The following is a 72,089-nucleotide window of genomic DNA, read 5'->3' as shown; positions in this document are numbered from 1 at the left end:
GACCTTTAAGGCCCAATTTCGCATATCAAAACATCTTGAAATTAGTTGTAACTTTGGGATTCTCTCTAATATCATCATATATAATGGCCTTGAAAATTTGGTGAAAAGTTGGCCAGACCATGTGCACTTTGCAGACAGTCCTCGACATTTTTCCCAAAATTTTGGGAGCATAATCCTATGATATTATAATGCTTAACCCCAAAATATTGGTGGGAAATTCAAATCCTAGGTCAGCCTAAAGATGAAATTAAGATCTAGGGTTTCATACATAAGAGCTTTCTTTCTTCATTTGAAGGGATCTAATCTATCAAATCTAAGATCTACGGAAAATGATATTTTGACAAAAGGAGCTAGCAAGCATAAGAAGCCTTCTATGTAGTGAAAGAGAAGGTTGTGTGGAGGCTTCAAAAATATTTATCAAGTATTCATCAAGCATTCATCATCAATTAGGAGCCTTGAAGATATTGAAGAATAATAGGAGATCACCGACTGACAATTGGCTTGTACCCCTCCCTTAGGGGTTGGGTATGATTTCATGTTGTTTTCATGTCTTTGTATGAGCTTCATTACATCAATTTGCATATTTACATCCATACTTTAGATCACTTAACATCATTGATTTAGAGCATTTAATTTGTCAATTACAAGCATTTAGGGTTTACTCTTTAGAGTTGCTCTAGATTATTTGCATTCATCATTTTAGGATCTTGCACACACACAAGATTCCCGCACACACTATTTTACTATACAAATCAGCTATTTGTTGAGGTGTAAATCATCAAAACGGGGGTTTGACTACAACAAAACCCCACATAGCCACTCAAACCCTCTCTTTTTAGTTTCAGGTGCAGTTACAGGTACCCAGAAGGCTTCCCGGATGAGAAAAAGACACAAAGATAGTCCTAAAGCCTCAAACTGCTCCAAATCCATCAGGAATAGGGGCATGGTGCCCTGGTCCTACCCATGACAGGGGCGTGGCACCTTGGTCCCCCTCAATTTCAATGATTTTTAATAGGGTGAAAGCTTAGGATCTAGGGTTTGCAGTCTTTTAGTTGCAGTTCTCTGTCAAATCATCAGGGACAAGGGCATGGTGCCCTGGTCCTGGTTAGTTTGGCTCATCTTTTAAGACCAGGTACACATTGAAATTCCTCCCCCTTCTTTACTTTTAGTGTCTCAATTTTAGATCTACAAGTTTCTTCAATTTCAGTTTATGTACCCTTCATTGTTTATCTCCTAGCATAGTTGATCAATATTTCACATCTTATCTTCATATACAACAAGAACAATAGAAACCCTAAGAGATAATCCTTGGTTCTCTCTTTCTCACAAGAAGCAGCTAAATTGAGCTATCTCCCTAGGCTCTTTTGTATTCCCAATGTGTTGGTTAAAGTGGGATTAGGTCCTATTCACTCGGTCTCTCTTTTTCGCTCTAAGGATGAAGATTTGAAGAGTGATCTTGAAAATTCTCCTAAAATGTGCCTTTCCCATCTAGCTATCTTAGAGGAAGAGGATGATATCATAAGAACCTTTCTTAGTGTTACTTTACCTTCTTTACATGATGCCTCTCTAAGTGAAAAAGTATTGATGGATATTGACTTATCTTCTCCTAAATTTGGTCTTACCAATGGGGGAATATAGCTACCCTTGAATTTGCATCACCTTCCTTAGTAAGCATTTAGGTGATTTTGTGATTTTATCTAACATGTGGTTTTGTAGGGTGTGGTTGCTAACTGTGTACTACAGACACCGTTGGGGGCTTCATCCGACAACTTGTGGATATATCCTTTTACATGAATGTTTACTTTTCTGTACTTTAGCTTGCATATGCATGTAGTGTCATAAGACCGATAAAGTGGGGGATAAATGTAGTGTCATAAATTGTACACCCTTGCTAGGGTGGTACAATTCTATGCTTAGTTTAGCACCCGCCTTAGTGTGTTTGCATCTTGTATTATAAATTCCCTTTAAGCATTTAATTAATTAATTAAATTAAATCTAAAGTCATATTTCATCACTCCCTACATAAAATCATTCCTTTTTATTTCATTCCTCCAATAAATCATTAAATCATAAACCCTAATTATGTCCTATTTCAACTTTTAAGGCCCGATTTCGCATATCAAAACATCTTGAAATCAGTTACAGCTTTGGGATTCACTCTAATATCATCATATCTAACGACCTTGAAAATTTGATGAAAAGTTGGTTAGACCATGTGCACTTTGCACACGGTCCTTGACATTTTTCCCGAAATATCGGGAGCATAATCCTATGATATTATAATGCTTAACCCCAAAAGATTGGTGGGAAATTCAAATCCTAGGTCAGCCTAAAGATGAAATTAAGATCTAGGGTTTCATACATAAGATCTCTCTCTCTTCATTTGAAGGGATCTAATCTATCGAATCTAAGATCTACGAAAAAGGAGAATTTGGCAAAAGGAGCTAGCGAGAATAAGGAGCCTTATATGTAGTGAAAGAGAAGCTTATGTAGAGTCTTCAACAACATTCAACAATATTCATAAATTATTATTTAATAATTCATCATCAATTAGGAACCTTGAAGACATTGAAGAATAATAGGAGATCACCGACTGTCGATTAGCTTGTAACCCTTCCTTAGGGGTTGGGTATGATTTCATGTTGTTTTCATGTCTTTGCATGGACTTCATTACATCAATTTGCATATTTACATTTATGCTTTAGATCATTTTGCATCATTGATTTAGATCATTTACTTTGTCAATTACAAGGATGTAGGGTTTACTCTTTAGGATGAATGCAAAGAATCTAAAAGACATATGCATAGATTAGTTCATAAAGGATTTGGGAAGAATGTTTTTCTATCAAGGACCTTGAATGCATACAGATCAAAACCTTGAAAAATCAATAATAGACCAGTGCCTCTATCCAAGGATATATATGAAACTTTGTGGACAGGATATCTTATCAACTCAAGAGACAATTTCTCATCAACTATGAAGGTTCAGTATGTGTTACACAAACAATACGGACTCAATCTTTCACTTAATGCAACAACATGTGATTCACATCATAGAAAATCTATCACAGATTTATCAAGAGGACAAAGATAATCATCAACACAAAAGTGTACACAATATTTGGAAAAGAAACAACTAACCTTGTATATTAACCTTCAGGAAATGATTGCATACATAAGCTGCACTTGCAGATACTCCATTACAAACTGCTTGCACAAAATGGTACTTCTTCTTCCTACAGACTTCCCTAGTACAAATGACTTTCAGTCCTTACAACAACATGATGTTCTATGAAAATCTCCTATTCCTCTATAAACTTGACTCCCTTTAAATATATAAATCAACAAGCACATATGGAAGGACACGCCATTTCACACACATGAGGGAGTTACAAATAATTGCCTTCCCAAAGGACACACCCTTTGGTTTACAAAGATAATTACAAGAAAACCCTAAAATATTCATACTAATGATGCTTTAATAATGTGTCTATTATTCTCCACCTTGATACAATTCCTCGGCAAATAGTCATCATCTTCTCAATATCTCTTGCACATTAGACAAACCAATCAAATCCCTTTGATTTGACCATTAACTATATCTTACCTTTGATTAGGTAATAATCCTCTATGTAAAATATTTGTTTTAGGATAATTCACTTAAATCAAAGTATTTTATACTTGTAATAATTTGCCCTAATAATAGTTCTCATTAAATAACATAAGGTAAAATATTTTATATAGCAAATAAAAGCATATACTTCCCTGTGTAAAAATGATATCTGTGGAAAAACTTCTAATACCTTTTCACCTTTTAGAGCAATCTAAAATAGGTTGGAAATATTTTATCACATGGACATACCCTTGCAAATACAAATGAAACCATTAAGTACATGATATGAATAATATACCCTAATAAAAATATTCAATTTATACACATAAAGCAAAAAATATGCATATGAAAGGATTGCATTATAACATTAATATTCATTTCTAATAAATGCAATTTCATCACTTTGTTTGTGGTAAAAGTACATTTTCTCAAAATAACAATAATTACACTTTGATGCTTAAAAACCTTATAATTATTTACCCTAATGTAAAAAGTGTTCAATTCAAAAATTAGGGTAAAAATATTTATAGAAGAAAAAATCATTTTTTCGATAATTATCTATAATTCATTACTTTTACTATATGTCAAAAGGCATTTATAAATAAACTATAATTACTTCCTTTGACCAAGATATTGCCTTATCAAAAACAATACAATATAGAAAAATGAAATGATGATTTTCCCCTTTTGGTAAAAATGTATCCTTTTGTAATCAATAATATTCACATTATGTTTTTTGAAAAATAATTTTTTTTTTACCCTAATATAAATGATTCAATGAATTTTAAAGGGTAAAAATATTATAATAAAAAGATGATGCCTATTATAGTAAAACGATTTTCAAGCAATATTTAAATACATTTATGACTTCTCAAAAGGTAAAGAAGAATAGATGTTATCAAAACAATTTCACCTTTAAAATGCTTTAATAACTCAAAGTATTTTATCTCAAACTAGAATATCAACATATAAATCTTGGTTGAGAAATACTCCCTTATATATGCCTAGGACATATTAATTTTCACATGTATAGCATCCTTAATTGCAAAATGAAATTAAAACTCATTACCTTCACATCCCTGGAGCTCATCGATGTAACTTTCAATTATTGGGGTAAGTGTTTTTAAGTTTTACTGATGACCCGATGAGATGAAACTACCTCATCGGCTCATCAGTGTAACTTTATCTCCGCTCTGCCGATCACCTAATGTTTTTCAAACTTGCACTTTGCAATGTTTCATCAGTATAGCCACTCCAATGGGATACTGGGGAAATGAGTTTTTAGTTACCCCGATATCCAATAGGGTTAGGGTTAGGGCAGCATGCTGAGATCGACAACACTAGTTTCTCTTCTTGAATAAAATCATACGCACCAACTTTCCAGTGTAATTTGCTCAATCTCATGGCTACCTAAATGAAATATATCTTGTAAGTGCTTTTGGTAAAGGAGCTTTGATGCATTTCCAAATATAATATTTGAAATGTAAACCAATTTTTTGAAACGCCCTACGCTTCTTTGTTACAGGATCACAAAGCATTCTTAATCTCCCTTTTCTGCATACTATAAAAATCTTTGCTACGGTTTGACCCCCTGAGAGATGAATGTCACTGTCGCAATGAATCTGGAAAACAATGGTATCAACAACCACTGTTCTTGCAGAGAAAAATGCATCTACACACCTTCTTTCCTTCATAATTCAAGTTCTTTACATTTAGTTTTATCTTCCAAAATTTTAGACAATAATGCCTTGGCGATCATCCATAGCAAACACAATTAATGGTAAGCCAAAATAAAATGAGGCATTGTAACATCCTGAATTCCAGCCAAGATAGAATGCGCAAGAGGAAAAGTAAAGATGTCTCCATAAATTGCAAGCGTTAACACACCAACACCAGTAAATGATTTTCTATATATATATATATATAATCTGGGCCATTTTTGAGCTTACTGACACTCCAAAAATATTAAAAATCTTGTAAAAATGGCCTTCAAGGTAGGGTGAATGGTTTGGGCCTCTGTTGAGAGACAAAAATCACCATTTAAAACTCATATTCAAGCCCAAAAAATGTCCCGAATTGCAAAAACGTGAATGAACTTTTGTTGTTGTTGGTGATACTTCTCATCGTAGCCTCTCCACTTCTCTGATATTTGCCGAGCTTACTCGATTATGGATGAAGATCATTGCAGATACTTAATAGTTCACTGCTGCTTGTCATCACCCCAATCATTTTCTTGCTGAGGTGCTATAAAATATCACAACATTATGTATATATAATACTTCATCTTGAGCACTCAATAGGTTATTAAGGAAACTTGTATATGTTGTTTATTAATGAATATCCTATTCATTGTCAACCGGTTCCTTATTTACTTGATCTGCTTTATATTCTTATATGAATTGAATAGTCTTGTCATTTCCTTTCTTCACATTACTGCAGTCATAGCATTAGTGTATTCTAATTTAAAGAATAAATACTTACTGAGATCTATTATCAATCAAAAGAGAAAAAAAATAGTCACACATATGCCTTCGTTTCATAAATGAGAGATGTCTTTAACGATTCGTCCATCATTTGAGGGAGTAGTTTCGCTACTCTTTGGTTGTTGCTCTACTAAAATTGCTTAGAGAGTTTTTGTTGTCTGTATATTTCAGAACAAATTGCACTTAACCAGTCATTCATTACAATTTGTTATCTTTTAATTTCCATCGATTCTTTTGTCTCTCACAACCATTACAAACCATACAAACAATCACTGTCCAATGTTCTTCTACATTGTATATTTGCTTTGTCTTAATAAAGATATTCAGAGATTTCTAGAATGCACCACCCTATAAAAGAACCTTTGTTCATGATGAATCAACTTGGATGGATACATTAATGGTGACTTTTTCTTTAACCATAAATTCATATGTCTATATTGTCATTGTTATAGCTTCCCTTGTGATTGTGTTGTTGCAACTGGTTGTACAACAATGGTTGCCCTATCGGGGGATCGAGAGGGCTCTCAAATGCCTATGCTGATACCCGATGGCTTTTACTCGTCGGGCGCCAATGTATCCCAATGATTTATTTAAAAAATGATTTAATATTTCACCTTTTGAGATATATTTTTTTTACTTCCTTCAACCAACTATAAAGTATTTGATCATTTCATTTGATGAAACGTAAAATCTTTTATTTCTTTTTTGCAATAATCTTGCACAACATACAAACTCAAAAATTTGTGTTAGTTAAAATATCCTTTTGGGACCTTATAACACAAATAATTTAAAAACTATAGTATTAATTGGAGGACAATTATAATATTTAGAATTAAATATTTCCAATTAATATTATACTTAGGAAAAATAATTATAAAATATAAATAAAACGTCCTTCATGTAAAATACAATCATAAGGCTTCAAGACCTAATTCGTTCGCATGACACTCCTGCAAAATGAGTTTGATAGTATTCTACTAAAGCCATTTTGATTAAATTTTAAAATTTTTTCACATAGTGTATTTCATTGGGATTTATTTTTAGAGGACATAGCAAATGACATCAAATGATTCTTAAACTTGACATAATTATGCTCAGATGAAAATAATTCTGTTTTAGAAGGGCGTACCTGAAAACTCACCTTTTGAATGCACATACATACCTAGAAATTGACCTTGTGTTCATAGATCTTCAGGTGTTGATCATAGGTAGCACTCAAATTGCATAGAGAAATCCATTTTCAGCATGAAACTGGAACTCTAAAATTTTAAAATTTTAGGGTTTCAACACCACCCTCTCTCTCTCCCTTTTCCACCCTCTCTCTCTCCCTTTTTGATTCTCTCTCCCTCTCTCCCCCTCTCCATCCATCTCTCTCTCTCCCTCTCCCTCCCCACTCTTTCCCCTTGACCCCCTTTATCTCCCTTACTTTATATTGTTGTATTGCAATTAAACTTTAACCTCTGTCTCTGTCTGTCTGTCTGTCTGTCTGTCTGTCTGTCTGTCTGTCTGTCTGTCTCTCCCCCTCCCCCTCTCTCTCCCCCTCTCCCCCTCTCCCTCCCTCTCTCCCTCTCTCTCTCTCTCTCTCTCTCTCTCTCTCTCTCTCTCTCTCTCTCCCTCTCCCTCTCCCTCTCTCTCTCCCCCTCTCCCTCTCCCCCCTCTCTCTCTCCCCCTCTCCCTCTCCCCCCTCTCCCTTACTCTCCCTCTCTCCCTATATCTCTCCCCCTCTCCCTTGATCCCCCCCTCTCTCTCTCTCTCTCTCTCTCTCCCTCTCCCTTTTCTACCCTCTCTCTCCCCATTTCCCTCCCTCCCTTCCTCTTCCTCCCTTCCTCTCTCTCTCTCTCTCTCTCTCTCTCTCTCTCTCTCTCTCTCTCTCTCTCTCCTTCTCTCTCTCTCCCCACCTCTCTCTCTCTCTCTCTCTCTCTCTCTCTCTCTCCCCCTCTTTCCCACTATACCTCACTCTCCCTCTCTCCTTTCTCCCCTATCCCTCCCTCCCTTCTCCACCCTCTCTCTCTTCATTTTCCATTCTCTCTCTCTCTCCCTCCCTCTCCCTCTCTCTCCCTCTCTCCTTCTCACCCTCCCTCTATCTCTCCCTCTCTCCCTCTCCCTCCCTCTCCCTGCCCCTCTCCCTCTCCCTCCCTCCCTTTTCCTTCACATTTTCTTTACTACAAAAGCACATACAGGGTATTGGGACTATTAGTTTGTTGGTATGTAAAACATTTATGAGGTCTAACAACACTTACATGATATTTATACGTTTAAAGTGCATATGGGGTACTAGAAATATTAACGTTGGTCTGCAAACATTTTTGGGCCTAACAACGCTTACGTGGTTCTAAAAAGACCACGTATGCGGTAGTGATACATATACTTTTAGTTTCCCAACCACCTCAATGACCTCAAAAGAAGTTTTTGAGGTCATTAAAGGCCCCACTGCAACTGTGGCTAGGCTTCTATGACTTTTTTATACATAGAAGTAAGTGAATTTTTTTATTTTTACATGAATTCAAATGATTGAATTGTTGTTCTTATTAGTTTTTTCAATATTATTATGATTGTTTAATAGTTTTGATTCAAAAAAATAATGATAAGATGCATATTTATGGTTATTTGATTATTTATGAACTTTTATTTACATATATATGTAATATGATTCTATTTAGGACAACCGATATCAACCATGGGAAAGAACAAGAGAGGAACGATGGGACAATGAAAGGCTGGAAAGAAAAGACAAAGACAACGTATGAAGAAATTACGTGACATAAGAACAATGGGACAAGAAGGTATGTCATCCTCAACATCTCAATTTGATTTACCAAATGAACATAATGCACCTAATGCAATTGAAGAAGAGAAATTTGATTTACCATATGAACCTAATGCAATTGAAGAAGAGACCACATTGAATAATCAATTAAATGATGAACATACACCTGCTCTATTTGATGAATTTAATGTACACAATGCACTCAATGCACCGATGTTAACACCTCCTAGAATCATTCATAGGAAACCAAAGTATCTAATTGACATTGATGAGAATATATTGAAGCCAATGTCCAATAAAATGAATGAATGAACTTGTAGGAGAATGGTTAAAAGAATATGGCAAAACTATTTTAAAAAACTTAAATCATACCGCAAGATGTCAATTAATTGTTTAAATGATTAAAAATTTGAATTTAAGAGACAATGAAAATTCTAGGCCTAAGATCATCCGAAAGTAACGGCGAAAGAACTATTGTGAGAAATATATTTGATGCATATCAAGCTATTGGTTCAAAATCATGTACTAAAGATTCTAATGTTACTCAACGTGTCGTTACATCAACCATAATGAGAAAGAAAATAAAAAAAGATCGTTTGATAAGGAAAACAAGTAAGTCATTAAACATTAGTAGAACAACATTAAGTAAAGCATTACAAAGGGCAAAAAAAAAGAGGAACCTAACAATAATTCTCTTTGGGCATTCTCGAGTAGACTACCACACAAAGACAAGGTTGTTGTTGATGCACTAAGAACATTAATTGAATTTTTTTGGCATGACAACACAAGAGTTTCACCCAACCAAAGAGATGTTGTTAGAAGGCGAATCGGGTCTACAAATTGTGATCCATGTGCCAAACACTATTTCCTTGAAAATTTTCCTGAAATAAGAATTTCTCAAATATTATTTGAAATGACAAAACCTTTTTATATTAAGATCAATCATGTATGCACCACATGTTGTTGTAGGATGCATATTGAATTTACCATGAACTATGATATTTTTCATCATATTTGTTCTACTTTGCACGCTAACGATGTTTTGTAGGAATGCAATATACAAGCACCTCCTAAGTCGGCAAGAGAATTTATTTCAAGTGTGCTATGTAATAGATATGATGGTTGCATTTATTATAAGATGCCTTGTTTGGAAGGTTCTTGTGCTATATATGGTGGTTTGCAACGTTTACCAAGATGTGTATATTTGGAGAGCACACATGAAATTGGTGAAAAATGATATGTATAGCTGAATTTATGAAAATAGTACATAATGCATACACATAGAGCTTGATAGTTAGATGAGAAATTCAAGTTATTTAAGGTCACATTTCCTCTTGGCACCATTGTCTCTATTGTTGATTTTGCTGAAAATTATACACTACAACCTCAAAATGAAGTACAATCTATGTATTATCATTCTATACAAGTTTCTATTTTTGTACACATAACATTCATGCATGCATATGATAGAACAAACGAGGATAGAAAGGTTTTAAGAGAGTATCACTTCTACATAAGTGATGATCGTACTCATTCATCAAAGTTTGTGCAAGGATGATTTAAAGTTTTTTATGATAATTTAAAGGAAAGAAACATACAATACAACCAGCACTTAATATGGTTAGATAATTGCACCACATAATTCAAGAATGCAAGGATGTTTTATTGGTTGACAAGGATGCATATGACAAGCGGTGTAAATCATTTTTGGAATTTCACTAAGGCTAGACATGGTAAGGGAGAGCACGATGGTGCAACAACGTGTGTAAAAAGAGCCCTAGCTAGAGAAGAATTGAAGTATGAAGGTGGTGTTGAGTTGATAGATGCATAAATAATTGTGCGATGGTGTAACTCTATGATGGATCCAAGTAATCTAGGTATGTCAATGGTTCGTATATATTTTTGGTTGATCACCGAATCTAACATTGAAAACTATCTAGATTGTTGTACAGTTGTAGGATCGAGTGACATGCACTCATTTGTGGGAATAATGTGAATCAAAAGGGTGGGTTGACAAATGTTCTTGTAGACCATTGGTTCCCATTGGTACATATCAAATTCCCAATGCACTACAATTGAGTCAGATGGAGACATCAATGGATTTTGACCATGTATCCGACCTAGTGGATTCAGGTGATTTTTTGAGTTAATTGTTTTGTAAGTATTCTTTTTGGTTCATTTTGTTGTACATCACACTTTATTTTTGGTATTAATTATCACTTTATGAAATGCAGGTCATGTGTATGCAGTTGTTGTAGAAGAGAACAATGAAAAAGGAACAAATTACTTTTTGTGTCATTGTGTTGAGCCTAAAAGAAAATTGACAACCACAGTCATTGACGGAGAGGGTATTGAGTACCCAATAGGGTCTGTTGTCGTGACAAAAACTATTGGGTCATGGGAGTCATAGATTGAGTCTAGATACAATTTGAGCAAAAATTGTCATTATTGTTTGTAGACACCTAAAATTGTCCTGTCTAATTAAATACATATCTTTATTTATTTAATTATTTTAGCCTAATTCTTCTATTAATTAAATAAATATTTATTTAATTAATACATTTATCCTCTTCTAGCCTTATTTCTCATTTAAATAAATACTTTTATTTTGTCCTTTTCCTAAATTAAATAAATACTTTTATTTATTTAATTGATCCCACTTCCTCTATTAATTAATTAAATATTTATTTATTTAATTAATTCATTAGCCTTTTCTACCCATGACACATGTCATTCATCTCTTAATTCCTACACTACCTACCCTCTCATTATTTTCTTATTTTCTCTACCTACCCTCTAATCATAGCCGACCATTTATCTTTTACACCTCTCAATCTTATCCCTCCATTTCTTATAGTGTCTTCTATATAAGGAGATGCTTCCTTCATTATCAACCCTAATCATTCTAATAAAGTCTTCTAGCATTCGAACTTTCATATGCGATCAAGCCTACTTGCAACCACACTTCCATTCTTTGTTGAGCTCTTGTGCACACATAAAATCTGAGAGCAAATATATCAAGCAAGATCAATGGAGATAGGAAGAATGGAGATCCAAACCCTATTGAACACGTGATGGTATAATATTTGTGATTTTATTTGATTTGCATTGTCTTAGGTAATCTTCATATGTTATGGTGGATCTTTGTTGTTGTTAGGCTAGGGTTTTGTGGTTGAATTCATTTAGTCTTTCAATATTGTTATTCCATTTTTACCATAAACATTTTGGTACGCTTGGTGGGACCCTTGTCCCTTTTGCATTTAACATCTTTTTTTATAGATTTTGTGGTTTTGAAGTTGCAGATCTGACATTTTTGACAAAATTTTGGCATTTTCGTGTCTACGCATCTTGGAACCGCATTTTTGCTTTTCTACCGCATCTGTGACCTCCCTAATTGCATCTGTGTTTGGTATTATTTTATCTTATTTTGCAGATTGCAGGGTTGTGTCTTTGTTTTCAAACCATGTATGTGCACCTTTCAGACACGTCTGTGTTATCTAGGCACATCTACGAAGGATTTAGGCGCGTTTGTGATTTTCTGGCATGTCTGCGTTAGGTTTATTCGCTTCTATGTTTCAGATCTTACATTTTTTTAGTTTTTGATCCAATTTTGAGGCTTTATTTCATCATTTGGATTTCAGATCTGGTTTATTTTGGGCTAACACCTTGTGATCTAGCTAACAAAATTGGTGCAGCTTGTCTTGGAAGCGAATCGTCTTGTTGAAGGCCCCTATTTCACAAAGTCTTTTGGATCTAAAATTTACCTAACTTGTTTGCTTCCAGGAAGGGGTAATCATTTGAAACAACCCAAACTACTAACAAATCTTTGTGGTAGGATCTTGACAAGGGTTTTCTTTTTATCTTTATTATGTGTCTTGTTTTCATAGATTACCAAACACTTCAATTGATGCACTAAAATTGAACCAGTATCTTTTGTGTCTTGAGCAATAGGCTCTTTTTTTTAATCTCTAGAGGGCTTGTCTCCCTATGTGGTCATTAGGAGTACTAGTGAGGAGAGAACGACCCAAGTGGTAGCAAGGAAAACTCACATCTTCCGAACCACTATAAATAACTATATCCATGGTGAAAGCCATGGGTAACATGTGCTGATTAGTTCATACCGACACTATGTCTCCCCATAAACCTATTTGATCAAATTTATTTGATCAGTTGTAGGGCGTAACCCCTACCGGCTGGGAGCCTTCTATATTTACAGAGCTAAAAGTGTTGCATGTATGGTCACACGAGCGGATGCCCTTACTAGCACCTTTTTGTTTTAGAAAGCCAAAATCCTTCTAGTTGTTGGGGCAGGAGGTCGGACCTCTGGAGCGGCCCACACACATACGGTTCTTAGTAGAGATACAAAGTTCTCCACGAGGAGTTTTCGTGGGGACTGATGCTTGGCTGTCCCAGAGAAGTGAGTGCTGAGGGTGGAGCCAGTGGGGTCAAGCATCTAAGTATCTGCTTTGAATAGCATAGCCTTGGGGGAAACCCCATTTGGGATCAATAACTATTGTCCTGGCCAACCATAAGAACTGTGCTTGTCTTCTTTTAAACATTCAAACATTCAAGATCAAACATCAAAACATTGTATCTTTTGTGTCTTCAAGTGTATGCAAAACATTTTTACATCAAACAACACACTTTTCTTTGAGTCATTTTGAGTCTAAACACTTACAAACATTGAGTCTTCGTCAACATTGTGTCCTCTTGTCATGGAAAAAAAGTCAAAAATTCAGATTTGGTCACAACAAACAACTTTACAAATGGGAAAAATTGCACTCAATTTCCAGAAACGCGTCTGTGTCTAACATAAACAAGTTTTTGTCATTTAACCGCATCTGTGAAGTACAGAAACATGTCTGTGTTATCCTAAAGAAAATTGTATTCACAAAATCATAGAAACGCGTCTATGCAGTGTTCAACCACGTCTGTGTCATTTAACCGTGTATGTGAAGTATACAGGCACGTTTGTGTTCAGAATTGGAAAAATTTACAGTCCAGCAAACAAGAGCAAGCAGTTTCAGACTTATTGAGCTTCCCAGGTTATCTCTCCAGGTTTTCATCTAGAATTCATCCTATTTCTGGGTCTCACAAAGTCCATCATTGCTTTACACCTTGCATTACATTCACATTTATCTAAACTTGAGTCAAAAGGTCACTTTCTTGTCCTCATCTTACTTTGTCAACACACTACATACAACAACATTTTGTTAAGTGGTCCCTCATCAAGGTCTATCACCTTTGGGTCTCATTTGGTCTTACTTAGAGTCAAGGTCAACTTACCTCATTAAGAGAAACTATCATCTCTTTGGAAGCCACACCTACTCTACTACATACATACTTGGTCTTACACTTTGGACATTGCAAGTAAACTTCAGATTCATTTACATTCCATCCAACTCTTGGTCTTCCATACTCTTTTCCATTTTCATCTAGTCTCACACATCTTGGTCAAGACCTAGTTCATGGTTGAAACCCATTTCCAAAAATCTAGGAGAGAAGCTAAAGAAACTCAAGAGTCCACAAACATGAGTGCCTATGAGTATGACAATGATGTCTTTTTCAATTCTGATCATACCACATTACCTAACATGGATGCCTATAGAAACATTCCAAATGTTGAGAACATGGACACTACAAACAACAATGATACACACAATGACAATATGGACAACTTTTTCGTACTTTCAACAGAAGTGGAAGACTCCATTATGGATCCCTATTTTAATTGACGGGTTTAGGAAATAATGAGGAGAGATAGACAATATTTCTTACAAGTGATGGCACAAAGTGGAGCCAAAATCCCTCATGATTTTGACATGTCTCTATTACTATTTACTAAGTTGTCATTAGTTTTATGTCCAAAGTCATCCTATATACTCTAGTCGGTTAGTACTACAAAAATATTAAGTCGGTAAGCACTAAGGATATCGGTTACAGAAGAAAGGCTAGTCACCGAGTTAAGTATACACCGAGCTATCTACCAACTAATGTTCTATGTCTACTGAGTAGCAAAGAAGGTATACTGAGTAACCTAAACTGAGTGGGAACGTGTTACTAGATTCAATGAACCTAGACACATATGTGGAAACGTGTTACAAGAATCGAGGAATAGGGAACCGTTATCACATAGAAAATTGCACTTAAGATTTTGTATGATTTTGAGGAAGATTATCTAATGAAATATTTTCTATGTATTTTCATTAAATGAATCATGTTTGTATGATTGATGCATGAACAAATCACCATCCCAGAGATCTATTTATACAGAATGATTTTAGGATCAAAATGTATATGTGGAAGACATGTGTGATAGATGAATTGAGAAAAGAAAATCATGAGAGAACACATTGAGTTGTGACTGTGAAGATTGACAGAGATATTCATAGGTCACCGAGAAAGTCTTCAGAGAACAGTTTATGGGACAGAGTAAACAAAAGGGTTTACCGAGTTGATTTATCAATTATTGAGGTATGCTATGAGCAAGGTAATTTCATATTGAGCACATAGAGTTTGCTATAACATTTCAGATGTAAAGTTGCAGATATTTGTAAGAATTTTATTGAATCATTTTGAGTTGTAATAGAAACCTTTAACAGGGTAAAAGACTCTAACAAAGTCTATAAATTGTAAAGCCTTTAACGAGGTACATCATTTTGTAAAAGTGTTTGTAAAAACCTTTAGCAAGGTAGATCTAACGATCTTGATACTCCTAACAGGGTAAGCTATCAAAAATAGCTAAACATGTAGCTCTAACCGAGCAACCTTTATTATTGCAGTAGTGAAGTGTTGGGTGCCATCCCCACCATAGTTTTTCTCTCTAACAAAGAGTTTCTACGTAACTAAAATATTTGTGTTATGGAGTGAAATGTGTATGAATGTTATTTCTATGATTTTGTTTTAGCTTTATGATATCAGCGGTATTCAGTTTATGCTTAACAGTAAAGTTATTGTTGAAGAAAAGTTTTGAAGTACTGATTCACCCCTCCCCTCTCAGTACATTAGCTTTCCTAATTGGACCTAACAATTTGTATCAGAGCTATACTCTTGGAAAAGGGATCAACAACCTAAAGAGAAAGATCTTATCAATGGAAGGCTACAAACAATCTCGGAGGATTGTGAATCTTCAAGAAGAATTGGATCATGCTAATCAAGTGATTGCAGATATGCAGAGATAAATGCAAAGATCACTAAAAGTTAGAAGAAGGTTGTCTAATGATTTATAGGACTCACAAGAGTTGGTGGAACAAATTGAGACATCATCTAAGAATAGTATGTCAGAAGAGACAGAAGAAATGATTGGAGAACTGAAAGAAAAGAACAAAGCACTGACTGAGCAGCTAAAAACAATGAAAAGAGATCATGAGCATTTCAGCATACAGATGACTGAAAATCTAGATGCATTGAGAACAACTGAGGATAACATAAGAGACATAGAAAGGGAAAAACAACAACTAGAAGCATTGGTGTCAGAAAGGAATGATGAAATCACAAGGATGACTGGAATTCAACATAATTTGTTTGATCAATTGGGTTATGCACATCATGAAGCAACTCTAAAGGAAAATGAGAATCAAGCATTGAAACTTGAAGTATCAAGATTGACCGATGAACTTGAAGCAGAAAAGAAATCAAAAGAAACACTGAAGAAAAGTTATGAACCATCAAGAATGTTGGATGAGCAACTAAACATAAGAAGACCCAACAAAGATGTAGGACTTGGTTACAAAGGAAAGAACTCTACCGAGAAAGGAATCAACACCACTGAGAGAGGAGAATCATCAAAGAAAGCTAGAAACAAGAAGAACATCAAAGGAAAGAAGCCTATCTGCAACTACCGTGGAAACAAGGTCATACTACCAACATGTGCCAAATCAGAAAAGGTAAGCAACCGAATGTCACTAGGTCTGATGGCTATTGTTACAATTGCAATAAGTATGGTCACACATCTAATCAATGTAGGACAAAGTCTATTAGCAACTATCAGAAGGCAAAATTCAAGGGGTTTTGCAAAAACTACAATAGATATAGACACATTATAGACCAAACCTAAGTATGACCTTGTAGAACAGTTAGGGAAGACACCCAACTTATCTCAATCCTTGAGCTCTTATGCATATCCCCTGCACATAAAGCTATTCTTGACAAAACTTTAAGAGATACTTATGTCCCCACTGATCTTAACATGGATGAGTTTCAAGCCATAGTGGGATACCTTTCCATTCCACACTCCCTTACATTCACAGAAGTTGACGATGCCTCTATGAGCCAACCACATAATGCACCTTTACACATTGAAGCCTTCCTACACAAACATCGAATAAAATGAGTCCTGATAGATGGAGGAGCTGGTCTCAATATATGTACTTTGAACACAATAATACAGTTGGGATATTCAGACAAAGTTGTGAATGCTACAAACAAAATTACCATCAAGGCATATGATGATGAAGAGCGTTCATCTAAAGGCACAGTCACCTTGCCTCTCAGAGTTGGGCCAATTACAAAGGATGTGATTTGTCAAGTCTTAGACCTCGATCTCACATACAACATATTTCTAGGATGCCCATGGATTCATGAGATGAGGGTAGTTCCATCTACATACCACCAATGCATTAAGTTTCCTCACAATGGAGTTGAAGTAATAGTTAATGGTGATCCTAATCCATTTATATATTGCAATAAATTGAAACCAAAAGCTGAGACAATCATTCCAATTAATAGAGAAGCTATCCCTTCTTCTGCATACATTGACCCTGAATCATTAAAACCTTCAACATCAAAGCAAGGTGAGCTTAAAGGAAAATATCAGGACAAAGGCATGGGTGAATATACCTTGAATCAAACCATGTGCTTACGACAAGGTATGAGTTCACCAAAAGAATATGGATGACCACATCCTTCTAAACATGTATCTATCATTACACTCAAATAGGATCCTACTATCTTCCAAAAGTGGGGTGAAATGGAAGAAGAAGACTTATACAAAATGTTTTACAAAGACCTTGAAGATGGTACACAAGATCACATCAACATACCATGTGAAAAATATGGCAAAGGATTCAAGATCCTACAAAAGTTTGGGTATGATGGTAAAAGTCCTCTCAGCTTAAGAAAAGAAGGTATCACTCAACCTTTGCTACCAAAATTAACATTTAAAAATCAGCATTCGAAAGGACTTGGTTTCAACTCTTCCAAGGTAAACACTCACAAATCAAAAGAAGCATTACAGATCATGAGGTCCAATGATCAACAAGAGAGCTTCTATTCCACTGACTCTAATGAATGGGAATGGGGTTCAGACAAATCCTCCAGTGACTATGAACTCACCAAGAAATTCAGAGAACCAGGTGAACCCATAGAAGAAGAGGAATTTCATAGAAAATTCAAAGTTGGTCAAGAAACAACCCCTGAGGATCCCACACAGTCTTTGCCTCTAGGTTCTAGGTCGAAATCATGAAGGATGAGGACACTCATCCCTGAATTCTCTTTTAGTGATGACAATTTGGACTCATTCATGATCAAGACAGATGAGGAGAGTGCCAATGATGACCTCGACAACTACCTCGACATACCTGAATATAACTGCATCTTCACCCTTAGTCCCACTGACTTTGAAAACATTGAAGGCCTTCCCCTTGTTCACCACCAAATTATTGACTAAGACCATGAAGGACCTTTATAGTTCGACACATTCCAAAATGATGAAGCCTTTATTGACTATCTAGGCATACAAGATGATCTTTCGCTTAGGGACCATAAGGTAGGATACACTATAGAACTCAACATCATGGCATATTTTGGTGAGGGTGTTGGGCCTTCCAGTCATAAAAATGTAAAAATAAAAACAAATCATGGGTCTTATGGTGAAAACCACATTGTGGCACTGTCTGACCCCAAAAAAGTAAAAAGAAAGGACGCATTTGAGGGTGAAAACCTCTCTAAGGCACCCAAAGATGGAAGGCTTGACATTCTCCCGATATCATATGAAGAAAAACCATCTATGTTAGTAGAGGAGACCATCAAAACAAACATTGGTACAGAAGAAATTCCACATAACATATTCTTGGCACAATCTCTGACAGAAACAAAAAGATCGAAGTTCATAAGTTTCTTCATAGAGTGACAAATCAATTATGCATGGTCATATACTGATATGCCTGGACTAGATCCAAATTTAGTAATGCATCATTTGACAGTTAAACCGGGGGCAAAACTAGTGAAACAAAAATTAAGAAAGATGCATCCACAAGTGGCATTATTAGTCAAGACGCAACTTGAAAAATTATTGGATGTCAGATTCATATGCCCAATTGATTATCCTGAATGGATCTCCAACTTAGTACCAGTCAGTAAACTAGATCACAACATTAGAATATGCATAGATTTCAGAAACATCAACAAAGCTTGTCCTAAGGATGATTTTCCATTGCCAAATATCGACCTGATCGTAGATCTCACAACAGGTCATGCAATGTTATCTTTGATGGATGGATTCTTTGGCTACAATCAAATAAAAATTGCATCCGAGGATCAACACAAAACAATATTTACTTGTCCCTGGGGAACTTTCTGCTGGAATGTCATATCCTTTGGGCTAAAGAATGCAGGAACTACATATCAAAGGGCCATGACTACTATCTTTCATGATCTCATGCACGTAATTGTAGAAGACTATGTTGATGACCTCTTGGGAAAATCAATAGATAGAGATACACATTTGGACATACTTTCAGTCATTTTTGATGGTTAGAAAAATACAAAGTAAGATTAAACCCCAAGAAATGTGTCTTTGGAGTAACCTCCGGGAAGCTCTTGGGATTCATTGTCTCAAAAAGAGGAATTGAAGCTGATCCAACAAAAGTCAAGGCGATCCTAGAGATTCCACCACTGAGAAATATCAGTCAACTTCTATCTTTACAAGGAAGACTCCAGTCCATACGAAGATTCATAGCACAACTTGCAGATAAATGTCATCCTTTTTAACACTTGCTACACAAAAACATCAAATTAAAATGGGATGATAACTGTCAATAGGGTTTTCAGATACTCAAAGATTATCTTTTGAATCCACTAGTCTTGATGCCACCAGTTCTAGAACAACCCCTATTACTCTACATATCAGCTACATCAACAACACTGGGGGCACTCTTAGCGCAACAAGATGTTGAAGGAAAAGAAAAGGTAGTCTACTACATTAGTCATACTTTGGTAGGCTATGAGCTAAACTACACACCAATTAAGTGTGCTAGTCTAACTGTGGTCTTTGCTTCACAAAAATTATGACACTACATGATAACTCATAAAACTAAGCTGGTCACAAGGATCGATCCATTGAAGTACCTTCTCAATAAAGTGACACTTACAGGTCGACTAGCCAAATGGGTGATGCTCTTGAGTGAATTCAACATTGAATATGTAGACAAAAGAGAAATAAAGGACAAGCTATCGCAGATCAATTAGCAGATGCTCCCATGATAGATGCTCCTCCTCTAACTTTAGAATTTCTAGATGAATCCATCTTGATGGTATCACACATAAAGCCTTGGCAACTGTACTTTGATGGCCCACACACACAACATGGTGCAGGCATTGATATCATCTTCATCATGCCTCAAGGGGGTTCCATTTCAAAATCATATCGATTATCATTTCCTTGCACTAATAACATAGCAGAATACAAGGCATTAACAACTGGATTACAAATTGCAGTTCAGTGGAAGATCTAGGAACTTCATGTTTTTAGGGACTCTCAACTTGTAATTCATCAAGTAGCTGATGACTACCAAAAAAAGGATGAAAAATTAATGCCTTACAGAAAAATGGTGGATGACCTGAAGCAACATTTCACGAAGTTAACCTTTGAGCAGATACCAAGAGAGCAGAATCAAGCTGCAGATGCCATGGCTATTATTGCCTCATTGATTGATCTACCACAAAATAAAACCCACTATGAGTTCTTGGTGGATAACCTTTTGGTTCCCTTGTATGAGATCAATACTATTGAGATGATATGTGTTGTTGGTCCTGATTCCCATTTATACGGTTCCATTTTCACATACCTTCATCATAATACCCTTCCTCCCGACTTATCCAACAACCAATGTCGCACTTTCATTTGCCAATCTTCTCGATATGTCATTTTAGCTGATATCCTATACCGTTGAGGTCTATATGTCACTTTTCTTAGATGTTTAGAAAGGGACGAAGCTCAGATTGTGTTACACAAAGTTCATGAAGGGATATGTGGTCCATATTATAGTGGTCCTACCTTAGCCAAGAATCTCATCAGGATTGGATATTACTGGAACAATATGGAAAAAGACTCATATCAGTTTGTCAAGAAATGTAATTAATGTCAAATTCATGGAGACCTTATTCATGTGCCAGGACAAGAACTTCAACTGATTGTGACTCCTTGGCCCTTTTGTCAGTGGGGACTTGATCTCATAGGCAAGATTCACCCTCCTTCTTCCAATGGCCATAAATTCATCATCACTACCATAGAGTATTTCACAAAATGGATTGAAGCCATACCTCTTACACAAGTCACTGGAAAACTGATTGCTACATTCATTCTCAACTACATCATTTGTCGGTATGGTATTCCTATTTCCATCATCATAGATAACAGACATCCCTTCAAAAACCAAGATGTTCATGAACTTTGTGATCGCTTCCATATTACTCATCATTTCTCCATGCCCTATTACCCCCAAGGTAATGGTCAAGCTGAGGCATCTTATAAAACCATTCTTAAAATCTTAAAAAAGATAGTCGATGACGCTGGCTGCAATTGGCATATCCAACTTAATCCCGCACTTTGGGCTCATCGCACAAGTGTTCGCACACCTACAGGAGCCACACCTTATTCAATTATCTATGACACTGAATCAATCTTTCCTATTGAGGTCGAGTTACCATCTTTACAAGTCTCTTTGCAAAACATTATCAGTGATGAAGACTACAGGGTCTCTCGCTTGCAAGAACTAGAACTATTGGATGAACGAAGACAAACTACTTTTAATCATCTCAAGGCTTATCAACAATGAATGAGTCACAGTTACAATCATAAGGTGAAGCCTCATACATTTGAGATAGGTGACTTAGTTCTAAAAGAAAATCCTAAGAATCAACAAGACAGAGAGAAGAAGTACAAATCCAAACCAAATTGGCTTGGTCCTTACATCATTACAACAACCTATGGATCTGGTGCATATTAGCTCTCAACTCTAGATGGTGAAACTTTGGAGGATCCTATCAATAGCATGCACCTTTGCAGGTTTTACACATAGTTCTTCAAAGTATCCTAATTCAAAAATACAAAATAATTAAAAAATTAGAAAATACAAAAAAAATCAAAATACAAAAAAAATCATTAAAATAAAAAATCGTTACTTGGTGAAAACCTAGCAAACAGGCGCGTTGTGACACAAAAAAAAGATCAAAAAAAGTAAAGAGAAATAAATATGTCCAAGAGTGAAAACCACTTCGGTGGTGCCCTAGGCAAGTACCATGGTGAAAACCAGGTTACTGGCACCATGTGTAGAGACATTGCTCCTCCCTCCTTCAGGATTCAATATCATCCTTCACTTTTCACACACTCACAGCCTATCCATTCATAATAAACTTTACACATTCCCATCATGGTTTGTTATTAATCTACCTAAGATTAGTTAGCCATTCATAATAATCCCTCCTTTTCACCCTTTCCATCCATAATAAATTAGCTCCTATCTATGGCTAAGGCAAATCCTAAGTCTAGTGATGGGTGTGGAACTAAAAGCATCACACGTTCCGAGGAGTACAGTTTCTTCCAGTTTTCTTCAGTCTATCCACGCACAATCCACAATAAAGCAACATTTGCATCATAGATCCGCAATGAAGTTTTGTCTTCTCCGCAATAAAGTATCAGTTTCATGGAATCAGTCAGTTTTAGATGAGACACGACAGTAATGGGATTCAACAAATCAAATCTTTCAATAGACTCAGACAATATTATGGTTCAGTTCTATCTAAATCCTTTTGTGAAAGTAAACATTGTGACCATAATCAAATAGACTTATACAAGTGATAAGAGACACTAAAATTGAGGAATACAATGAATGTTGCTATCGAGTCTTGATTTTCTTTTGATTTTATCTTTTGGTGACATGTCTTTTAGCTTTTCCAGGATGTCTCTGACTAGAGATTTTATCGCCAGGATGTCTTTGACTAGAAAGGCGAGGATGGGGTATCGTCACCTATTTTTCTTTGTTGTCTGTGGATTGTGTCTTAGTAATGCTATGCCTTTTCCAAGGCTATGAGGATACTATGAGTCTAGTATGAACTAGGGAATTCCTTGTTTGTGACTGTCTGATCTCCATGCAAATGGGTACAATGACTTTCTAGATCGAACCTATGTCTGGATTGTCATAACCTACTTGTCATAATAAAGCTCAGTGATGATAATGCACAAGAAGCTCTTTCACTTCCATATCTTCTATCTTTCATCCCCCTTTCTTGATTGACATCCATCGTTCTTGAGTCTATGTAACCTACTATCACATGATTGAGTAGAATGAAATGCCAAAAATATTTGCATTTCATGTAGTTGCACTTGCATTACCACATATTCACATTTCATATGCACATATAGATATCATAATTAGAACACATCCTGCACACAACACATGTTAGCACATTTTACATTATCATCATGTTCATCTGCATTTCATACATTCACATTCACATTTGCATAACATATAAAACATAAAAGATAAAAAATATGGCATTTCATCATGTACATATTTGCATTCATATCATAAGCATCATGCATTAACACATAGAAACATCACATAGGTACACATGCATATAGCTGCCACAAGGATGAATCATCTCATATATATATCAAAATCAAAGTGTCATGATACAATGATGTCAAAATACATATGGCTACAAAATCGCTCGAATGTGTCTACATCATCATACAAAATGGTACAAAACTGATACATAGGGATCCCTCTAAGGCTATGATGAACTCCCTCCCTCGGAGTCGGCTAGCCTTGATGGAGTCTAAGCCTTGGAAGGACCCTCCCTAGGATCATCTCTCCCATCCCTACCCCCTCTATCTGGTGGTGGTCCTCATAACCCCACCGCTAGATGCCTGTCTCCTGTCTCTCTCTCCAGTGGTCGTCGTCATCTGCGATGGCCTCTGGAAGCTCCTAGCTCACTAATCTGGTAGTACCACTCCATAGTAAAAGTCTCTCTAGTAGGCTATCTCCTCCCCTACTTGCAGAACATCAGCGTATTTGGCCCCTATGTCCTCTTCTACCTACCTCCCTACCATCAATGCTATCTCAGCCTCTATATAGCGCTGAATAGCCTGATCCCTCTCCCGCTCAATGTCCCTTAGCTATCTCCTAAGCCTAGCTATCTCCCTCTCCAGATCCTGGATCTCATCTGCCTATCCCTGAAAAAATCTCCCTCAAGGATAGTAGCTCATCCTCCTCTCTCCCCTCACCTTGTCCCTGTGGCTACTCCTTTCTAGGAGCCTGTACTTGTCTGGGAACCTATGTTGCTGGCACCTATAATGGAAATCCACCTCTACCCCTCACTACATGAGCCTATTGAGCCTATCTCTCCTCTCTACCCTCTCTCCTTGGAGACACTCTCCTCTCTACCACTGGGCCCCACCTCTGCTGTCGGCCTCTACCTCCATCATCTTCACTATCATCTCCATCACCTCCACCATCTCCATCTATCGGCTCCCTTGAATCTGTCAGCCATGGAAACATATGCTCTCCCTAATATGTAGTGTACTCTACATCCATCCCTGCATCCTCTATATATTCCCATATATCCTAAGGCATGGGAACCATCTCTACCATCTATGTCACAACCTGATCATAAGAAAGAAATAGCCCCAAATGCACCTGATCCCTCACTATCTGTGTATACATCCCTGACCCCTGTGGCATCCATTGTATCCTGCCAAACTATCTGCATACTCTATCTATCAACTACCTCTCAATCACATATGGTGTCCTCCCTAGATACCTGCTCTTGAATACATATGGCAGCTCCACTGCATCATCCTCCCACTCCTCACAGTCTAAGTAAGGCCTCCATATCACACTATTTATCTCATCGATAACCCTGCGCCAATACTCCAATCTCCCAATCCATGGCTGTGACATAATCATATCATACAAGTGTACATAACTGTGCCCATGTCCCCTACCTCTAAAGTGTATCAGACTTGTAACCAGTAGATGCTCATATGCCCACACCTGCAGTAGTGTTACTCTGCATCCTAATCCTGCTGATCTGTGATATACAAACTGATGTAGCTCATATTACAAGTGTGCAAGCAAACATAGCCCCCATGCAAACCTAGTGTGCTTAGTCACCAATGTTTCCAGAGTCCTCCCCCAGCCCACAACCAACCCTCATGTTGCCCTATCCGAATAGCGGAATCCACTGATCACTCCTGCCAGCACCATTGGTAGTGCCAATCCTGTCACTATCATAGTGTCCCAAGCTACAAGTCGTACCCTCATCTCTAGTCCTGGATCCTGAAACACTCATCTCAGCGTATCCCTATCTCCGTCTCGATCATAAGGAACTAACTCCCTATCGATCGGTATCCACAGTATCCTATACACATCCTCCAAGGTGACTGTCATCTCACCCATCGACAAATGAAACATAAATGTCTCTGATTGCCATCTCTTAGCTAATGCAGTCAGCAATCCCATGTTCACCCAAAACTCAAGCACATACAAAATATATCGCAAGCCCATAGCCTGAATTGCGACTCTATCCTTGATTGTTAGCTCTAGTCGTAAACTCTGAGTCGAAGGGAATCTCTCCCGTGACTCCAGCATCGGCAGGTCCTCCTGCAGTCAAGCAAATTAATTGTGTTAATCCTAGTGGCATTCCCTGTTCATCATAAAGTGTTTTTTTTTTATCTTAGTGCTTATATCTATCATATGGCACTCAATCCTAGTGGCATTCCCTGTTCATCACAAAGTTTTGCTTTTTGTCCTAGTGCTTATATATATCATATGTCACTCTATGCTAGTGGTACTCCCTGTTCATCACAAAGTGTTGCTTCCTATCCTAGTGGTACTCCATGTTCATCACAAAGTGTTTCTCTTTTATCCTAGTGGTACTCCCTATTCATCACAAAGTGTTGCTCTTTTATCCTAGTGGTACTCCCTATTCATCACAAAGTGTTGCTCTTTTATCCTAGTGGTATTCCCTATTCATCACAAAGTGTTGCTTTTTATCCTAGTGGTACTCCCTGTTCATCACAAAGTGCTGATTTCTATCCTAATAGCATTCCCTATTCATCACAAGGTGATGCTTTGATCCTATCTTTAGGGCACCTACTTGAGTGTATCATTGCTCTTTTATCCTAGTGGTATTCCCTGTTCATCACAAAGTGTTGCTTTTTATCCTAGTGGTACTCCCTGTTCATCACAAAGTGCTGATTTCTATCCTAGTAGCATTCCCTATTCATCACAAAGTGATGCTTTGATCCTATCTTTAGGGCACCTACTTGAGTGTATCCTCTTGAGTAGCTTATCCAATTGACAACATATGTTCTATCACAGAAATGTCAATTTCAGCCTAATCCAATTGGCAACATATGTTCTAACACACAATTGTCAATTTCGATGGTACTCCATGTTCATCACAAAGTGCCTTGCTCTATCCTATTTTAGGGCCTCTGCTTGAGTGTATCCTCTTGAGTAGTTTCCTGATTGGCAATGTATGTTCTATCACAAAATTGTCAATCCTAGCACTATCTGCTATCCTAGTCTTCCCTAGAGGACCTGCTTGAGTGTATCCTCTCAACAGCTTATCCAATCGACAACTTATGTTTATCACAAAACTGTCGATTCAACCTTGAAGACATAAACGTGCATTCATGACACAAACACACTTACATACTTCACAAATGTGCCTGTCCTGCATAAACGTGCCTGTCCTGCATAAACATGCCTAAAATACACAGACATGCTCACATCTGACATAGACACTACTAAAATCATACACGCACCTGGCACAAACATAGACGCGCCTAGTCTACCCAGACGTGCTTGGCACCAACATAGACGCGCCTTAGCATTTTTCCCCCCGCTTGACATTTTTCTAGACCTACCTAAAGCACATTTATTGCTCTACCTAGCATGCATTTATGACAACGATTAATGCAACAAGGTACAAGGAGGTTTTGTGGTACTCACCGACTCTCTTGCATCTGCTGGCCTCTGATATTGGCGAACATGATTGAATCTATGCATGAATGCCATCACTGCTGACTGCTCTTTTCTCTCTCTGCACTCTAATCTCTTAGGCATGTGGATGACAATGAGGATGTTTTCCCCCGTAGTCTATCTTATAGACTACCCTAGCCCTAGTCTCCCGTGCCAGTCTTCTTTATCCTGTGACTTTGTCACTCTATCTTGTCAATCCTTTCTCGCCTTTCTTTCTTATCAAGAGATTGTCTGTGATCTTTTCAGATATTTTTCATCCAATCTCTCAAGAGGGCACATCATTCCCATCTTGGGGCAACTTTGTACTAGTTTATCTTATCTTCTTTGAAACAACGCGACAAGCTACATTGTCTCAAAGAGGGGGTTAAATGTAGACACCTAAAATTGTCCTGTCTAATTAAATAAATATCTTTATTTATTTAATTATTTTAGCCTAATTCTTCTATTAATTAAATAAATCTTTATTTATTTAATTAATACATTTATCCTCTTCTAGCCTTATTTCTCATTTAAATAAATACTTTTAATTTGTCCTTTTCCTAAATTAAATAAATACTTTTATTTATTTAATTGATCCCACTTCCTTTATTAATTAATTAAATCTTTATTTATTTAATTAATTCATTAGCCTTTTCTACCCATGACACATGTCATTCATCTCTTAATTCCTACACTACCTACCCTCTCATTGTTACTATTTAAGTTGTCATTAGTTTTAGGTTCAAAGTCATTCTATATACTCTAGTTGGTTACAACTACTAAAATATTCAATTGGTAAGCACAAAGCAGTCGGTTATAGAAGAAAGTAGTCATAGAGCTTAGTATACACCGAGCCGTCTACCGAGTATCACTAATGTGTCTACCAAGCAGCAAAAATGATATATCGAGTTAACACACATCGAGTGAAATGTGTTACCACATTCATTGAACCTAGACACACATGGGAAATGTGTTACAAGATCGAGGAACAGGGAATCATTATCACTTAGGAAATTGTACCTTAAAGATTTTGTATGATTTTGAGGATATCTATCCAATGAAATATTTTGTATGACTATTCATTTAATGAATCATGTTTGTAAGATCGAAGCAATGAACAAGATCACCGACATAAGAGATCTATTTATACAGAGGACCAGAAATATATGAAGCAAGACATGTGTGATAGATAAGCAAGCAATGAGTATTGTGACTGTCAGAGACACAGAGGTCACTGAGAAGGATTTCAGAGTACAGTCAAGGAACAGAGTAAACATAAGGGTTTATCGAGTTACTTTATGGATTAGCGAGGTATGCTATAAGCAAGGTAATCTCATTTTGAGCACATAGAATCTGCTATAACATTTCAGATGTGAAGTTGCAGATATTTGTAATATTGTGTTGTAATATTTTGAGTTGTAAAAGAAACCTTTAATAGGGTAAAATACTCTAAGAAAGTCTATAAATTGTAAAGCCTTTAACCAGGTGCAACATTTAGAATAAGTGTTGTAAAATCCTTTAGCAAGGTAGATCTAACAATCTTGATACTCTTAACAGGGTAAGCTATCAGAAAAAGCTGAACATGTAGCTCTAACCGAGCAACCTTTATTATTGCAGTAGTGAAGTTGTGGGTGCCATCCCCACCACATTTTTTCTCTCTAACCAAGAGTTTCTGCGTAACCAAAATATATGTGTTATGGAGTGAATCATGTATGATTGTTATTTATTTGTTTTAGCACTATATTATGTTTCAACAGTTTTTGGTTTATGCTTGACAATAAAGTTGTTGTTGAAGAAAAGTTTTGAAGTATTGATTCACCCCTCCGCTCTTAGTACATTAGCTTTCCATATTGGGCCTAACAATTGGTATCATAGCTTGAATCTTGGAAAAGGGCTTAATTGCCTAAAGAGAAAGATCTTATCAATGGAAGGCTATAAACAATCTCAGAGAATTGTGAATCTTCAAAATGAATTGGATCATGCTAATCAAGTGATTGCTGACATGCAAAAACAAATGCAAAAATCTCTGAAAGTTAGAAGAAGATTATCTAATGATTTGAATGACTCTAAAGAGTTAGTGGAACAAATTGAGACATCATCTGAGAATAGTATATCTGAAGAGACTGAAGAAATGATTGGAGAACTGAAAGAAAAGAACAAAGCACTAACTGATCAGATAAAAGCAATGAAAAGAGGACATGAACATTTCAGCACACAGATGACTAAAAATCTAGATGCATTGAGGACAACCAAGGATAAAGTAAGAGATCTAGAAAGAGAAAAACAATAGCTTGAAGCATTAGTATCTGAAAAGAATGATGAAATCACAAGGTTGACTAGGATTCAACAAAATCTGTCAGATCAATTGGGTTATGCACATCATGAAGAACATCTGAAAGATGATGAGAATCAAGAATTGAAACTTGAAGTATCAAGGTTGACTGATGAACTTGAAACAGAGAAGAAATCTAAAGAAACACTGAAAAAGAGTTATTAAGCATCAAAGATGTTGGATGAGCAACTGAATACAAAAAGACCCAACAAAGTTGCAGGACTCGGTTACAAAGGAAAAGACTCTACCAAAAAGGGAATCCACACTACCAAGAGAGGAGAATCATCAAAGCAAGCTGGAAATAAGAAGAACATCGAAGGAAAGAAGCCTATTTGCAACTACTATGGAAAACAAGGACATACTACTAACATGTGCCAAATCAGAAAAGGTAAGCAACCAAATGTCACTAGGTCTAATGGTTATTGTTACAATTGCAATAAATATGGTCACACATCTAACCAATGTAGAACAAAGTCTACTAGCAATTATCAGAAGGCAAAATTCAAAGGGTTTTGTAAAAACTACAATAGATATGGACATAGTACCGAGAAGTGTTGGTTTAAGTAGAAGAACTATATGTGGTTTGCACACCGAACAAATACTAGAGGCTACCAAACTCACATAGATCCTAACCGATAGTATTTTGTAGTACCATGGGATTATAATACAAGGATATGGTGTGAATGCTGTGGAAGATATGGACATATAAGTGCCAACTACTTTATATAGTTTGGAATGAACAACCGAAGATCATGGAGAAATCCTGGTATGGCATGTTTTCATTGTCACAAAGTTGGACACTTGGCTAGAGATTGCAAAGATCAACCTAGAGGAGACACTAAGGAAATAAGAAGCAAATTATAGATGATTTGGAAAAAGAAGGAAATTGTGTCAAATGAAGAAAGCACCTTACCTACCGAGTTAGGTGCACCTATTCCAAATTAATCGGTAAAGGTATGAAGGGGCTGCATTCTCTCAAAGGTTAAATCTTAACAGTTCCTATTTTATCATGTACTTAATTCAAAATCTACATAGCTAAAGATGCATTAGGAAATTTGAAAATCTTATCAAGTCTTTTGGAAGCCTGTCTAGTTTGTAAATACAGGAAGTCTGGTTACTTGGTAAAAGAATAAAAAGGAAGTGGTATCGAGTGCATTTAATGTTTTCTTACCTAATTGCATGGAGCACAATAAGGTAAAATTGTGTACTTAAAGCTTTTACGTGGTTATTTTACACTTACCAAGTTTTCAGAAAGCAGAGCGAAGCAATTCAAAGGCGATCAAATCTCTTCCGAAGCAAAATTTAAGGTATTTACTGCAATCACAATGCATTGTCAAGCTAGTTTATTGATCATATCAGTTGTGAATATCAGTTTTATATTTGCTAAGTGGAAAGCATCTGCTATTTGAAAGTCTTTAAACCCTAAGAGTCTTTTGTTAGTAATTATCCAAAATTTGCAATGGCACCTAAGATCCAGAAGCTCGTTGTTGTTGAGAACATTGAGAAGCCCTCACTAAAATACTCTCTTACTCCCAAAGTAGCATCTGAACCGGATGATAAAACTGCATTTTCACTCATTCCGGATAGGGTTTTACTAGTTGAGGATGTCAGATTCTTCACTAAATGTCATGTCGAGGAACTAGGTCACATAGAGATCAAGGACACATATGATGAATTGTGTATCGATGGAAAACTGGATAGCAAATTTGAACACATTAAAGTCAAGGGATTGACCGAATCCCTAACCTACCCGTGAGTCTTCAAACCCCAGTGGGTTAAATTTGTTTTGAGCAGAGTTCATGATGACTTCATGTGGTTAGAAGAGCAACCATTTAAGATCACCAAGGAAATCATCCACTTGATCACTGGTTACCCTATTTTTGATCATGCCTGAGCTCAGAAAATGATATCACAAAAGGAATTGATCACTTTAACCAGTGTTGAATCTGATTGTAGAGGACTAAAACTGAACAATGTCATAGATGCAGAGCTGAAGTTTGCAATTAGAGTCATAGGTTATTGTTTCTTTCAATCGGCAAGGGAAAACAGTGTACCCTATGCTACTATCGATTTAGTATATAAAATTGTGAATAAAGGAATGAAAATTGATCTATGTGAAGTATTGTTGAAAAACCTATTTGAGAATCTCAACACCATAAGGAAGCCAAAGAAGAACAACTCGGCAAACACACTGAAGTTTGGATCACTTTTGGTATGCATGTTTTTCTATTTTGAGAAATTCTTTCCATCAGTTGGTAATGTAGTTCGGGAGCTACACCGACCAATCACCCATCAAATCAATGACTTCATCAAGCAGCTTGGTGATAACTTTAATGAAATTATGGATGATTACTTTAGCAAGTTTCAGGAAAAGATGCATAACAGGTATAGAATTCCACCGCAGCTAGTAGAGAAATACAAGGATGACATATGCTTTGAAGTAGACACTGACTACTGCTATGTCAATGCTGTGGAACCAAGAACTCAATCTTTGCCACTTATGGGTTATGAGATTGATTTTGACATTACACAGCAGCAGATAGATGCTTTTCTTACATTACCAAGGCATACTACTAAGCTGAGATATGGTACATATGAAGAAGTTAAAGAGAAAGTTAAGATGAGCATTGTAGTACCCAAGGCTACAAGGAAATCAACAAAAATGATTAAGGCATTAATGGAGAAATTTGGAGAAGGTTCTTCCTCCACACCTATCAAGGGCACCCTAGTCATCACCGAGGATGAATATGAAGCCCAAGAAGCAGCTATTACATTAAGCACCGAGTTGCCTAAAGGGAAAATTTTGAAAAGGAAGAAATGGGATACATCACAGGTATCACCGACTCCTTCAGTTAAGTGCCCAAACACTAGTTCATCTGTAGGATCAACAAGTAAGAAACAAAAGAATGTTGCCACACCGAAGGTAACCAAAAATTATAAGAAATCTACTCGAATACTCATTTTGACTAAAGAGTCCAGTGACACCAAATCTGAAGATGCAAACAAATTTTAGATTGTTAAGAGTAAACAAAAAGATGTACATAGCGTTGATAATTTATGTGCAAATCTAAAACAATATGGTGGATTTGGAGCATTTAGATATGTTAAATATGAATCTAGAGATGATGCAGAAAAGAGACAAATAGAAGCTATCATTTGCACACTTCTAAAATTCTGATTGGTCCCATTGGAAGTATCTAATTCACTTCCAAAAGAGTTGTATTGTCATATTGATAACATGTGGAAGTATGCTATGGACTTGGAGAAATAGATGAGAGAAAGAAGTCTGGTACATCTCTTCTGAGACATGTCGGTAGATGAGATCAATGAACATCTGAAAAACTACCAGATTAACTTCCTAGTTAAGCAAAGAGCCTTGAAATTGATGAATGGCCTTTATTTGGATGTAGAGAATGAGACTAAAGAAAAGTGGCAGGAAATCTTTCGAATCAAGAATGCTGGTGAGCAAGTTGAAGTTGAAATAGTTGATGTCATCGAGCAAGACCCTACTGACACTATACAAATTGATGAGGATATCATGGACACCGAGGCACAAGAACAAGAAATGATAGAAGGGAATGCATATGCCAAACTGGTATCCAGTGAGTCAGTGTTGGAACAAGTTTAGCCCTATCCTCCGGTCACTCAGCCTGTTTCAACCGAGGCCCCTCAGGATATTGAACAAGGAACAGAGGGTCACAAGTCTACAGAAGGAGAAGCTACTTCTCAGGCCACCAGTGAATAGACTTCTCAAGCCCCTTCTAGCACTGAAAATGTTACAATTGAGACCCCAAGCAAGGATTCACCGAAGGCTACATCAGAGGTTCAAGAAATTGACAAAAGTGTTGCCTCTATCGAGCAACCTATCGAGGGACAACAAGCCTCCCAAGCCATTGTATTAGTTCAATTGGTGAAAACTAAAGAAAAGAAAATGAAAAAGCATAGTTTCAAATTAGATTTGTCAAAACTAATAGTGTTGCCAAATGTAAACATATCCAAATTAAAAGGGAAAGCACTCATTGAATTCGGTGAACTATGCAAAGCCAAAGTAGAATAGGAAAAACAAATGGCTATTCAAAACAAAAACAAAGTACTTCAGAAGGTGAAAACACTATTAACAGATATGCTACCTGAAGCTACAGTGACAAAAGATACAACCATCCATGTTCAACTGGATGAACTCCTAACTAAAATAGAGACATCTGGAGTAGATGCATCTAAATATTTGAGCAAATTGAAGGACAAAGAGCTCACTGCAAAAATGATTGAAGAGGTACAGAAAGACATTGCTATTGGCAAAGTAAAACTTGTCAAATTTATTGCTGAGTTGTCCCCTCAACTCAAGCACATTCTTTCTTTATTTCAGAAACTCTGTACATTTTCTTTATTTATTAAGGATATCAAGAAGAAAACAGAAGTGATTGAGAAAGAGATCACTGATCTCTCCAATACATTGACCATTGAGCCAAATTCTACTCAGAATTTCTATACCAAGCTTCAACAGCTCATGGCTCAACAATTGGAACTTAGGAATGAAGAGCACCAAATAAGGATGGACATTATGACCCTTCAAACATTATTCATTCCACACTTGTCCTTCCTCCAAGAATAGATCAACAAGGCTACCTCCCTATCCACTCAGCCAGAGGGAAGCACCTTAGATGGACTAATTTCATTGTTAGCTGATATTACAACTCAGAATTCACTCATGGATAGTGTCAAGGATGCCGTCTCTACCACTCTCACCGATGCCAGAACAAAGTATAAATCTATTTTTGACCAGTTGCCTCCACCGAATGGTAACTAAGTTTTGATGTTTGTCAAAAAGGGGGAGTATATAGTGTATATAAGATAATCTTGACAAGGGGAGGCATTGAGTAGTGAAGCAAGCAGTGACAATCGAGCAGTAAATATAGAATATTGATCACAGCGCATGCATAATCAGAGTTTTGTATAGTATATTGATAAGGGGAGTATATCTAAGTATACTATTTTATTGTCAATTGTATATACTGTCAGTTTAGTCAAATTTTGTAAGTATATAGATTTTTGAGTTATGACTTTGAAAGAAGTTTTGTCAAACATCTCAACTAATGTCAAAAGGGGAGATTGTTACTATTTAGGTTGTCATTAGTTTTAGGTTCAAAGTCATTCTATATACTCTAGTCAGTTACCACTACCAAAATATTCAGTCAGTAAGCACATAGCAGTTGGTTATAGAAGAAAGTAGTCACAAAGCTTAGTATACACTGAGCTGTCTCCGAGTATCACTAATGTGTCTACCGAGCAACAAAAATGATATACCGAGTTAACACACACCAAGTGAAACATGTTACCACATTCATTGAACCTAGACACACATGGGAAACATGTTACAAGATCGAGGAATAGGGAATCATTATCACTTAGGAAATTGTACCTTAAAGATTTTGTATGATTTTGAGGATATCTATCCAATAAAATATTTTGTATGACTATTCATTTAATGAATCATGTTTGTAAGATCAAAGCAATGAACAAGATCACCGACATAAGAGATCTATTTATACAACATGAATTGAGGATCAGAAATATATGAAGCAAGACATGTGTGATAGATAAGGAAGCACTAAGTATTGTGACTGTAAAAGACATAGAGGTCATCGACAAGGATTTCAAAGTACAGTCAAGGAACAAAGTAAACAGAAGGGTTTACAGATTTACTTTATGGATTACCAAGGTATGCTATAAGCAAGGTAATATCATTTTGAGCACATAGAATCTACTATAACATTTCAGATGTGAAGTTGCAGATATTTGTAATATTGTGTTGTAATATTTTGAGTTGTAAAAGAAACCTTTAACAGGGTAAAAGACTCTAACAAAGTCTATAAATTGTAAAGCCTTTAACCAGGTGCAACATTTAGAATAAGTATTGTAAAATCCTTTAGCAAAGTAGATCTAACGATCTTGATACTCCTAACAGGGTAAGCTATCAGAAATAGCTGAACATGTAGCTCTAACTGAGCAACCTTTATTATTGCAGTAGTGAAGTTGTGGGTGCCATTCCCACCATAGTTTTTCTCTCTAACCAAGAGTTTCTACGTAACCAAAATATATGTGTTATGGACTGAATCATGTATGATTGTTATTTATTTGTTTTAGCATTATATAATGTTTCAACAATTTTTGGTTTATGTTTAACAATAAAGTTATTGTTGAAGAAAAGTTTTGAAGTATTGATTCACCCCTCCCCTCTTAGTACATTAGCTTTCCATATTGGGCCTAACACTCATTATTTTCTTATTTTCTCTACCTACTCTCTAATCATAGCTGGTCATTTATCTTTTACACCTCTCAATCTTATCCCGCCATTTCTTATAGTGTCTTCTATATAAGGATATGCTTCCTTCATTATCAACCCTAATCATTCTAATCAAGTCTTCTAGAATTCAAACTTTCATATGTGATCAAGCCTACTTGCAACCACACTTCTATTCTTTGTTGAACTCTTGTGCACACATAAAATCTGAGAGCAAAGATATCAAGCAAGATCAATGGAGATAGGAAGAATGGAGATCCAAACCCTATTGGACATGTGATGGTATAGTCTTTGTGATTTTATTTTATTTTATTTGCATTGTCTTAGGTAATCTTCATATGTTATGGTGGATCTTTGTTGTTGTTAGGCTAGGGTTTGTGGTTGAATTCATTTAGTCTTTCAATATTGTTATTCCATTTTTACCATAAACATTGTCAAAAAAGTTGTCAAGCAAATTTTACATCACACCGGTATGGTATGGCTCTCGATGTTTTGGTGCTTTAGGAGGTGCAACAGGAGAATTCCTAGTGTAAAATTTCCCATCCATATGTGCCCATGATATTGGTTTGTGCCCACGATGAACGAGATCAAATCTAGCCTATCTTGCAACTTTGCATTGCATGCTATTGACAATTTTTGCAGCAAGCAAAAAAATGCTACCATTTGAAAATGGCTCTGAGTTATCAGAGATTGAGATAGGTCATTGTAGACTATTCTCATGTGACCTATAACTTCAAACAGATTGATCATATATATCCTAGATTGGGAGAAACAGTTCGTCAAAGTTTGACAATTTTTTGGACTCGGGGCACTTGAGAGATCGCGTCGGTAGGGTATGGCTCTCGACATTCTAGTGCTTTGGGAGGCACAACAAGAGCATTCCTAATGTAAACCTACCCACCTGGATGTGCTCGTGATGTTGGTTTGTGTCCATGATGGATGAAATCAATTCTATCCTATCTTGCAACTTTGCATTGCATGCCACTGACGATTTTTGCAACAGGTGAAAAAATGCTACCATTTGAAAATGGTTCTGAGTCATTAGAAATCGAGATAGGTCATTATAAAGGATCCTCACATGACACTACGAGTTCAAACACATCAATCATATGTATCCTGGATTGGGAGAAATAGTCCGTCAAAGTTTTGCAATTGTTTGGACTTAGTGCACTTGAGAGATTGCATCGATAGGGTATGGCTCTCGATGTTTCGACGCTTTGGGAGGAACAACAAGAGAATTCCTAGCATAAACCTTCCCACTTGGATGTGCTCATGATGTTATTTTGTGCCCACGATGAACGAAATCAATTCTAGCCTATCTTGCAACTTTGCATTGCATGTCACTGATGGTTTTTGCAACAGGTGAAAAAATGCTACCATTTGAAAATGGCTCCGACTCGTCAGAAACCAAGATAGGTCATTGTAGAGGAGCCTCACGTGACACTACAAATTTGTTAGTGTAGGTTTTTTTTATTTTCCTTATGTTAGGGGGTATTTATTTTTCCTACACATATATTATTAAGCTTGCTTAGGTTATTAGGTGTGGTTAATATGAGGACACGTGGCGGAATACATTAGCTACATGTGTAACTCTCCACCTCACATGGGTAGTTGAGTTACACACCCTCTTTTGGCTTGTTGTGCCACCTCTCATAACCACTATTTTGTCATTTCCTAAGTGGGTTATGGGGTAGTTGGGTTTCTCACCCTCTTTTGGCCTTATGTGCCACCTCTTATAACTCCTTTTTTGTTTTCATGTAAGGAGGTTATGCCAAATATTTTGACATTTACCAAGTAGGTAAAAACCTTCCACCTTTTATGGGGTAGTAGGTAAAACCTCCCACTTTTTATGGAGGTGGGAGTTAATGCACCTCTTGGTTGTATATGCTATTATTTTTCTATATAATAAGCAATATACTCTCACCTTCACTAGTTAAGTGATAGCTCAGTGAGAGTCTTCTCTAAATTCTCTTCTTTATCTCTATTTTTCTCTCATCAGATTTATCTTCATTCAGCTATTTTGATCTTCGATCATCCGTTGCTTGGAGTGGCATGTGATCTATGACCGACATCAGATCCTGGCTCAATTCTTGCTTCTCATAGAATTTAACAAGACTCAAATGGATCAATCATATGTATCTTGGATTGGGAGAAACAGTCCATCAAAGTTTGACAATTTTTTGGACTCAGGGCACTTGAGAGATCATGTCGGTAGGGTATGGCTCTCAATGTTCCGATGGTTTGGGAGGCACAAAAGGAGAATGCCTATCATAAACCTACCCACCTGGACATACTCCTGACATTGGTTTGTTCCCACAATGAACGAAATAAATTCTAGCCTATCTTACAACTTTGCATTGCATGCCACTGACGGTTTTTGCAGCAGGTGAAAAAATGCTACCATTTGAAAATGGGTCCGAGTCATTAGAAACTGAGATAGGTTATTGTAGAGGAGCCTCATGTGACACTAAAAGTTCAAATAGATTGATCATATGTATCTTGTATTGGGAGAAATAGTCCATCAAAGTGTGACATTTTGTTTAGACTTAGGGCACTTGAGAGATTGCATCGATTGGGTATGGCTCTCAACATTCCGATGCTTTGGGAGGAACCATAGGAGCATGCCTAGCATAAACCTGCCCATGATGAATAGAAATAATTCTAGCCTATCTTGCAACTTTGTATTGCATGTCACTGATGGTTTTTGCAGCAGGTGAAAAAATGCTACCATTTGAAAACGCCTCTGATTCGTCAAAAACTGAGATAGGTCATTATATAGGAGACTCACGTGACACTATAGGTTCAAACAAATCAATCATATGTATCCTGGACTGGGAGAAATAGTTCATCAAAGTTTGACAATTTTTTGGACTCGGGGCACTTGAGAGATTGCATCGATAGGGTATGGCTCTCGACATTCCAGCTCTTTGGGAGGCACCATGGGAGCATGCCTAGTGTAAACCTGCCCACAATGACTAGAAATAATTCTAGCCTATCTTGCAACTTTGCATTGCATGCCACTGACGATTTTTGCAGCAGGTGAAAAAATGCTACCATTTGAAATTGCCTCTGAGTCGTTAGAAACCAAGATAGTTCATTGTATAGGAGCCTCACATGACACTATAGGTTCAAATGAATTGATCATACGTATCCTAGATTGGGAGAAACAGTTCATCAAAGTTTGTCAATTTTTTGGACTTAGGGCACTTGAGAGATCGTGTTAGTAGGGTATGGCTCTCGACATTCCGACTCTTTGGAAGGCACCACAAAAGAATTCCTAGCATAGACTTGTCCACCTAGACATGCTCATGACCTTGGTTTGTGCCCACGATGAATATAATCAATTCTAGCCTATCTTGCAACTTTGCACTACATGCCACCTGTCAGTTTTTGCAGCAAGTGAAAAACACTACTATTTGAAAATGGCTCAGAGTCGTTAGAAACCGAAATAGGTCATTGTAGAGGAGTCTCATATGACACTACATATTCAAACAGTTTGATCATATGTATCTTGGATTGGGAGAAATAGTCCGTTAATGTATGAGATTTTTTTGGACTCAGGGCACTTGAGAGATCGTGTTGGTAGGGTATGGCTCTTGATGTTCTAAAAATTTGGGAGGCACGACATGAGCATGCCTAGCATAAACCTGCCCACTTAGATGTGATCGTGACATTAGTTTATGCATACGATGAACAAAATCAATTCTAGCCTATCTTGCAACTTTGACAACTTTGACAACAACTGAGCAACTTTGACAACAATTGAGCAACTTTTACATCTTCTATCGAAATGACGCCAAACTTTCACAAATGGATTCAAATGATCATTAATGGTCCCAAATTACCTTATTTATATAAAACAATGGTAATAAATTCATAGTTAGATTTAGTATTTTGACAAATCCTTTGGCAGAAAGATAGTTAAGAGTGAGCACTAGAAGATGTGTATTTTTTTGTAATTTATTGTTGAGTATTTTTTTTTTTATGATTTTTCCAATCGAGCACATCCTGAAAATTAGGTACCTATTCATGTGCGAAGCATAAGCTACACTAAAAAAATTGAAAATATAATTTATTTATTTTAAATTGTAAAGAGTCAAGTGCACTATAAATTTGGATAAGTATATCAAAAGTTATTAAAAAATGGTGCATGTATGTCTGTGAGAACTATGGAGACACTGGTAAAAGAAATTCAATAATAATATGTTATTGTTGTTCAATTTTTTTTAAAAATATATGGTTAGAAAGCTCAGAAGATGGGTGAAAATATGGTGGCAATTTTAGAAATACCCACTTGATGAAGTGTAAACCTGATGATGACAAAATCGAGAAACCAAGTTGATAAAATAAAACACATCGAAAAGGAGGGAAATGGAGGGAAATCAAACTTCCAAAATGTAGCTTTGTCATCCAAGCCTATTTCCAAGCCTAAATAGTCAAAAGTGCATGCGGGGTACCTATGGTATAAAAAGCGTGCATAGGGTACTTATGGTGTAAGAAGTGCGCACGCTCTATCTTAACTATAAACAACACATACGCGCTACTTTTGTTTAAATTTTGGGAGTGTGTATAATATGATATTGTATATATAATATGTGTATATAAATATAATATACAATTTATATAATATGTAAATATATAATATATAATATATAATATATATATATATAATAATATATAATACATTAAGTATATATACACACATGCGTGTATGTATGTGTATTGTCTCCCTCTCTCTCCCTCTCTCTCTCTCTCTCTCCCTCCCTCTCCCTCTCTCCCCTTCTCCCTTCCTCCATACCCCATCCATCTCTCTGTCTCTCCATACCCCATCCCTCTCTCTCTCCCTCACTCCCTCCCTCCCCTCTCTCTTCCTCTCCCTCACTCTCTCTCTCTTCCTCTCCCTCCCTCTACCTCTCTCTCCCTCCCTCTCCTTCTCCCTTCCTCCATACCCCATATCTCTCTCTCTCTCTCTCTCTCTCTCTCCATAGGTTCAAATGGATCGATCATATGTGTCATGGATTGGAAGAAACAGTCCCTCAAAGTTTGACAATTTTTTGGACTTAGAGAACTTGAGCGATAGCGTCGGTAGGGTATGACTCTCGACATTCCAACACTTTGGGATGCATGAGAGGAGCATGCCTAGTGTAAACCTACATACCTGGACATGCTTGTGATGTCGGGTTGTTCACACGAGAACCAAAATTTGACCATTGCAAGCGTGAGGGTGCTCTCACACCACACACATATTGTTATTTATATTCATATTGTTGATTACATCGACAAATATTTATTTAAATTTATAAAAGGGTAGCCACCAAATGTAGAGAATACACAATAATGAGCTGAATACAAGGAGTTTTGTAGTGTTAATTTGATATTTTAGAAATTTTATCAAAGCATATTCCACGATTGCAATGTTTTATATCATAGATTTTTGTTGTTTATATTCATATTGTTGATTGCATAGGCAAATGATCAATTAACTTTATAAAAGGACATCCATGAAATACAATGAATACACAATAATGAACTTAGTACACATTTATTGGATTGAATATCAACATATATATATATATATATATATATATATATATATATATATATATATATATATATATATATATATATATATATATATATATATATATATATATATATATATATATATATATATATATATATATATATCAAAAAAAGGCATGTTTGCCAAGTCATGCCACATTTTTGTAATACTTGTATTGACTTGGCAAACATGCCTTTTTTTGATATATATATATATATATATATATATATATATATATATATATATATATATATATCAAAAAAAGGCATGTTTGCCAAGTCAATACAAGTATTACAAAAATGTGGCATATGCCATGTCCAAATTGATATACAATAAAAATGTAGAATATATCTACATGTATTGGTCATTCAATGACCACAACTAACACTATATGATCCTATACATGTGGTGGATCTTCAAAATTGAGCCTCTTCGATGCATTACATGGATTTGTAGATGGCTGCAAAACCACAATTCAAAAGCCAAGTTAGAATTCTTTTGTAGAAAATAGTTCACAATTATCAACATAACTATGCATTTAACTATAATTTATTTAAAATTGAAATGTAGATTACCTCATCGGCTAATCTCAAATCTAATGTCTTTTCTCTCTTCTCCTTATCAATCTTAGAAGTTTTCTCATACACAAACCTCAAAGGCTCCAAGCTATGGCCGAACCGTGAAGGGGACTATTGTAGATTAAATGTACAATTTATGCAATGTACTAACACATATACATCAAAACACTAAAAAATTATAATGTAGAGAACAAAAGTGTATCAAAGACTAAGATGCTTCTCCAATAGACCGATGAAAGCTCACCATTGATGGAGCAGTTGTCGCCATTACCTGTATGAAAAATGATCAAAGATTAAATATAATTAATATAATGATAAGTATTGTAGGTTAAAAACAATTAATGTAATATATCAAACAAAAATGTATCGAAGCCTGAGATGCTTCTCTAGTACACAGAGGAGGGCTCTTCATTGATGAAGCAACTATGGATATTTCATGTATGAAAAAATGATAAGATTATAATTTATCACAAATTCACATGTGTACGTGCGTATAATCATCAAATCAATAAAATAAAGTAGAGATACATACCTCTGCCCTCACTTGATCCTCAAGTGTATTAGGTACATTCAACATATCTACATAGGTCAATGGGTGTTATACATATAAAATAGACAAAAAACACTAATCAATCTACAAACCCCAACTAAGATAATTTCAACCTTTTCAAACAATTATACAATTAAAAATGTGTTCAATTACCTTCTTCCCACATTTTGGCATCCTCGAGTATTTCATTTGCTAAGGATGAGGCCTAGACATGGGGGGTACCCTAAAAAACAAAATTAATGTGAGATATTAGTACAGATGATATTAAACATAATTTAACAAATCTAAAATGAAAGTCATTTCATTTCCATCAAAAGAATACATAAAATAAGGTGTACAAAATATGATATTGTATCGCCTTGTAGGCCAAACTCGATGGCCAAGAGCGTGACATCATCAATATAAGTCATTTGGTCCCCTGACAATGCCTACAAACAAAAAATTGTCAAGCATTAAAGAGAGTTAGTATATCTTATAATTTTTTTGAATTCAAAGTGTAATATTCTATTTTAACATGTTACAAAATTTATACCTCAGACGTCGAAGTTGCTGTTGTAGTAATTGTAGGAGGAATATCAGATATCGCTGCTGCATCCTGAAATGCATATTATTTGTATCAATTTAAATTGATCTATAAATGAAAATTCATTTACAGTTACAAATTTTTAAGTGACTGATAAATAAAATGTTATGAATTCAAATCAACACACCTATGTCTGCGAATGACTGTTAGACAACATGTCAATCAACTCATCCACCAGCGCCACATCCTCAGTCATGTAGGTCTAACATCTACTCCTGCAAATCATGCACAAATGGGATGTGGATCCATCTGTAGTGGCCTCATCATCCGTACTTGTGCATATCCCTGAGCAAGTGGCACACACATGCTGAATGGGCTCACTAGCGCCACCTACAGTAACTAATGGCTCATCATCTAGTACAAGAGGGTATGCTAACTGTGTCCCATGCTGGATGAATGCATCAATCAATGTTGAGGCCATGTGAAGAGTTTGTAGCTCCATCGACTCTTTCAGGTCGGCTGGGACAGTCAAATGCACCTTGGGTTTGGGAGCTAGGGGGAGCCGACTCTCTTGGGCTACTCACCTACGGGCTCCAATTCTATCTTGGGAAGAGCCACCACCTCTACCATGGAACTCTTTCATGTCAAAATAATTAGGGAGTACATTAAGGATAAACTCTCAGTATACTTTCCTCAAAAAATACAATACTATTACATTCAGGGCTAATTTCTGACGACCCATCATCAGAAGTTCGACTACAGCATGTCGGATTGCAGACAAATGTAACCATCAAAAACTCATCATCAGGCTTCCCGATGATGCCATTGAGCATCATAATTTTGACAACACCATGAACTCTTCAGACAACTGCTATGTTTGCTCCTCCGGCCAAAAATATCCTTGGATTACGGTCAAAATTCTAACACTCCCCCACTACCATGCATCGATGACCATCCGACAAGGAAGTGATGTCGGACATACAACATCCTTGTTGGATGTTTTTCGATGGGATCAGATGTTGTGGGTTTGACGGTTTGGCCATCAGTGCATGAAAGCATTGAATGAGTTCTACTTTTAAAATTACATAAAACATTTTTAATTTATTTGATTTAGTCTTATTTGAAAAAATGATTATCAATGATGTTTCCTTTCTCCAAGAATTGGATCTAGGATCTTTCCATCAGATAATATGTAACACCCAATGACTAAATATTTTCTTTATAGATGCTTATTTTATTTAATCATTTGATCTTGAATTATAATTTATATCTGTGCAGAAGAAGAAGATACAAGCTGAAGAGTCATGTGCAAGTAAATTTTGTAAAAGAAAGCAAGCAGCCATTATCTTGAATGACATGGAAACTGTTGAAATGTGGCGACTGATCAGCAAAGTATTGTACACTCAGCACGTATCCTCGCCAATTTTTTTGATGAAAACCGACATTGTAATAAAACCCTAAAAAATGCCGACTTTGTTTGTTGCCCTAAAAACGCATGTTATAAGCGGCTGGGATGCTTAAGGCATTGTAAGGTTGATGTACTATTTTTGCTGGATAATAAGAAAGATTGGATGGCTGTGTATGGTGGACGTAACCCATTCTGGGTGAACCACGTTAAATCTTTGTGTTATCTGTGTCCTGTTTTATTTCTTTATCTTTTGTATTTAAATCTGCATATAATTGTTAGTTCAGATTTGCTTTGGATCTGCTTGAAACCCTAACAATTGGTATCAGAGCGAGGTTTTCTGTAAATTGGCAGGACTTTCAGATTTGAGTGGGAGCAATGGAGGATTCCAAATTCAAGGTCGAAAAGTTTAACGGCCAGAATTATCAGTTATGGAAAATGCAGATGGAGGATTACCTGTATCAAAAGGATTTGTGGCGGCCATTGGAAGGAAAGGCAAAGAAACCGACCAAAATATCAGATGAAGAGTGGGACATTTTAGATAGAAAGGCATTGGGATCCATTTGATTGTGCCTTGCATCGTTTGTAGCATTCAATATAACAGAAGCAAAAACAACTGTAGATTTGATGGCAACATTGGCTAAGCTGTATGAGAAACCCTCGGCTTCGAATAAGGTATTTCTTATGAAGCGTTTGTTTAATTTGAAAATGAGTGAGGGAGGATCTGTAGCGGAGCACTTAAATGAATTTAATACAATTACCAGTCAATTGTCTTCGGTAAAAATTACCTTTGCAGAAGAGGTTAGGGCTCTCTTGATTTTATGTTCTTTGCCAGAAAGCTGGAATAGCTTGGTTATGGTTGTAAGTAACTCTATCTCTGGTAAAAATACTTTGGTATTTGATGATATTGTTGGTGTTATCCTAAGCGAGGAAATGCGAAGGAAAAGCACAGGTGAGACTCCAACATCATCGGGTAGTGTTTTGAATGTGGAGAACAGAGGAAGATCAAAGGAAAGAGGAAAAGGCCTCGGGAATGAGAAGTCACGAGGGAAGTCAAAGAAAGGACGCTCTCAATCTAGAGGAAAGAAAGATTGCTGGTACTACGGAAAGCCTGGTCATCTAAAGAAAGACTGTTGGTTTCGGAAAAACAAAGAAGGAGACAAAAATGAAAATGACAGTAGGGAAGCTAATATTGCAAGTAATACTTTACAAGATGCTTTAATCTTATGTTTGGATAATGTTAATGATTCCTGGGTAATAGATTCTGGGGCTTCATTTCATGCTACAACCCATAGAAAATATTTTCTAGATTATGTTCAGGTATATTTGGGTGATGATGAGCCCTGTCAAATTGTTGGAAAAGGAAAGATAAAGATCAAGTTGCAGAATGGTAATGACTGGTTTCTGCAGGAGGTAAGACATGTTCCTAATTTAAGAAGAAATTTAATTTCTGCAGGGCAACTAGGTAGTGAAGGTTGCATAGTTACCTTCTCAGACAGTATGTGGAAGGTCACTAAAGGATCATTAGTAGTAGCTAAAGGTGCAAAGGTAGGCACATTATATCTGTGTACTGGTAACACTTACTCCACCTTAGCTGTTACAGATAAAGTTACTGCAGGGACAACAACAATAAATGTTGCAAGAACAGATTCGATAATGTGGCACCATAGGCTTGGGCACATGAGTGAGAAAGGGATGAAAATACTTCACTCTAAAAATCTATTGCCAGGACTAAAGAAGATTGATTTAGAGTTTTGTGAAAACTGTATTTATGGTAAACAGAAAAGAGTCAGATTTCTCAAGGTTGGGAAAGAGAAGAAGAGTGAGAAGTTAGAGCTTGTATATTCAGATGTATGGGGACTGGCTCAGGTATCATCTCTTGGTGGCTCTTGTTATTATGTTATTTTTATTGATGACTCAACCAGAAAAACATGGGTATATTTCCTAAAACAAAAATCAGATGTTTTTGAAACTTTTAAGAAATGGAAAGCTTTGGTTGAGAATGAGACAGGAAAAAAGTTGAAGTGTCTCAGATCGGATAATGGAGGTGAGTATTGTAGCAAAGAATTTGAAGATTACTGTTCCTTAAATGGGATTCAAAAGCAGAAGACAGTTCCAGGAACTCCACAGGAAAATGGTGTGTCAGAGAGAATGAATAGGACCATCATGGAACGTGCGAGGAGCATGAGATTGCATGCTGGATTGCCCTTACATTTTTGGGCAGATGCTGTACATACTGCTGTCTATTTGATAAATAGAGGAACTTCAACCCCTTTGGATGGTGTTATTCTAGAGGAGGCATGGACTGGTAAAAAGGTAAATTATTCTTTTCTAAAAACTTTTGGTTGCGAAGCTTTTGTCCATGTTGATAAAGAAAACAGAACCAAGCTTGATGCTAAATGTCAGAAATGTACCTTCATTGGATATGGGATAGATGAATATGGCTATCGGTTATGGGATTTTGAAAATAAGAAAATAATTAGAAGTAGAGATGTTATATTCAATGAGAAGGTTGTGTATAAAGAACAAATGCAGGAAAAGAAGCATGAACAGGACAAACAAGAATATGTGGTGTTGGATGAGATTCCTGAAAATGAAATGCCACAGGTACCTGATGCTTAGCAACAACAGATTGTCCCACAAACTCCTGCAAGTGTTAGACGTTCTATGAGGACAAGTAGACCCCCTGAAAGATTTTCTCCTTCTTTGTATTCTATTTTATTAACGGATTTTGGTGAACCAGAAGAATATGAAGAAGCAATGTAGGTGGATGCCAAACAATAGTGGCAACTAGGCATGAAAGAGGAGATGGACTCCTTGATGAAAAATAAGACTTGGGACTTAGTCCCTTTACCTGCAGGAAAAAGAGCCTTGCCTAACAAATGGGTTTATCGACTGAAGGAGGAGGAAGGAGGTCAGAAAAGATATAAGGCTAGACTTGTGGTAAAAGGTTTTGCACAGAAAAAGGGTATAGATTATGATGAAATATTTTCTCCAGTTGTAAAAATGACTTCAATTAGAACTGTACTTAGTCTTGTGGCTGCAGAGGATTTACATCTTGAAAAATTAGATGTCAAAATAGCTTTTCTCCATGGAGATTTGGAGCAGGAAATTTACATGTTGCAACCACAAGGATATGAGGTCAAAGGTAAGGAGAACTTGGTGTTCAGGTTGAAGAAAAGTCTGTATGGCCTAAAGCAAGCACCCCGACAATGGTATTTAAAATTTGATAGTTTCATGGCTGAACACGGTTATCATAGATGTCATTCTGATCATTGTGTATATTTTAAGAGATTTGATAATGGCAGTTATATTATCCTGTTGCTTTATGTTGATGACATGCTTGTTGCTGGGTCTAACATGCAACATATAAATGATCTTAAACAGAAATTAGCCAAGTCATTTGCTATGAAGGATTTGGGTGTAGCTAAGCAAATTCTTGGTATGAGGATTACACGGGACAGGAAAAAGAGAACCTTGAATTTGTCCCAATGTGAGTATATAAAGAAGGTGTTGAAAAGATTTAACATGCAGGATGCAAAAGCAGTTAGTACACCTTTGGCTAGTCATTTCAAATTGACTAAGGAGATGTGCCCAAAGGCACAGGAAGAGGTTAATAAAATGTCTAACATCCCGTATTCATCAGCTGTTGGTAGTTTGATGTATGCAATGGTATGCACAAGGCCAGATATTGCACATGCAGTGGGAGTTGTGAGTAGGTTTATGAGTAATCCGGGTATGGAACATTGGAATGCTGTGAAATGGATTCTTCGGTATTTGAAAGGAACTACTACAAAGGCATTATGTTTCAAAGGATCTAATGCTGCTCTAAGTGGATTTGTTGACTCTGATCTGGCGGGTGATATTGATTCATGAAGGAGTACTACAGGGTATGTTTTTACTATAGGGGGAACTGCAGTCAGTTGGATTTCTAGGCTGCAAAAGGTTGTTGCACTTTCAACCACTGAAGCTGAGTATGTTGCTGCTACAGAAGCCAGCAAAGAGATGATTTGGTTGCAATGTTTTCTGAAGGAATTGGGTCAGACACAAGAGGATAGCCCATTGTATACTGATAGCCAGAGTGCCATTCATCTTGCAAAGAACTCTGCTTTTCATTCAAGGACAAAGCACATTCAGCTCAGGTACCACTTCATCCGGACTATTTTGGAGGAGGGTCAGTTACGGCTTGAGAAGATTCACACAAGTGAGAATCCTGCTGATATGTTCACAAAGGCAGTTCCACAGGAGAAGCTGATTTCTTCATCAGTTTCTATTGGTCTTCTTGATTGATAATTATGGAATTTATACCAGTCAAGTCCTAGTGTTTTATCCAGCGGATGTTGCGTGTATAGTGGTGTCATGTAGTATCAGTCTCCAAGTGGGAGATTGTTCAGTGTGGAGCCTGATCAGTCTCCAAGTGGGAGATTGTTGAAATGTGGCGACTGATCAGCAAAGTACTGTACACTCAGCACATATCCTCGCCAATTTTTTTGATGAAAACTGACATTGTAATAAAACCCTAAAAAATGCTGACTTTGTTTGTTGCCCTAAAAATGCATGTTATAAGCGGCTGGGATGCTTAAGGCATTGTAAGGTTGATGTACTATTTTTGCTGGATAATAAGAAAGATTGGACGGCTGTGTATGGTGGACGTAACCCATTCTGGGTGAACCACATTAAATCTCTGTGTTATCTGTGTCCTGTTTTATTTCTTTATCTTTTGTATTTAAATCTGCATATAATTGTTAGTTCAGATTTGCTTCAGATCTGCTTGAAACCCTAACAGAAACAAGCTCATCAACTACCTAGAAGAGGGCAATTGGAGAAAAGTAGAGGAAAATGTTAAAGGGTGATAAATACATAGAGAGTATGCAATACAGACAAACAACGTTTGGAGTGTGTGATGTGACATCTCTAATTTATGTCTAGAGGGACTAACTGGTTTTGGAGTTCCTGGGAAACCTATTTGGCCACGCTTGGGGGAAATCAATGTGTTCATGCAAGGGCCACCTTTTTTCTATTATGAGAATGATGCTTTTGCACTGAAGGATATTTGGAAGACAATATCCAAAAATTTCTATAGTGTGGAACCAAAGTTGGTGGACTCGAAGTACTTTTTAGCTTCTAGAAGACCAAGAGGTTATGTACACAATCTCCCAATAGAAAGGTGATTTCAAGCATTACCTTTCCCCCCCATGACTATTCAGTAAGCACTTCCTCATACAAAGGACTATTGGCCTCCATGGGATCAAAGAAAAAAATTGAATTGCATAGACTTTAGACGATATGGTAGTGTCCTTCATGAAATACTTTGTACTATAATTGAAAATTGATGAGGGAAACTGCAAGATAGTGAACATAAATACATTCTTGAAAAGTGTGAAGAATGGATCTTGGTTTGGGTGGGGCCAGGTCAGGTGGCTCCTCTAGAGGTTGACGAGATAGAAATTATATTAGGATTTGAAAAAGATCACGCTCGTGGAACTTCTTGTGCGACTGATAGATTGCACTGTTTGGGTAATGCATTCTAAATAGATACAGTTGCATATCATTTATCTATCTTGAAAGCATTTTATCCTGATGGCATTAAAGTTTTTTCTCTATTTTCTAGTAGTGGTGGAGCAGAGGTTGCTTTGCATTGACCTGGGATACATTTAAGTTGTGTTGTATCTACAAAAATATTTGAAAAGAACAGGTTTGTCCTTAATAGTTGGTGGACAAAAACCCAATAGACAGGTAGGTTGATTCAGAGGGAAGATGTCCAAGATTTGAATACAAAAGTATTGGAGTGTTTTATTAGAGTTTTTGAAGCTGTCTTGAACTAGAGTTGCCATTGTTGCATTTGAACTCTTTTTAACACTTCAAACTTTGCCTTACATGATTTACTTGCTTACTCTATTGTAGAGGATGCCAATCTCAATCACTTAATGACATTATCTTCTCTTCAGTGTTGCTGACTAGAAGACTACCATAGACTGAATGAGAGAAGGAGGACAATTTTTCTTTACTATATTTTTAATGCATGTCAAATTCCTTCCTAAGGAAAATGGTTTACCAAAGCTCAGGTTGCCAGCAACTCTCCAATGTTGTAATGTGAACACGTGTTTTAGGCAATGTGCTAAAGGTAGTGGTGAATAAATATATGTAATGAAGTACTACCATTTCATTCAAATCCATCAAAGTCTTAGATCCTCCTAGATCATTTGCCTCTCCTTGAGAAGCAACAATGGCAAGTTGCAGAAAATGTGGAGAGTTGCTGGCAACCTGAGCTTTGGTAAACCATTTTCCTTAGGAAGGAATTTGACATGCACTAAAAATCTAGTAAAGAAAAATTGTCCCCCTCTCATTCAATTTGTGGCAGTCTTCTAGTCAGCAACACTGAAGAGAAGATAATGGCATTAAGGGATTGATATTGGCATCCTCTACAACAGAGTAAGAAGATAAATCATGTAAGGAAAAGTTTGAAGTGTCAAAAGAGTTCAAATGCAACAATGGCAACTCTAGTTCAAGATGGCTTCAAAAACTCTAATAAAAAACTCCAATACTTCTATATTCAAATCTTGGACATCTTCCCTCTGAATCAACCTACCTGTCTATTGGTTTTTTGTCCACCAACTATGAAGGACAAGCCTATTCTTTTCACATATTTTTGCAGATACAACACAACTTAAATGTATCCCAAGTTGATGCAAAGCAACCTCTGCTCCACCAATACAAGAAAATAGAGAAATAACTTTAATGCCATTAGGATCAAATGCTTTCAAGATAGATAACTGGTATGCAACTGTATCTATTTGGAATGCATTACCCAAATAGTGCAATCGATCAATCGCACAAGAAGTTCCACGAGTATGATCTTTTTCAAATCCTAATATAATCTCTATCTCGTCAACCTCTAGAGGAGCCACTTGACCTGGCCCCACCCAAACCAAGTTCCATTCTTTGCACTTTTCAAGAATGTATTTTTGTTCACTATCTTGTAGTTTCCCTCATGAATTTTTAATTATAGTACAAAGTTCTTCACGAAGGACACTACCACATCGTCTAGAGTCTATGCAATTCAATTTTTTTCTTTGATCCCATGGAGGCCAATAGTCCTTTGTGTAAGGAAGTGCTTCCTGAATAGTCATGGTGAGAGAGGTAATGCTTGAAATTGCCCTTCTATTGGGAGATTGTGTACATAACCTCTTGGTCTTCTAGAAGCTGAAAAGTACTTTGAGTCCACCAACTCTGGTTCCATGCACTATAGAAATTTTTGGATATTGTCTTCCAAATATCCTTTAGTGCAAAAGAATCATTCTCATAATAGAAAAAAGGTGGCCCTTGCATGAACACATTGATTTCCTCCAAGTGTGGCCCAATAGGTTTCCTAGGAACTCCAAAACCAGTTAGTCCCTCTGGACATAAATTAGAGACGTCACATCACACTCCAAACATTGTTTGTTTGTATTGCATACTCTCTATGTATTTGTCACCCTTTAACACTTTCCTCTGCTTTTCTCCAATTGCTCTCTTCTAGGCAGCTGATGAGCTTGTTTCCATGTCATTCAAGATAATGCCTGCTTGCTTTCTTTTACAAAATTTACTTGCACACGACTCTTCAGCTTGTATCTTCTACTTCTACACATATATAAATTATAATTCAGGCTCAGATGATTAAATAAAATAAGCATCTATAAAGAAAAGATTTAGTCATTGGTTGTTACATATTATTTGACGGAAAAATCCTAGATCCAATTCTTGGAGAAAGGAAACATCATTGATAATATTTTTTTCAAATAAGACTAAATCAAATAAATTAAAAATGTTTTATGTAATTTTTAAAAGTAGAACTCATTCAATGCTTTCATGCACCGATGACCTGTTGGCATATGATGATATGATGATTATGATGATAATGTATGTTGTCATTGATATCAATAAGTACAGGTGAACTGGTATGAAGATTGGAAGAAGTTGTTATTCATGTTTAAGTTGGAGAACTGGTATGAAGAGATGTAGTGAACGAGTGTCAGGGTTTCACTAAGTGTGACTATCGCTTGGTAGTCTTAGCTCTAGCGTTTCCAGTTTGGCAATCTAGCTTGTGCGATGCAACCAGTTATATTCTATGGTAAGTTAGCTAAGAGATAAGGATGAGATCGAGATACCACGTCAATTTTGTGCACATGAAGGATTTCCTTGAGGATCTTGCAAGTGAAGATCGACCGCATTAAATGTCTACCTCGGGAATGAACATTCTTCTTAGCTGTATGAGAAGAAAGCATGATGGGTTATTGATTTCTATGTGTGGTGAAGAATGGATGATGCAGAATGACTTGTGATCTGTTTGAGATTGTTTTATTCTATGTAATATGTTTGGATGGTCAGGATTGGACCACTTGTAATTGTAAACCTAAATTGATTAAGGTTTAGGGTTTATGCTACCGAACTAATTATTGTCTATAAGGTTGATGAGTTTTGATACTGTAAGTGTTGGAAAATATTATTTTTGTATCCGTGTGATGAGATACTTGCCAGACCAGTGAGTGAAAACTACAGTGTGATTGCAGAGTAGGTGAGTGAAAACTACAGAGTGTGATTGCAGAGTAGAGGAACTAAAATGGATCTGCCTTAGCATATAGTGTTGTTATTAGATCATATCTTTACCTATTGTCTTCTAACCATTTCAATAGTAGGAAAATCCCTTGACTAGGTAGCTTTAACAGGCTTATTATAAAACCTCTAACTAGGTGACTCAAGTTCATTGAGTTCTTCAAATCCTCTAGCAAGGTAACCTTTAACAGGGTTTCAACCTTTAACAAGGTATATAGCCATCCCTTTACCGGGTGATCTTTAACAGGATCGGTTCCTAGTAGAATCTTATTGTAAATTCTTTAACTGGACTAGGCTCCTAATAGAGCGAGCTTCAAAAGAGTTCAAAACAAGCTTATGGGTATTCATCCCCACTGTGGTTTTTCCCATTTGGGTTTCCACGTGAAAAATCTGTGTGTCATGAGTTGTGCATTTTTCATGTGATGATTGACTATTCTTTGTTTAAGTGATTATGCATGCAGAGCTAATGGTTATGGTTTTACTGATACAACACATGCATATGTATATGGGTGAAGTAGTTATCAAGTGTTGAATGATATTTGAAGTATTCAATTTTAGTAGTTTAGTTGTCTAAGTCTTACTGTATTTAACTGGTATACCCATGGTTAAGTTTGGTGATGAAGACAACCGGTTATCATTGTTTTAACTTAATAAGTTGTTGAGAAGTTTTTGTCTGTACTGATTCACCCCCCCTCTTAGTACTAGTTAGGGTATTTTTTGGTCATCATTATCCATCAATTGGTATCTGAGCAACTCTAGGTCCTTGATGATATAAGCTTAACCGCTTGAGGTAAAAGATCTTTTTTTAATGATGAAGAGGGAAGGACCTAAGTTCAATAGAGATAACTTCAAAATATGGAAGGATAGAATGAAGATTTATATCAAGAGTTTGGGTGCTCAACACTGGAGCTATGTTAAGAATGCCTATGTAATCCCCACTGGCACTCTAACCGATGATAAAAAAAGAGAGATTCAATAAAATGGCTAAGTCATGGAAGCCCTTATTAGCAGTCTGTCAGATATTGAGTTCATTGATGTACAAGATAAGGAAAATCCTAAGGATGTATGGGACACATTGGAAACTATTTATGGTGGTGATGAGCATGTCAAGAAAGCTAAGGAAGAGAGCCTTAGAGGAAAATTTGAGGACATGAGGATGGTTGAAGGTGAGACCATTCAACAATATGGCATAAGGATCAAGACCATGGTTGGAGACATCAAGAGCACTGGTGGAACAATTGATGATGCCACCGTTGTTAGTAAAGTTTTGAGATCATTGTTACCGATCTATGCAATCAAAGTTGCTGCTATTCAGGAACTAAGGTCTATCGACAAAACCAAGGTATCCTTAGACTCTATCATTGCAAATTTGGTTGCATATGAGTTGAATAGATATGATGGCAGTGTTCAGAAGACTGAGTCAGCTTTTAGAGCATTTGTTGCACCAACCAAAAAAGGAAAAGAAGTAAGTACCAATTATGAATCCATGCAAAGTAGATGTATGGATGATGAAGAGATTCTGATGGAGTTTGAAGTTCTTCTTGCCAAGAGACTTCCAACAGGCACTCGAAAATATAGAGGTAAGCTTCCTTTAAAATGTTTTTCCTACAATAAGATGGGACATATAGCTGTTAATTGTCCTAACGATGACAATAAGGATAAACTAGAGAGGTTTAGAAAGTATAAAGGAGGAAATAGGAGAAATTGTCTTGTTGTAGTGGATGAAGGTGTTACTGATGAAGAATCTGAGGATGAAGAGAATGAGGACATAGTGTTTGTAGCTGTAAAGGAAGAAGTGTTAGACAAGAAAGCACTTGTCTCTCGCATTGACAACTCCAATGAGTGGATTATTGATAGTGGTTGTTCTCACAACATGATTGGTGACCGAAGAAAGTTTCTATCTCTGGAAGAATATGATGGAGGTTGTTAAACCCAACAATAAGAATAATAACTATAGTTGAAGTCTCAACCCAAAGTTTGGACATTCACTTGGTAAAGTCACTATTTCTATAGCTAGTGTTCATTTGATTGTCAACCCAGGGACGTAATACTTGAAATGGGTCTGCATTATATATGCATTAAGTTCCTGCAACATCTACTCTACATTATTGCAGCAACTAACATTATGCAGAAAAGATAAGCAAGAATTGAAACTATTGAAAGGCTACAGGAAAACTTCTGCATTAACATAAATTCATTCAAGCAATACTGGCTAAGTTCAATGCTGATAAACAAAAATTACTCTATTTTGGTTTGGTTGCAGGAACAATCAGTGGATCTGTTTCCAGTGGCTGCAAGAACAATCAATGCAAGAACATCTACTGCAGCTAAGGAAAGAAAAATAATCTTAACAAATGCATAGGAACACTCACCAAGTGGCCCCCCTTGGGTGAGTGGTTCCAGGCTTCCCAAAACAACTCTAAGTGCTCAGAATAACATATTTTTATTCATCATTCTTTGGAAGTCATTACATGATTCAACTTAAAAAGAAACTCAAAAACACTTTTAAAAATCCTCTACTCTGCTTTCTCTCTCTCTCTCTCTATCTAACCTCTTAGAAGAGATAAAGAGATTATTTTAAAAGAAAACATCTACTTTAGACAACACATATCACACCGAAGAGAAGAGGCAGATAACTAATCGAGAAAGGAGATAGCTAGAGTTAAGCTACAGAAAATGCGGATCTAAACCGAACCACAGTCATAACATACTGTGGTGGTATTTACAACACCAATGTCCACTTGAGTTAGACATCAGTATTATCATGTGATTGCTTCTCCTATGTCATTCCTTATGCTTTTCATCATCTCTATTGTTCGATCTTTCAACCATCTTCTTGAATATCTCTTCCTGCAACTGGCATGATAGGCGAGCCTCCACCGCAATATTATTTATTCCTTGCACTTCAAAAGAAATAACATACATACATATTTTATTTAATCAGGACGTCTATTAATTTCACACATGATATTTCCCTAAAAAATTTGCATGGCAACAAGAATGAATAACATGGCTGTAGGAAGAAACTGGCAAAGACAAAACATGTTTTAATAGGTTTAGGCTAACATCTGAAATACATATAGTAAACTTCCGATACATCATTACTATTATGTAAATCAAAATATGACAAAAGCTCAAGAGTTATAAGGATAAAAATATGTCAATGTCTCAATCATCATGCCCCCCAACTTTAAGATCTTGTTGATCCTCCAGTAAGAGGAAGTTTTTTAATTCTTTCACTAACTCTTAGGTCACCAATGGCTCCTTGACCTGCTCCTCCTGAAACTAAATTCTAGTAAAATCCTTTCATCTTTTCCAACCTGGACCATATGGCCTCTTCTATAACTTCTTCATAAGGCTTATTTGTAGTCTTACATCCCAATAGTGGCCACATAAGAATAGGAGGTTGAAAGATCAAAGGTACCTAGTTATTGGTTTTCTCTCTGCCCAGTTGTATATATGTAGGTTTTCTTTGCATAGCTGCATGGAAATTTGGAAGTGAATGGGGTTCTCCCTACTTTAATTCTTCTAGTAAGTTATTCCAACACTGAGTTAAGCCATCAATTGCAGTTGCACTTTCAATTTGAACTAAATGCTCATATGCTTGGTATATTTCTTCCCTCAACGGCAACACTAGATTCCTAACATCTTGCCTTACCAACAACTTTTGTCATTCATAATAAAGAACTCTTGGCTCTTTTTCTTCCTTCCTCAATGGCAATGGACAATCAAATTCGAAATCCTTGTGTGCTCTGACTTGTGCCCCCATGCTGATCTCATTTTGAATCCATGACATTAAAGCTTTTATATGGATATTACCAATATATAACAAAGGATTCCACTCATTATCTGACTCAAAAACATAGTTATGCAGATAAAGTTCACATAACAAATTTTTCACAGCTACTGGGGAAGTCTGGTAAGCATCCTAAAATTCTTCAAGGGTTTCTAAAGAGGGGCTAAGGTCCCTGACAATGCGGTTCAATTTGAAATTTAAATACTGCTCCCTTAAATCCAGAGCATAAACCCTTGGTGATGCCCTACATTGCATCAATTCGAGGACCATACTAGTGATTGTATCAACTTTAGCCTCTAATTCTTCAATTTTTTTATCCCTCTTTTCAATTTCTCTTTGTTGTTTGTCAATAACCCCCTTCAATCTAGCCCTCTCTATTTCCCATTGTCTATAATATGTTAACACAATAGATAAACTTCTTAGGGATGATGGAGGTCTAATAGTTGTTACCTTAGGCCGTGGAATCTCTTCAACAGGTTTCTCAAGCTTCTCTTCCACATATGCAAGATTTGAGAGTCTATCAACATCATTTTCCTTCTGAGTTTCAACATCTGTAGGGCTCCCTTCTTCTGATGTTTCCACTGAAATAACCTCTGTCGGATCACCTATTGGATGGGCCTTCTAGGTTTTACTCTGAGTCCTTCTCACATAAACCTTTGGAGTGGTTGTAGGAATGGTTTCTACCTATGGCTTTGTTGCAGGAGTATTTCTTTTATACCTACGCCTCTTGGCTGTAGGAGAAACTCGAGTTGCCTGTGGCTGAACCATAGGTTCTTCATCTGCATCAATTATTTCCAATTCCTTCCCTTTTCTTTAACAAGATGGTGTTTCTCTTTGAAAAGAAGTGGAGGGTTGCTCCACATTTGTCTCAACCATCTCTTCCTCCATAATAGCCACAAGTCCTTCAGTGATGAGCAATTCATTCTCTGCAGAAACTATAGGAGAAGAGGGTTCTTCAATATTTTCTTTTTCAACTATTGGCTCATCTGCAACATGAGCATCTTCAAACCTAAAATCCAACATGTCTTCAAATACCCCCCATTCCATCTGTGAAACATCTCTAAGAGAATTTTCTACAAGAAATTTAATAAAACCATGATGGCTGACAGAACGATTTCCATTGTTTCGTGTTTCTTTGGCACTTATGGAAATGAGGTGGTATAGAAAATTAGGGACATTCACTCTCCGGCCGTGCCATAAATGACTAAGCATTTTGAAATGGGGTGAATGTAAATTTTTATACCTCCCTTCACAAGTAATGCATTTCATTACATATAAAGCCACCTGGGGCCACTCTACTGCTAGGGAAACCCTCTTGGTTGCTTACTTGTCCACTATTAGAGGTCCATCTATGGGAAGCGTAAACTTTGCTCTAGCACTTTTGACATCTTTTGATTCTGGAAACAATTCTCCTTCCTGTGACAACCCTGTAACTTTAGCTATCCACTGCTCCATAGCAATGACCCTTAATCCTTTAACAGTAGCCTCTCCTTCATTGAATGAATGCATAAACTCTGTGGAAATTTCTTCATTATAATCCCTGGTTTTCAGAAAGTAAACAATCCAACCATGTTGCCTAAAATAATACTCACAAAGAGCATCATGTAGCAATGCATCATGGACTGTTGGTTCATGGCAAATTGGATCTCCACCCATTTCTTACTTTGTTAATGTAACAAACTCTACAACTAAGAAATGGAGAACCAAAATATTCTACAAACTGAAAATTGAAACTTCCCTACCTATCTCCAAATTTCGCGGTAGAGTTTGGCAGCAGAGTTTATTACTTTCTTATGCCAAAGAATATCTTGTTAAAGAAATGATGGCAATCAATCAAATCAAGGTACCGAAAAAGGATGAGTAATTACTAATTTTGGAAATTGAACCATAAAACACCCCCCCAACTTACTTTGGCATGTGTCCACAAAAGCTGAAAGGATTTAGGGAAGTGTACGCAAATTTAGGAAAGGCAATAATCATAATGAAATCATAAATGCATAATTAAAATAAAATAAAATATGTACATACCTACAGTCGTATGAAAAGAAAGGTGAAATGGAATGAAATGACAAATAAGAAAATGAGATGGGATGACGTGGATGGAATTTTTATTTATGGAGAATAATATTTTCATAAGACATGGAAATATTTTTATGAAATGACGCGAGGAGAATTATGAAGTGGCAAGCATGTTCACTGTAGTGGCTGCAGGAACCTTACCTCCATTACTTTACTCAATTGCTGAAGGAACTTGATTAGTGGCTGCAGGAACTTGTGTTTGATCTGTGAGATTTTGCCAAGATCAAGAGCTCAAGGAAAAGTACAATAGAGACAAAATATAGGATAAGAATAAATTGTATTCTCATCAATAGATAAATGATCAATTGTTCCATTTACATACAATGTAGATGAGCCTTCTTATATAGGCAAGGCTTATGGATATGTGAGCACACAAACATGACATGTGGCTCAATAAGAAACAAGGGTAGGTAGGAAATAGGTGTGGGTAGGTAGGAGAAACAATATAATAGTCCACATGAGGTGGATCACCCACTGAATGTGGAGTGTAACAACAAGATCAACACCATAAAAGGTGGAAATTCTCCTACACACACTATCCCAATGTGGCACAAACACCCAAGTGTCTCATACCCAAACTACTATGAAATGCATTTCCTAAGTAAACTTAAGTAAGTGTAATAATATCCAAGATGAATAATTATTTACACCAACATGATCCTTTTGAGCAAATTGTTGTAGGAACTCCTCTTTACTGGTCGGTTTATGATAAAGATGCAATCGGTGACCATTCACCAAAAGCTTAAACCGAATTGGATCAATTGTGGTCAAACGAACAACTCCATTGTTGAAAACTTCCTCTACCTCATATGGACCTAGCCATATGGTTTGTAGCTTTCCCATAGTATATTTATATCTGGAGTCATACAATATTGCCTAGTCACTGAATTTGAACTTTTTCTCTTTGATATATTTATCATGCCACTTTGCTCTCTGATTTTGTATCAGTTTTGTCTGCTGGACAACCATTTTTCTCCATTCATCCAAAGCATTTAATTGCTGAATACATTCCTTTTGTGCTTCAAAAAGTGTCATATTTAATTGCAAAGTTGTCCACAGAGTTTTATGCTCAAACTCAATAGGCATCATTGTTGCTTTTCCATACACCATCTCAAAAGGTGTAAAACCAATTGGTGTCTTCCAAGTTGTTCTGTATGCCCAAATTGTTTCTCAAAGCCTATGAGACTAGTCTTTTTTATGAACAACAACTGTCTTGGTAAGAATTGCCTCAAGCTCCCTATTTGTAACCTCTACCTGTCCATTAGCTTGTGGATGATATGGGGTAGATTTTTTGTTCCTTATATTGTATTCATTAACCAAGGCTACAATCAATGTTGAAGTAAATTGTGGGCCTTGGTCTGATACAATTTCCCTTGGTACTCCATATCTTGTAAATATCTCCCCATAAAGAAACTCAGCCACCTTATTATCTCTTGCATGTGTCATGGAACGAGCCTCCACCCATTTGGTTACATAATCTGTAAATACTAAAATGTAGGATTTTCCATTAGAAGATGGATCAATTGGGCCAACAAAATCTAATCCCCATTTATCAAATGGTGCAACCAATATTTGTGGATACAATGGCATCTCATTAGATTTAGTAGGTCTCCCCATGCATTGCCATTTGTCACATTTTCCTGTATACTGTGTTGCATCCTTATATAATGTGGGCCAATAGTATCCTGTATTCAGTATTTTGAGTGTTGTTCTTTTAGCAGAAAAATGTTCTCCACACGACTCATCATGACATGCATGCAGGATATCATATGTTTCATCTTCTCTTACACATCTTCTCATGACTTGGTTAGGTCCAGTATAAAACAAACAATCAACAATCCATGAGAAATTAAAGCTTTTCTCTACAAACAACCTTCTTTCCTTAGGAGAGAAATGAAGTGGCATTTTAGCAGCTGCTAAATAATTGGCAATATCAGCATACCAGGGAGTGTGGGCTTGTATAAGGAATAGATGTTCATCCGGAAAAGCATCATCTATGGCTGTAGAATCTTCCTGTAACTAAAGTCTTGAAAGATAATCTGCAACCACATTGGACTTCCCTAGTTTATCAACAACTATGATATCAAATTCCTACATCAACAATAACTAGCATGCTAATCTACCGGTAATTGAAGGCTTATTCATAAGATATATGATTGCATTATGATCAATATTCACAAATATGGGATACCCTATGATATAGTGCCTAAATTTGTTGAGTACATATATAATTGCTAACATTTCCTTTTCAGTGACTGTGTAATTTAACTCTAGCCCCTAGAAGTTCTTGCTAATATAATATATTGCACTTTCCAAGTTATCAATCTTCTATCCTAAGACTGCTCCTATTGCATAATCAGATGGATATGTATGAATTTGAAATGGTAAAGACCAATTCAGACCTTTAAGAATTGGTGCTTGGGTCAAAGCATGCTTAAGCTTCAAGAAAGCTTCATTGTATGAAGAAGTCCATTTAAATTCCATATCATTGGTAAGTAGAGAATATAAGGGACTTGCAATTTTGCTGAAATCTTTGATAAACCTTCTATAATATCCAGCATGACCAAGGAAACTTCTTACATCCTTTTGCTTCACCGGTGCATTGATATTCTAAATGACTTCAATCTTTACTGGGTCAACCTATATTCCTTTTATAGAGATATGATGACCAAGGACTATTCCTTCCTACATCATTATGAAGCACTTCTCACTGTTTAATGACAAACTATAGTCTTCACACTATTGCAAAACTTTTTTTAGGTTCCCCAATGCTTCTTCAAATTCAGAACCATAAGTTGTAAAGTCATCCATATAAATTTCCATGATGTCTTGAGAAATATCTAAAAAATATACTGATCACTGCTCTTTGAAAAGTGGTTGGAGCATTACACAATCCAAAAGGAAGAACAAAATATGCATATGTGCCCCAAGGACAAGTAAATGTTGTTTTTTCTTGGTCCTCAGGGGCTATCTGAATCTGATTGTAACCACTGAATCCATCAAGAAATGAAAAGTATCTCTTCCTATCCAAAGAGTCCAATACTTGATCCACAAATGGCAATGGAAAATGATCTTTTCTTGTTGCTAAGTTCAAAGCTCTATCAACACATACCCTCCATTTTCCTCCTTTCTTAGGAACTATTACCAAAGGTGATACCCATTGGCTATCAGAGATATGATAGATAAACCCAACCTTTAATAACTTTTGCAATTCCTCTTTAACTATTTATTTTAATGCAAGATTGATTCTTCTTTGTGGTTATCTAAGTGGGAAACATTCTTCTTTTATATAGATACAGTGGGTACAAGCTATTGGATCTATTTCATGCATGTCCTTATAAGCCCATGCAAAGGCATGTTTATGACATTTAAGCAAGTCCACGAGTGCTACCTTTTGAGTATTTGAAAGATCACTATTGATATTCAAATATTTATTCACATAAACTTCTATTTTGATAGTAAGATCAATCTAGGATATATCAAAAAAATGAGAAGTACAGACTTCCTGCGGCAACAAAGTATGCAATAAAGTCTAAATCTGCGGTATTTGGTACCAACTCCTGCAATTGTTGTTCTTGTGTCAGCTCATTTGTCATAATTTTATAAAGAATTGAGTCTTCATCATGTAATTGCATGAATGGCCCTCGATTAATCATCATAAGGTGATTAATAGAATCAAATCCCTCATATTCTTCTCCCAAAGTAGGCCAAATGACTTGTTGTTGATCAAATTGTGGTTGTGCAAGAGAATACAAATCCAATGTTTTTGTAGAGTTCCCATCTGAAATAGTCACATCCCCTGATCTACATACAATATATGCATCAGTCATGGCAATCTAAGGTCTTCCCAAACTCATCAGATATCCTCCCAATGTTGCCTTTGGAGACAGAATCATAAAGTCTACAGGGTATTCCTAGGAATCCAAAATAACAACCACAGCTTCAATCATACCATCAGGTCGCACTGTAGAGCTATCAACAAGCTGTAGAACTATGGGTGTAGGCCTTAGACTATTGATTTCAAGCTACTGCATTACTTCTCTTGTCATCACATTAATGGTTGCCCCTAAATCAACTAAAACATTCCTTATCTGGCTGCCTTTAATGACTATACTCACAACAAGACTACCTAGATCAGAATATTTAGGAATTGAAACCTTTCCTAACATAATATCTTCTAGTTGACCCATCACATGCACTATTTGCAGATCCTTCTTCTTCCTGCTAGGTTTTTTAAGACATGCCTCTCTAAGTGCCTTACTATATATAGGAACATCTTTTATTGCTTGCAACAATGGAATTTTAACACATACATGTTTCAGTTGATCTATGATATCAAAACCTTGCTCATGTTCTGTAAGAACTTCCTTTTCTTGCAAAATCTGGGGAAATGGTGGTAATCTCTGCTTCTAAGGTATTGGGGTTGTTGGATTAGAGATTTCTTGTTCTTCTTGTACCTCAGTGATAACTGGAGGAGATGGATTAGGTAGATTTGTCTTGGATTGGAGGTGAATATCACTTATAGATAGAGAATAGGTTGGGTATTTAATTAGGGTCAGCTGAATAAGATTGTTATTGTTGCTGAGATTTGATATTAGGATTTGGCATTGGCTGAGTGGGAAATTGCATTCATTTAGGTGGGACAACAGTGGCTACAGGGGATGCATTATTACAGGTGGTTGTGGCTGCTAAATAGGCTGTTGATAACTAGAAGATTGGGTAGTCCATGGCTGACTCCCCCTCCATTGAGAAGTAGGTTGCCGATTCCCTTGAAACTGGCTCCCTTGGCCCTAAGGTGGATACCAATTTCCTTGTGGTTGCTGCCACTGTGGCATTTGATTAGCAAAATGCTTCCCTTGGCCTTGAGAACCATACCAATTTGGATAATTACCAAAATTTTGAGCATATGGTGATTGCCATTGATTATTTGGTACATAAGAATTTCCACTATAACCAGAAAAAGAAAGTGGATCCAGAGGCATACCTTGTCTTGGGAAATTTGGCCTTCTTTGAGAAACATAGAAAATTTGCTCATCCTCACCTTATATTGGCTTGAAGTCGAGAACCTCAAGATTTGCAACCATTTTACATCTATAGTCTTTTTTTTGCTATCTACAATGAGGGCAAAATTCTGCAAGAAATGCATCAGCTTCTTCATGCTTCTTCTTGGCTGAGAGTGTATCCAACTGAGTAGCCATATTGTTTATGATGTCCTCCTTAAAGTCCTTCAACAAATGGATAAGTTCCATTCTAGAAACTCCAGTACCAGATGCTGATAAAGGCACTCTCGACTTGAAACACCTGTTCTTTTTAGAAGCAAATTTGGAATACTTCTTACAAATTTGTCCTATTTCATTCCACGTGGATTGTGTAATGTCACCTCCTCCCATAAGATCCAAAGAATTGGTGCATTCATCACTGATTCCCCTCAAAAATATCAACTTGAGGGAATATTCATTTAGAGTACTATGCTTGGACATTTTGACACTAAACAGAAACCTTTCCAGATAATCTTCAAGACTCTCATCTTCTTTCTGTGTCATTCTAAAGATATCATCCCCATGAAGATCAGTGTCTCTACAATAATCTTTATACTTTGCAAGAAACAATTGTTTCATCTCATCCCATGTATTGATTGTGCTACTACCCAAGCTCATAAACCATCTTAAAGATGATTTCTTCAAAGTGGCAAGAAATATTTTGAGTCTATGGGCATCTGTAGTATAATCAAAACTCCTACAGAGAACATCAAACTCAAACAGAAATGTGTCTGGATCCTCTGTCACTAATCTATAGAATTTAGGGAGGGAAGAAGTTGGAATGTTCTTGAGATTAGCATTATCATGCTGATCATATATGGGGAACTCAAACATTGGGTCCAAAGGTGGTTGTGGTGGATTATTTCCACCAGGAGGTGGGTTTCCTTGCATTGGACTTGTGGGGGGAGTTACTATATGAAATTCTTCTTCTTGGGGTACAAAGAGGAACTGAAGACTGCCTTTTGGAAATTCAGATTTAGGGTGGTTCAAATTGTCTAGGGTTTGATAAAGTTCAGCAAAAGGATTTATAGCTGGGGAATTAATTTCTGCATGATTAGGATGACTGGGCATAAATCTACCTAGAACATCTCTTCTTCGCCTATACATGCAGATTCATGAATTTTTTTTCAAATAATCAGGTATGCCAGAAAAATAATTAACTGAAAACTGAAAAGACAATAACCATAATAGGTTCTTAGTTTGACACCATCCCCGACATCGGTGCCAAAAATGTTCAACCCAACAATAAGAATAATAACTCTAGTTGAAGTCTCAACCCGAAGTTTGGACATTCACTTGGTAAAGTCACTATTTCTATAGCTAGTGTTCATTTGATTGTCAACCCAGGGACATAATACTTGAAATGGGTTTGCACTATATATGCACTAAGTTCCTACAATAGCTACTCTGCATTACTGCAATAGGTACTCTACATTACTGCAACAACTACTCTGCATTACTGCAACAACTAATATTATGCGGAAAAGATAAGCAAGAATTGAAACTATTGAAAGGCTACAGGAAAACTTCTGCATTAACATAAATTCATTCAAGCAATACTGGCTAAGTTCAATGTTGATAAACAAAAATTACTCTATTTTGGTTTGGCTATAGGAACAGTCAGTGGATCTGTTTCCAATGGCTGTAGGAACAGTAAATGCAAGAATGTCTACTACAACTAAGGAAAGAAAACTAATCTTAACAAATACATAGGAACACTCACCAAGTGGGCCCCTTTGGGTGAGTGATTCCAGGCTTCCCAAAAACAACTCTAAGTTCTTAGAATAACATATTTTTATTCATCATTCTTTGGAAGTCATTACATGATTCAACATAAAAAGAAACTCAAAAACACTTGTAAAAATCCTCTCCTCTGCTTTCTCTCTCTCTCTCTATCTAACCTCTGAGAAGAGATAAAAAGCTTATTTTTAAAAGAAAACATCTACTTTAGACAACATAGATCACGTTGAAGAGAAGAGGCAGATAACTAATCAAGAAAGGAGATGGCTAGAGTTAAGCTATAGAAAATGAAGATCTAAACCGAAGAGAAGAGGCAGATAACTAATCGAGAAAGGAGATAGCTAGAGTTAAGCTACAGAAAATGAAGATCTAAACCGAACCACAATCATAACATACTGCGGTGGTATTTACAACACCAATGTCCACTTGAGTTAGACATTAGTAGTATCACATGATTGCTTCTCCTATGTCATTCCTTACTCTTTTCAGCATCTCTATTGTTTAATCTTTCAGTCATCTTCTTGAATATCTCTTCTTGCAACTGGCATGATAGGTGAGCCTCCACCGCAACATCATTTATTTCCTGCACTTCAAAAGAAATAACATACAAGAACATACATACATATTTTATTTAATTAGGACATCTATTAATTTCACACATGATATTTCCCTAAACAATCCGCATGGAAACATGATTGAATAACATGGCTGAAGCAATAAACTGGCAAAGACAAAACATGTTTTAATAGGTTCAGGGTAACATTTGAAATACGTATAGTAAACTTTTGATACATCATTACTATTATGTAAATCAAAATATGACAAAATCTCAAGAGTTCTAAGGATAAAAATATGCCAATGTCTCAACTCATCAGAGGTGTTGTCAGATTTGGCAATGATGCACCTTGCTTGGTAAAAGGTAAAGGATCCATCTCACTGAATGGAAAGAGAAGTGCAGATGATGTCTACTAGGTAGAAGGTCTTAAGCATAAACTTTTGAGTGTTGCTCAGCTAAATGATAAAGGACTCATTCTAGAGTTCAAAGGTAGAGTCTGCAGTATAATTGGAAAGAATGTTGAACTTATTGCCACTGACAAGCAGACCAGAGGTAACTTGTTTCAGTTGAATGCCAAGATTAGTCAGTGTCTGATGGCGAAGTTTGATGACAGTTGGATATGGCATAGGAGACTTTGTCATATGAACTTTGATAATATTGTAAAGGTGAGTAAGATCAAGGTAGTAAGAGGATTGTCTTTGTTGAACAAACGTGAGAATTCTTTGTGCAGAGAATGTCAACTTGGGAAGATGTCTTCCTCAACTTTTAAAGGTAAGTCTTTTTTAGCAGAGAATTTACTTGATCTTGTGCATACCGATTTGTGTGGTCCAATGAAAAATAGAAGTATTTAGGGACATAGGTATTTCATGATTCTTACTAATGATTGCTCAAGAATGGTGTGGGTCACATTCTTGAAAGACAAGTCTAAGGCGTTTGGAAAGTTCAAAGCCTTTAGAGCATTAGTAGAGAAGGAAAGTGGTCAAAGGATTAAATGCCGAAGAACTGATCAAGGAGGTGAATTCACTTCTGATGAATTCAACAAGTACTGTGAAGATAACAGTATCAAGAGGTAGTTGTCTACCCCAAGGACACCACAACAAAATGGCATAGTAGAAAGGAATAAAAGGACTCTAGTAGAAGCGTCCAAAACAATGATGATCCAAGTAAAGGTTGCTCACACTTTTTGGAGAGAAGCGGTGAGCACTGTAGTCTATACTATGAACCAAGTACTCATCAAGAAAGGTAAAGTTAAAACACCTTATGAGTATTAGACCAGGAAGAATCCCACTATGATTTATTTTAAAGTATTTGGCAGTAAGTGTTATATCAAGAGAGGTGAGAATCTGAGCAAGTTTGATGCTAAATGTGATGAAGGAATATTTTTGGGATATTCCACTAAGATCAAAGCTCTCAAGTGTTACAACAATAGGAAACATAAAATTATTGAGAGTATCAATGTCAGGGTTGATGAATCCCATGAGGAGCCTGAGGAAACCTACAATGAGAAAGTGGAAGATGAACTGGGTGTAGCTTTCTGGGAACCGGTTAAGAAAGAAACAAGTAGGGGATATCCAACCCATGGGAGGTTAGAATAAAATAGATTAGGATGTGCAAGATATGATAGGGTTAGTTAAACCCATGATTAGATAGAAAGGGTTAGGCTAGGGGGTGGTTAGGCTAGGTGGTTAGAAGTTAGGAGGCATGTGCTCATTTGAATTTAAAAATTCAAATATTAGGAAAAGATAATTAATTTCAACAAATCATGATTTAATTTGTTTTAACTAATTATGGATTAGAAGAATGAAACTAATAGGGAGAAATTAATTAATCAAAACAGATATGAAATGAACTATATAAATAAACCATGTAGATTTATTTACTAGTAGATGAATAGGGAAATTAATCAAATTGCTTGTGAATCAAATTAATCGGGAAGGGTGATTAACTAGATAACTGTGTAACCTCAGTGTTCCTGTACTATTAGACATTGCAGTAAGTGAAGAAGAAGAAGAGGAAAAGCAAGTAGAACCAGCTAGAGTCATTCCTAGATATGTGAAACTACATCATTATCCAAAGTAGATCATAGGAGATAAAGATGCAAGGATACTCACAAGAAGAAAGGTGAAAGAGAACTCTTGCATGATTTCTGAATTTGAGCCTAAGACTTCTAGAGAAGCACTTACAGATGAAGACTAGATTAAGGCAATGGAAGAGGAGCTAGACCAGATAGAAAAGAATGCAACATGGTCTTTGGTACCCAGACCAGAACATAAGAATGTCATAGGTACCAAATGGGTCTTCAGGAATAAGCTAAATGAAGATATGCAAGGGATATGCTCAGGAATAAGGAGAAGGCTATGGAGAAACCTTTGCCCCAGTGGCTAGACTGGAAGGTGTTCGAATTCTACTTGCATTTGTAGCATTTAAAGGATTCAAGGTATACCAACTAGATGCGAAGAATGTGCTCTTGAATGGAATCCTAGAAGAGGAAGTGTCTATTGCACAACCAGATGGGTTTGCCTTATCAAAAGATAGTAACATGGTTTGTAGATTACACAAGGCCCTGTATGGATTGAAACAAGCACCAACAACATGGTATGAATGTTTACACTCTCATCTTGTGAAGATAGGAATTCAAAGAAAAAGTGAGGATAGCAACATCAACCTGAAATTTGATGGTGATCCGTTTCTAATCTGTGAAGTGTTTGTAGATGACATAATCTTTGGAGGAGATGATGACATGAGCCATGCATTTGCAAATGAAATGAAGAAAGAGTTTGAAATGTCTCTGATTGGAGAGAGAAAGTTCTTCATTGGTTTATAGATTCAACAAATGAAAGGGTATCTTTATTACCCAGTTTAAGTATGTCAAAGAGGTATTGAAGACCTTTGGCATGGAGGAAAGAAAACTGGTTGGTACATCGATGGTGACCAAATGTAAATTGACTAAGGAAGATGATTCAACATCAGTGAATGAGAAGGAGTACCTGTCAATGATCGGTAAGCTGCACTATGTGGTACACAGTAGACCAGATATTGCTCATGCAGTGGGCATAGTAGCTCATTTTTAGAAAAGTCCAAGAGAATGCCACTTGGTAGCAGTCAAGAGGATTCTTAGATACCTAAAAAGAATAGTTGATTATGGATTATGATATCCATGCAATGGTGATTTTAATCTCAAAGTATTTATCGATGCAAATTGGGGAGGTAATGTGGACGACCGAAAGAGCACAACTAGTGGAGCATTATTTCTTGGTGGAAGACTAGTCTCATGGACGAGTAAGAAGAAAAGTTGTACTTCTCAGTCTATAGCTGAAGCAGAATATGTGGCAGCATTTATGAATTGCACTCAAGCAATTTGGATGAAACATGTATTGGATGGTTTCAAAGTACCTATTTCTAAACCGGTGAGTATATTCTGTGATAATACTAGTGCAATCAATATTTCCAAAAATTTGGTATTGCATGATAGGACAAAGCACATTGAGATCAAGTATCATTTCTTGAGAGAGAAGGTTCAAAACAAAGATGTTGTATTACAACATGTTTCCAGTAAGGAGTAGCTAGTAGACATATTCACTAAGCACTTATGGAAGACTACATTTACCTATTTGAGAGGTGAATTAGAGGTTTTGCCCCTTCATGAAGTAAACTAAATATGTGTACTCCACATCAGTCAGGTATTTCAGTGACAAATCTTTCAGGATTGATGTGTTGAAGGATTCTACTCCATAGGTGGAGAAGTATAGTGGAGTATGGGAGCTTGTGCCTCCACTTTGGCATTGTTGTCAAAGGGGGAGAAGATATCTGATGATGAAGATATATGTTATAGTTGCAATGCTACACTGAGTATTGCCATCAATGCCAAAGGGGAAGATTATTGGCATATGATGCTATGATGATATGATGATATGATGATTAGGATGATAATGTATGTTGTCATTGATGTCAATAAGTATAGGTGAACCGGTATGAAGATTGGAAGAAGTTGTTATTGATGTTCAAGTTGGAGAACCGGTATGAAGAGATGTAGTGAACCGGTGTCAGGGTTTCACTTAGTGTGACTACCGGTTGGTAGTCTCAGCTCTAGGGTTTCTGGTTTGGAAATATAGCTTGTGCGATGCAACCAATGATATTCTATGATGAGTTAGCTAAGAGATAAGGATGAGATCGAGATACCACATCAGTTTTGTGCACGTGAAGGATTTCCTTGAGGATCTTGCATGTAAAGATCGACTGCATTAAATTTCTACCTTGGGAATGAACATTCTTCTTAGTGGTATGAGAAGAAAGCATGATGAGTTATTGATTTATATGTGCAGTGAAGAATGGACGATGCATAATGACTTGTGATCTGTTTGAGATTATTTTATTCTATGTAATGTGTTTGGATGGTCAGGATTGGATCACTTGTAATTGTAAACCTAAATTGATTAGGATTTAGGGTTTATGCTACCAACCTAATTGTTGTCTATAAGGTTGATGAGTTTTGATATTGTAAGTGTTGGAAAATTTTGTGTTTGTATCTGTGTGATGAGATACTTGCCATACCAGTGAGTGAAAATTGCAGAGTGTGATTTTAGAGTAGGTGAGTGAAAACTGCAGAGTGTGATTGCAGAGTAGAGGAACTGAAAAGGATCTGCCTTAGCATATAGTGTTGTTATCAGATTAGAGCTTTACCTGTTGTCTTCTAACCATTTCAACAGTAGGAAAATCCCTTGACTGGGTAGCTTTAACAGACTTATTGTAAAACCTCTAACCAGGTGACTCAAGTTCATTGAGTTCTTCAAATCCTCTATCAAGGTAACCTTTAATAGGGTTTCAACCTTTAATAGGGTATACAACCATCCCTTTAGCCGGTGATCTTTAACAGGATCGGTTCCTAGCAGAACCTTATTGTAAAGTCTTTAACCAAACTAGGCTCCTAACAGAGCGAACTTCAAAAGAGTTCAAAACAAGCTTGTGGGTATTCTTCCCCACTGTGGTTTTTCCCATTTGGGTGTCCATGTGAAAAATCTATGTGTCATGAGTTGTGCATTTGTCATGTGATGATTGAGTACTCTTTGTTTAAGTGATTATGCATGCAGAGCTAATGGTTACGGTATTACTGATAGAACACATGCATATGTATATGGGTGAAGCAGTTATCAAGTGTTGAATGATATTTGAAGTATTCAATTTTACTGGTTTAGTTGTCTGTAGTCTTACTGTGTTTAACTAGTATACCCATGGTTAAGTTTGGTGATGAAAACAACTGGTTATCATTGTTTTAACTTGATAAGTTGTTGAGAAGTTTTTGTCTATACTGATTCACCTCCCCTCTCAGTACGAGTTAGGGTATTTGTTGTTCATCATTATTCATCATGGCCAATTTGTTAGACCCACAACATTATCGTCAGTGCAATTTTGTGGTTAGATGGAAGAGGTAAGAAAAGGATGCATGTTGTTAAATGGAAATGGTGCTGCTTGAGTAAGGACTTAGGTGGATTGGGGATCAAAGACCTCAAGCAAAAAGGTATTGCCTTAGAAATAAAATGGATTGTCAAGGCTTTAGAAGGGAATGAACCATGGAAGATATTAATCAGGAGAAAATTCATGATTGTCAATCGTTATAACATTTTAGGCAGGAATATTGTTGATAATTTCTCATGGTTTGAAATTATTGTCAGGTATGTTTGCAATCTGAGTAAAAAGTCTAACTATTTTTGGATTTTATTGTCTATTGAAATTTTTTGGTTTCTTTGGAAGAGAAGGAATGAGAATGTGTTCCAAGGTAAAGGGAGGGTTCTTATTGAGTATAATCTTAGAATCACAAATGCTCTGGGAGTTTTTATCAGTTGAAAAATGCTCTAATAGACATTTATGCAAAATGTGGAAGCATAAATGAGGTACGTGAATTGTTTGACTGAATGCCTCAAAAAAAT

Source organism: Cryptomeria japonica, chromosome 7, assembly GCF_030272615.1.
Source record: "Cryptomeria japonica chromosome 7, Sugi_1.0, whole genome shotgun sequence".
Taxonomy (NCBI): Eukaryota; Viridiplantae; Streptophyta; class Pinopsida; order Cupressales; family Cupressaceae; genus Cryptomeria; species Cryptomeria japonica.
This window is presented reverse-complemented; position numbering follows the sequence as displayed.